The following is a 72,089-nucleotide window of genomic DNA, read 5'->3' on the forward strand; positions in this document are numbered from 1 at the left end:
TAAAGAGTGATCTAATGACACTATCACCTAGGTAAAGACAGAATGGTATAAACCAAGATAACCCTTACAAACTGTTTTGAAGTACCTAGCTTTGCTGTTCTCAGAAGCTTCTTCTTCGGAGTTTAGGCATGGTGGTGTTGGGCTGACAGCTGGGCTTTGTGATATTAGAGGTCTTTTCTAACCTTAATTATTCTCTGATTCTGAGATTTTGAACACAAATTTCTGCTCGGGTTATTCCAGGGAGGCTTGCAGTGGATGTGAGGAAAAATTACTTCAACAGCGTTGTCAAGCACTGGAACAGGCTGCCCAAGGAAGTGGTTGAGTTACCATCCCTGGAGGTATTCAGAAGTTGTGTAGATGTGGTGCTTAGGAACACAGTTTAGCAGTGGAGTTGTCAGTCTAGGCTTACTGTTAAGCTTATCTTAAAGTTCTTTTCCAGCTTAAGCAATTGTTTTCTGTGATTCTAGGATATATTTCAACTTGAGCCTCAAAATTGTTCTACAAGTATAAAAAGAAGTAAGGAAAAGAAGAAAGAAATCAATCATATTTAAAATAAAACATTTTACCGGAACAAGGATAGTGATGCCAAAATTTTACAAATACTTTTCCTCTGCTGTGAAAAAAAAAAAGAGGAAAAGAAACTATTAACATGCAAAACCTGAGTTTTTTCCCATCTACATATGTTAGAGAAAAAACAAAGATGACAAATAGAAAAAAATTACAGTCTTAGTGATGGCACATAAATTCAGTTATTTATTTTAGCTAAAGTAGCTTGGATGTGTAATTACCATGTTATACCAAATTCCATACATCTAGCCATGTTCAAAATAGTGAAAAGTTAACCTTTAATTCTCCTCGTACTGCAGAAGCTTATCCCTTTCCATTTAACAGCGTATTATGGAATTGAAACAAACAAAATTAATTTTCAAAGCAAAGGACACAATCTGGGATGGAAACGCACGTGTATCCTGCCAGTATTGGAGTAATTAGTATTAAATTATCTGCTCACAACAAAAAATAATATCTTAACCTTCTACTGATATGAGAAACTTTAGTATAATAAGAGAATAGAAATTCAATATGCATTCACTGCCCTCTGAACATTGAAACCATTATTAATAATAAACTGGTTAAACCCTGTCATACCATTAATGTGCAGACAGAATTTGTCACTTACACAGTTGTTAGTAATCCCTAAGGAAATACCTCAATAATAGATTACCAGCATTCAACATAGTCTGAACTCACTGAAGAAAGCTAGTCTGTAGTACAATTATTTAAGAGGAATCATTTCCAAAAGTTTCTGTTATTTGAAGCAAAATATTTAGGTACATATAATCTCATAATTATTCTTTTCTCATTAAATGCTAGTGAAATACTAATCTGAACAACCTGTCTGTTTGAGCATCAATTCACATGGCCACATCATCACTGGCACCTCCTGCTGCCCAAATACCTCTTAGACTGGATGTTTCCAAAATCATCATGGATGTATACACTGACCTGAACCCTCACAATTACATAGACAGGTACCATGCATCACAGAGTAAAGAGCAGCAGAATATCAGAATGCAGCTCGCCTAGCAGTATGAATACTTAAGGTCACAGTTACTCAGACATAAGACAGAAAACTCTTCACTGCTAAATCATCTACATCGTAATTCCTTTGTAATGGCTTTCTTGATTTTGAGTAAAAGTGTCATTAATCTTTAACATATCAATCGAGGAATGCAATTAAACTGAAAGAGACTAAAGGACTGACACAACAGAGATTGCAAAGCATACACTGGGATTTATCCAGCACTCTGTATGTTATATGGATTTAAACATATACCCCATATTTAAGGAAACACATTTAGTTCTCTGATGCCAGAAGCTGGGACTCCCAGGGAAAGAAACTACAATAACAATTATATTAAAAATATTAACATTAATGCCTCTATCTGTCATCACTCTGTGCAAAGTAAGAGCTGACTCTTGCCTGCTGAGCCCATAGCACAGTTTCCTTGCCATCAGGTACATGAAACTTTACAAGATGCCCTTTTGAGTTCACAGAACAGGAAAAGATTTCTTCAGTAAACAGACCCAATCTCATGCTCTGGCAGGCAACCAGGTCATGTAGCTCTGCTCAGAAATGTTATCAAGCTTAAAATCAATTATGTTGTTTGCCCCAGTGCTTTACTGCAAAGGCAGTTTCAGCACATAACTCAAATTATTTAGAAGCTCTGAGACAATGAGCCACAAGAGATGGAGAAAACACGAGAGAGTCATCCTTGTGATAAAAACCATGATAAAGCTACCTAACACCACAAATCCATGTTCCTTCTCTCAGGCACACACCTGTGCTCACTGCAACTCTTGGATAAATTGTGTTCGTCAGATAACAGAAACAAAAATATTCTGAAGAGCTGAATAGAAAAAAATATTCACATGACTTAGAGAGAGGCTAATTATCTAAAAATTAAAAACACACAACTCACAGTGCTACCAACTTCCCAAACAATTAGTTTATTGCTGACATGTCAGTAGAATACACGTCAGACACGGCAGAATCATTCTGATTCAAACAGAATTTCCTCAAAGGTCATTTTCCCTGGGTAAATGCTTCAGAAGCTGGTAGCACTTAAAAGCCTTGGTAAAACAGGAAACAGTGTTTTACATGTGCTCCACAAGTGTATGCCACTAATAGATGCAATTATTTGTCAAAATACTATTGAGTAGAGAAAGAAATCACAAACTAGTCTCAAGGTGAGGTTCAACATCGACAAGGGTTCAGTGGAGTTACTGCTCTGAGGCATAGTCGTGCCCCAGCATACATCCCTTCCTCCTACCACTTCTGTGTCTCAGCATGCTCTACTACTGATTTCTACATCCATTTGCAGCTGTGTTGCAAATGTCAGATCAAGAACTGATCCAGTTAAGGGAAATAAAAATTTTAAAAGCCCACTATTACCTTCTTAATTTTCAAAAGAACCTGCCCCCAAACTTGATTCATACCACAGACAGCTGTGTCACAACAACAGAGGTACCAAAGGGGTGCAGGAGCAAGAAATGCAGGAAGCACCACTTTAAGCTGGTATTGCAACAAGGTGTAAGGTAAAGCCACAGGCTCACAGTGTAGGAATTGTGATCATCATATAAATGGAATGCAGTTTCCTAGACTGTTTACCTTTTACCCGCTTCCAATATCATGTTTCTTAAAGATATTCACCGTGTGCTACCATCTGGACCCGGTCTTTCATAGATATAAATCCACTGAAATCAGAAGTCAGTGTTCCTTCACATCATGTCATCAATACTTTCGCCACCCTGAAGAAAGGTATCTTAGAATAGATGCAAATCATCAGAAGCTGTAACACACTGCAATAGGTCCATTATGTTTATTTCATCATACCTAAATAGATTTCAGACAGCTTCATTTTCTCCAGAGAATAGTTTTCTTCTGTGCTTGGAAGGTAAATTTAAATATATTAAAAACTTTGCCTTCAGCAAAGATGTTTTCAGAACAGGAACACTCATCATTCAAACAAATGATAATGTTTTTTCCCATCAACCTGTTCATTTATCCATGCCACTATTTTTATTGATGCATTTCTCCTTCTAAGCAAGGTTGAGTAGAAATCTACATTCTAATTAACATTTTTGGTATGACTATGCTCTGATTAAAACTAAATGGCAACAGAGAGATTTGCGTTGATCATTCGAAACTAAGGTGTGATTGGTCTACAGTGATTAGGAATGTCTTTCATTTGAATTTCTTTGACAATTATTATACCTGCAGAATAAAAGGAGGTTTCATTCTGGAAAGGGAATTCCTTTTATAATATTTTAATCCAATAAGAATTTACAAAACCTAGCCTGATATTGGGTAACATTCACTGCATTGAATATATTATCTCTTTTTTGTACTAGAAAGATTTGGTTTTCCCCATCAGGTCCCTGATAACAGTATATATCTTGTGTCCTGACCTTTGATATATGTGTGAGGGGTTTCTATTATTATTACAGCTTGCCACAGCAGTTGCAACAGCATTTCACATTCTTAGCTATACAGGCTCAGGTAAAACTGTAATTCACCAGTAGGAAAGATGGATATTCACTACAATGGCACAGAGAAATACTAGTTACCAATGAAATTATTTATTGTCCAGAAGAATTTAACTTCTAGGTAATCCAATGGGGCCATCCATTCTTTGCCCGCAGCAAAGGAATGGCATCTGTCCTAGATTTTATCTTCAGCATAGACTTGCTGCAACACGTAGTTTGCACCAAGTCTTATGCCGGCTTAAATCCAAAGAGCTCTGACTTTGTGAGTTATGCTGGGAATGTGTAACAAGAGTGTAAGAAATCTGCCCATGCTTTGTAGTGATAGTTGGACAGTATTTCTTTAAGAATATATCACTGTCCCTCTTGAAGTCAAAGCACTAATGTAATCCATTAGGACATAAGCCTTTGACACGGTCCTCCACAACATCCACCTCTCTAAATTGGAGACATATGGATTTGATGGGTGGATGGTACAGTGGATAAGAAACTGGTTGGAGAGTCGTATTCAGAGAGTACTGGTCAATGGCTCTAAGTCCAGATGCAGATCCGTGACTAGTGGTGTACCTCAGGGGTCCATACTGGGACTGGTGCTGTTTAATATCTTCATCAATGATATTGACAGAGTGCACCCTCAGCAAGTTTGCAGATGACACCAAGCCTAGAGGTGTAGTTGCCACCATCTACTGTTGAGAAAAGTCAGTTCTTGTTTCCTTGATAAACGCTTTGTACATACAGGAAGGAGGCAATTGGGTGTTTCTTCAGACCGAACAAGTTCAGTTCTCCCAGTTTGTCCTACAGCACAAATGCTCCAGCATGACCAGCTTGACTGCCTACTGCTAAACTAGCTCTGGTTTGTCTATGTGTTTCTTACACTGGACCTTCCAAAACAGGACAATGTATTCTCGATACAGTCAAATGTGCAGAGTAAAGGAGGGATACATGCTTCCCTCAGTCTGTTTGCTGTGCTACTGTTTACAGAGCCTAGGATGCCCTTGGCCTTTATTGCTACCAAGGCATGCTGCCAGCTTCTGCTCACCTTGCTGTTATACCAGACCCCCAGAGCCTTCCAAAGAGTTGTTCCCCAGTCCGCCAGTCCCCAGCTGGTACCACTGTCAGCAGTTCTTCCTGTCCAGGACTCTGCACAGGACTCTCTCTTGAATTTAATGTTCACATTGAATATTGCAAATAGTGGAATTAATTCTTCTGCATATACTGAGGAGGGCAGAGAGGGGCTCTAAAGCAGTAATTACATTTGCAAGTTAGAAAGGATCCTCTTTACCTTTGGGGAACAATTGGAAGCAATTGGCCTTGCCCACCTCTTAAAAATAAAGGGACACAAGCCCCTGGCATGAAACTCTCACTTCTTTTGCACTGTTTGCAACTCAGGATGCTAGTCTGTCCGTGCTATTAGAGCCAGTGTTAAAGAGGATATTATATGTACTTCTTCCACACTGGTCAGAGATCATTTAAAAGCCATCATGGAACGGTTATCTCAGGTAGACAGGAGTATAAAAAGGAAATTAAAATTGCCTCTGTGTTTTACCATATCAGCCCCTCAAGTGAATCCACATGAACAGGTGTTTCCACAGATCCTAAAACTCAACCACCCAGCCTTATTATTTGTACGATTTTTGTATGCTTCCAGAAAAACCCAGACTGTTTTGATTCCCGATTACACAGATGGTAATGCCATAGCAAAGATGAGTAAGGCAGATTTGATAGCTGCAGTGATGATTACACAGGCAGATACATGACAAACACCTCCCGATGCAAAATGCAAAGTATAACTCTGTGAGTTCAATTGTTGCTAATGTTGTAGGTCACTTAATCTTGGACAATGCTTCTGTTTGGAATTATGTGGAAAATAGAAATGACTCATTCTGTTGCTGCCTGTTTACCATTTCAAAGTAGTAAGAGAAGGTGACTAACTTGCATTCAGTCATTGGGTATCTTTGAATATCATTCTAGGGCATTTTCTTATATTTCCTATCATTCTGAAAAGTATTAAAAGGTTCTAGCAGAACCACAACTCCTCTGACCCACTAAAACTGAACCTTTGGCCTTAATTCCTTAGTGGACAGACATGCATAATACTGCTAGAACTGTGCAGTTATCATACTGCTTTATATGGAGTAGATGCTAAATGCTACTGGATTAACTTCCACAGATAAGCTGATGAATGTAATTCAATCATTAGCATGATAACCACAATGGACTTATACTCCTTAGCCTCTTCTACCCATGACATACCAAGCAGCATCTCCAGTAGGCTGCATTCAGTTCCAGCTCTCTGCCGAATTCTTCCTTTGTCAGCATGAAACAGTTTTGGATTCTGACAATGAACATGAACTTTCTAAGAATGACAATTTTCATTCTGGGTTTGTAAAAATAAATGATCTTACATGGAGCTTGGCTGACAAAGTATAATTTTGTGGGCTACTATGCACAGCAATAAAGTGATCTGTTTATGACTAAAAATGTCATGCAAAATGAATTATTAGTCCCCAGTCAGTCTTTGAGTTCTTGTATAGCAGACATTGATAGAGCCTGCAATCTAGAAAGAATAAACAATTTTATTGAAAGTTATTGTCAGCAGCAGCTTTTAGGCCATGGATAGCCATATTTGAAATCACTGCATGAAATAAAGCAAACATGAAAGTCTTCTTTTTCATTCTTTTTTGTCCCTAGCCATCACAGGCAAAGGATTGAAATTCACTGATCCCATACACATTCCATGGTATACCTCTCTCAAAACATATGAACAAGCTGCAGAGCAAAACATTCCATGTGATTACAAAGTTCAGATTAGTTATCTATACCGAGATTAATGAAGCCAATGTTTTTCACATCTTGATTTTTCTAAGCAGCAAAATACGCTTGTTTGTGAGACTTCTGAGAAAAGGTCTTTGAATTATGCATAAATGGGAACGTATGAATGACAGCACTAGAAGAAATGGCATGAATAAGAAATGAAGAAATGGCAGGTGTCAATGGCACTGAAATCATCAGGTCACCAGATATCATGGCATATATCTACATACAACTTCAAGATGCTCAGAGCAGGAAAGCAAAAGCTAGACTATACCTAGAGAAGGAAATCATGCCTGTGAACAGATCAGCAGAATTCCCCAATGGTATTCATGGAAAAGGGACAGGATGTAAAGGTAAAAAGATCATATTCATTGTCAACTACTTGAAGACACAAAAGGCACATCCAAAAAACAAGCACATGGTTGCTAAGTGAAAATGGCCTCTGAGACACAATGAGATTCTTCATAATTTATAACCCTTGTCCTCTGTACTATCACAGATAATCTTGCTTAGACTACTTAGGCAAACATTGTGTCACTTTTAAGTATGAAGAACCGAGCATGAAAGAATGAGAAATGTGCCTACAATCCTATGTAAGAATACATATGAGTGAATAAAACCAGTTCTGTTTGAAATAAATAGTAAAATTCCCTTCCTATCAAGCCTGAAATAAGCTTTGTTACAGATATAGTATTGCTTTGTCTGTTAAGCACCCATAGCTATTGGAAATGTATTACATGAGTTGTAGCTGTAGATTAGTTCTGGGCCCCTTGCTAGAAGAAGGATGTTGAGGCTTTGGAGCGAGTCCAGAGAAAAACAACGAAGCTGGTGGAGGGGCTGGAGAACAAGTCTTACGAGGAGCAGCTGAGAGAGCTGGGGTTGTTTAGCCTTGAGAAGAGGAGGCTGAGGAGAGACCTTATTGCTCTCTATAACTAGCTGAAAAGAGGTTGTAGAGAGGAGGGTGCTGGACTCTTCTCCCCAGTGACAGTGGACAGGACAAGGAGGAATGGCTTCATGCTGCTCCAGGGAAGGTTCAGACTAGATATCAGAAAGAATTTTTTCACAGAAAGGGTCATCAGGCACTGGAGCAGGCTGCCCAGGGACGTGGTTGAGTCACCGCCTCTGGAGATATTTAAAAGATGGGTAGACAAGGTGCTCAGGGACATGGTTTAATGGCAGACAGGAATGGTTGAACTTGGTGATCCAAGAGGTCTTTTCCAACCAGATGATTCTAAGATTCTAAGTAGCAGCAAGTATTTGAAGAAAGTCAGCAATGAACTTGGATCTGTTCTGTGGAAATTAGTTTTGAGACATGCTACAATTTCTCGTTTGCTACAATTTATCATTGTTATATTCTCAAATAGTTGAAAAATCAGAAGGCATCAAAATATTTCCAATGGAAAACTATTTCCAAGACAGTCATACTTCCAATGAGCTTTATATTGCTATGTAAACCCCTGGCTTTCTCTACCAGCAGCAGCAGCCTTCACAGAGCAAACTGCAGAACACATTTGAGTTGAAGTGGACATAGCGCCAAAGGAGACTTAAAACAAGCAAATAGGAAGGCTTGCATTTTTATTTCCTAAATTTAATGTTATCACATCATATTTCCCTGGATAGCCATTTTTATTTTCTTTTGAACAATTCTTTAATTTAAGTATGAAAGGGCCAGCAAGTACGGTTAAGAGGTTTTGAAGCATTTTTTGAAGCAGATAAGGATGAAAACAAACTCTCCCCATTAATCATGTCCCTTGTTGCTAAATTGAGGATAACCTGAAAGTGATATATTTGACAGGATGATATAGATTAAAGATGTAACTAAAGTAACATATATGAGCTGAGAAGGAAAACTAGTGTTTTTTGAAAATTCCAATAACATTACTATATGTCTGTAAGGTTTAATTGAAGGGCCATCAAAAAGTGTACTTCTCTCTTCAATCTCAAAAATATGCATGGAAATCAAAAATAAGCAAAAGTATAAGATTTTCATTTAAAAACAATCACAGAATCACAGAATAACCAGGTTGGAAGAGACCCACCGGATCATCGAGTCCAACTGTTCCTATCAAACACTAAACTATATCCCTCAGCACCTCGTCCACCCGTGCCTTAAACACCTCCAGGGAAGGTGACTCAACCACCTCCCTGGGCAGCCTGTTCCAGTGCCCAATGACCCTTTCTGTGAAGAATTTTTTCCTAATGTCCAGCCTAAATCTCCCCTGGCGGAGCTTGAGGCCATTCCCTCTTGTCCTGTCCCCTGTCACTTGGGAGAAGAGGCCAGTACCCTCCTCTCTACAACCTCCTTTCAGGTAGTTGTAGAGAGCAATGAGGTCACCCCTCAGCCTCCTCTTCTCCAGGCTAAACAACCCCAGCTCTCTCAGCCGCTCCTCATAAGGCCTGTTCTCCAGCCCTTTCACCAGCTTTGTTGCTCTTCTCTGGACTCACTCCAGAGCCTCAACGTCCTTCTTGTGGTGAGGGGCCCAGAACTGAACACAGGATTCAAGGAGCGGTCTCACCAGTGCCGAGTACAGAGGGAGGATAACCTCCCTGGACCTGCTGGTCACGCCGTTTCTGATACAAGCCAAGATGCCATTGGCCTTCTTGGCCACCTGGGCACACTGCTGGCTCATATTCAGTCAGTTGTCAACCAACACACCCAGGTCCCTCTCCTCCAGGCAGCTTTCTAGACAGACTTCTCCTAGTCTGTAGCACTGCACAGGGTTGTTGTGCCCCAAATGCAGGACCCGGCATTTGGCTTTGTTAAACCTCATGCCATTGGACTCAGCCCAGCGGTCCAGCCTGTCCAGATCCCTTTGCAGAGCTTCTCTACCCTCCAGCAGATCGACACTTCCACCCAGCTTAGTGTCGTCCGCAAACTTGCTAAGGGTGCACTCGATGCCTTCATCCAGGTCATTGATGAAGACATTGAACAGGGCTGGACCCAGCACTGAGCCCTGGGGAACCCCACTTGTCACTGGCCTCCAGCTGGATTTCACACCATTTACCACCACTCTCTGGGCGGTGGTACACACCTGAAAATACAACAGTAGGTTCTATTTCCCTGGATAAAAGGAGAAAAAAAACCCACCTCTTTCCAGTATTTGCTATGTTTAGAAATTATTTCAAAGGTTGTTTCAACACATTAAAAAAAGCCAGGTATTGTTCATTATTTCAGTTCAGATTAAAATAACAAACACATAAAATAAAGCAATTCATCTGCTTTCCATTCTAACATGTGTAGGCCCAAGAACAATGAGCTGATTGGTACTTCAGTGTGAAATCTTCATGCTGCTTTTTATGCAGAAAAGCTACTGGAATACTTTTGTCAGAGACAGATATAAACTGCCAAAAATATTAGCAATCATGGTAAAGTTGTGGACATTGTGACTCCTTTGACAAAGGGGACTTATTTCAGTTTTAAATGACACTGAAGCACTGAAAAGTTTTAAGCCTTGATTGTATCTCAATATAGTAAAGGAGCAGAGTTTTTTCATCTTATTGTAATGAAGTTCAATTTGTAATTCATAATTTTTAATATTTTAATAGATGTCATGCTTTAGAGCCTAACTAGGCAAACCGGAAAACCACAGGGTATAGAAGCATCCGCACTACAACACAAGTAGCACATAAGATTTCACACTTCTTTGAGCAATGAAGACTTGCCTCAGTAAAATTTTACATACCCCTTACCTTCACACATTAGGGAATTTGTTTCAAAAAGCTAGTCATGAGATACTTGGAGACTGTATCAGTTTACTTCTGTATTCTTCTCTCTGGATTTTCAAAATGCTTATAACTATATGAATATTTGAAAATTTCTCAGTGAACAGCAAAGAATAAACAAACCTTGTTCTAATGAAGTCTTTAGGCAGCAACAGGAAAGTGAATCATAGTAGGGAAACGACAGATATTAAACATCTTATTAAATAAATAAAATTGATAGCTCTAACTTTTTTTTATTTAGGTAAAAAAAATGATGTTAAAAATGTACTGATTCATTTAAATTGGCACATTTCCATGGGCTTGCATGGTAGACTGCCAAGGATAGGCTTTCCAGCCCTGGGTGACTCTATATGTGTCAAGAAGCTATAATGTAGTCAACAGCGTGGTGATTTTATGTTCAGGATCTGCAGTCTGGATGATGGCAGGAGTCCAAAGTTAACAGCCACACCCACTTATTCAGCTAATAGATTTTTACCCCAGTGAAAGTACCAGCATATCTTCCAGTTCAATGCCCCTATTACAGGAACAGTAACCTCTACTAGATTTGCACTCAGATGATTTGACAAGACTGTCTTACCTACTTTGTAGGTCCACCTGTGCCACGATTAAGAAATGGGACATAGCTTGATACAAGCAAGGCGTCAGATTTATTGCGTTTAAAGCACATATTTATACTGATTACAAGAAGCGTGTTTCAAACTAACTGGTTCTTACACTAAACTAGGCAATCACAGATTGGTTAATACAAATGAGCCTTTTTTAAACATCTACTTGCTTTAGCAACAGCAACAGTTTCTCTTATCTACTTGCTTTCAGCAACAACAGCAGTTCCTCTCATCAAGGCCACTGTTTTCCAACCACTGACACCCGTGCTCATTAGCACGGAGCCAGTACTCTCTATTTCTTTCTAAACAAAAGTCTTATCTCACTCCTCCCAGGGTCTCCGACCAACAAGTTCCAGCACATCCTGTTTTATCAACTGGTCTGTACTGGGGGCTTTCTTGAAGCCAGCCAAATCTTGTCCTACACACCTGGATAACTTCTAATAAAATTATACTGGTTATATAGCATTCCCTGTGGATGCAGAAAAAGTCACAGAAGGTGTCTGAGTGTTCAATACACTAAGGACAAAGCTACAAGCCGTTCTGGATTTTAGTCATCTATATCTTAATTCAGGACTTTGTAGCTTTTCTCTAAGAAGTTCCCTGTTATCTCTCATTTTCTATTTTCACTTAGCTTTCATCCATACAGAATAGGATCTCTGGGAGACGTTCATCAAAGTCCTCTTTAGTATTTTCTATTTGTACAGGGAAACTTACAGCCATCCTGCTTCTGAGTGGATGAAAGTAGTTGAAAGAAAGAAGATACAGAGTGAAGAAGGAAAAAAAGCCCTGGTTACCAAATTGCAAAAGAAAAAGTTGTAGCTGCCAAAGTTTAACTCATTTGACTTTCATTAAGGTAGTAGATTTAACAATCCAATAACTTCCTTGTTTTCCTTACTTAATCCTTTGCATTCCTCCCCACATAAAAATATGGCTTTATTCTAGTCATTGTTAGTATTTATAAGCGGGTTTTAGTGTTTGTTCTGATAAGGCATTACAAGAAACATACAAAGCATTCACATTATACTAATAAGAAGACAGGATATGTAATTGTGAAGAACATATACCAGCATACATATTAGTGCTAGGAGTGGAAAATCAAGAGTTTTTTTATTCGCAAAAAGATGCAAGATAACTGCACATTGGCAGAACTAAAACCTGTTGTTCTTTCATATTGGAGTTTAGGCCTTTGGAAAATAAGTTTGCTCATTCTTAGATATCAAATACAATTTTCCCTTGCAAACATTTCAAAAAGTTTAGTAAAATTATTTCATTTACTCAAATTAGAACTGTAAATGCAATTTGGATAACAATTTTCAAAGCAAGTCAGAAAGTGACAGAAAGGCAACGTTCCACATTGACTCTAGGCAACTGTGCTTCAGAAACAGGAACATGTATGAACTCTCTGTCCCAGCTCAGTTCTTAGCAAACTTGTACCAGACTGTAGCCTCCAGACTGAAACGCGGTGTCTAAAAGCTTAAACTTCAAGAATAGATGGACAATATAAAGGTTTTATGAGTATTCAGCTAATTAAACATGCAGAAAAGCATACTATTAGACAAGTACTTCAATAAGCGGTATGGACAAAGACTAGTTTTCCATTAGAATTTGTTCATTTTTAAAAGAACCATATCAAGACCTTAGTGTGCACTCACACACAGATACATCAAAGAAGTCATACAAGAGATGTTTTGAGTAAAAAGCTTCAGATGATACTCCACATGCATTTATAATCACTCCTGCTCCCAAATGCTATGTTTATAGTGCAGTGATTTGTTCAGTAGCTAACACTGGTTTACAACTTGCAGCTTGCTGCCTATTTCCATGGCATTCTAAAAATCTCTTGACATTTCTACCACTGTTATTTTAGTTGAAAATAGCAAATAAGTTCAGAAGTTCAGTTCAAAGAGGAAAGATGAGGGGAAAAGAGAAAGAATTCATGAACTCAGTGTAATCATGCTGATTGTACCTTCTTTATTGAGGAAGACGTTCTTAGGAGACAATCTAAGCCATTTGTAATATATTTAAAAGGAAAAAAATAACTAGAAAATTATTTCAAACTACATAGCCCACAACACTTTGTGCAGTCATTGATAAATGAATTTCAGCTAGAGCCAGTTTTTACATCTGATATTTTTTAACAATACAAGAGGGACAGAGAATCTTCACTGTGTGACCTTAGAATATGCTCCTGTTTCAACATTATCTTACAATCTTCCTTAAAAAAATATCATAAAACCATAGAATAGTTTGGGCTGGAAGGAAACCGTAGAAGTCATCTAGTCCAACTGTCCTGCAGTGAGCAGGAACTTCTTCAACTAAATCAGGTTGTCCAGAGCCCTATCCAACCCTGACTTTGAATGTTTCCAGGAATGGAGCATCTACCACTTCTCTGGACAACCTGTTTCATTGTTTCACCACAGATTCAGAATCACAGAATGATTTAGGTCACAAAAGACCATTAAGATCATCGAGTCCAGTCATAAACCTAACACTGCCAAATCCACCACTAAACTATGTCCCTAAGAACCACATCTACACATCTTTTAAATACCTTCAGGGATGGTGACTCAACCATTTCCCTGGGCAGCCTGTTCCAGTGCTTGACAACCCTTCTGGTGAAGTAATATTTCCTAATATTTCCACCTATGATATAATTGATCCACATTGGTGTGGATACTAATTTAAGTTTATGTTCTTAAATTTTTAAAAAGAGATGCACAGAGAAATCATCAAGAAAACACCTGATTTTGGTTCTTAATTGGTACAAATGATAATGAGATTGAAAATCAAATCCAGGACATCCTCAGGTAATCAGATAAATATAAAGCTGTGTAAATTAAAATGGACATAGAGAAAAAATATATATACATAACACATAATATATAGAGATATACACATCTCCGAAATAACACATAATATATAGAGATTAAAACAATCAGTTTGGGAAAAAAGTTTACTACAAAAAAGAAGCCACATTGATTGTCAGTCTAACTAGAGTACAATCACCTATACATACCACCTCAATGTCAGAAAAGATCAGTTCTGTCAGGGGAAACAATACAGCTTGTTTCTAAACTTAAGAATTAAAGTTACCTAAGCAAACTCAGAGGAAAAAAGAAACATGTAATTTCGTCACCTGCTAAAGGAACAGAAATAGAACTTAGTTATAAATAAGTAAATAAATACATGACTAGCAAAATCCATTTCTGAAAATCTTTTTTTTAAATGAAGTTATTTGGCTGGAGTGAGGAACTATCAGAATTGGAAGCCATGGCTGTTAATATTCATTCATGATTTTCTAAGACTTCTCATGAAAGAGTCAAAGTTAACTCAGTGTCCAGGATAAATTTCAAGTGCAGTAGTTACATTCTGCCTCCTAAAATCACCAATTGTCACTGTCTGCATCTGAGCTGCTGTTAAGATCCATACCAGTGTGTCCATGCTTCTGCAGTAAATGTCATGAATATATTTATATTTTAATCTTGTAAAAGTTACTGTGTCGCATGGTTTTGATCTGTCAGAACAGTACTTTGAGATTCCCATGTACATGAGTTTCCATAAGACAAAAAAAAGAATAATTTGAGGGTAACTGACTACTCAAAAAATGGGCATGTCTGAATTGTCTTAAAGGAATTTGAGGGAAAGGAAAATGAAACAAAGAAAGTAGAGGCAGATGTGTCATCTTGAATATGGAGGAAAAGCTCAAGGTAGAATCCCTTAGCAATTCTTACACCCACCTGCAGAAAGAGGGATTTATTAACTTCCTTTCCTTAGAGGTTTTTTTAAAAAAAAGAAAACCAGGACAGTTTGAAATAACAGTTTTGCCAAGACATATATTTTATACCAGATGTGGCTGATGAGCCAGCAAGCTTCAAGACACTACACAGCTTTTCATGTGCAGTACATAAAACCGCATAACTGCGTAACTTCTCAGTCACTCATCTTCCACCAAATGAAGGACATAATAACTGTAAAGTGCAAGTCCCCTGTTCGTCATTTGTAGTTTTTCTCTGCCTTTGTTAAATACAGTTTTCATTTGACTGAATACTTTCAAAGTGAACTTGTTTCTCTGTTTGTGAAGTGTGACAGGAGATCAAGGGTGCAACATATCAAGCATTTGGGCTTGAATTTTTTCAATATCAAGGATACTCCATTAATTTCCTGCAGTAATTTTTAGCTTTTATTTTACTCACTAAGCCAAGGAAACAGCTGTCAACTCCTTTTAGATGCATGTAGCAATATTATAGGATCCTCTGAATATTAAAGATTTCCATTATGTCTTATATCTGGGCAGTAAATATTCCTGATACAGGAACTGTCAGCTGACAGAAACTCTAGCAGTTTTTAATGGTATGTCCAGTAGTGACTGGTCCCATCAAAAGTGTCCTAGAAGCAAGAAGTTTGCAAGAAATTGCTGTTTCTAATGTATCCTCTACAGAGCTGTCCCAAAGGACCTTTGAGTAGTCCTTAACTAACAGATCAAGAGTCAATGGGTAAATGTCAAACTACCCTGAAATCTTCCAAGAAAAGCAGAGATTTCAAATATCACTTTTGGATATCCACATCTTCAGAAGTGGATTCCTTTAGTCATTTTATCAGGAGTCAAGGAAAGTGGAAGTTTCTTCTTTCTGGGGAAAGAAAGCAAAAGAAAACCCTAACTGGTCTTGCAAGATTTTTTTTCCTTTCCTATTTTGTAAATAAATACATCTACCTCTATATATGTACATGTACACATACACTCACTCATATATTTATCTTCATATTTTCCTAATTCTACAGGCAATTACTGCAGATATACAGAAAAAATCATTCCAATGTTTGAGACTTATCCTTCACACATTCACTATACATCACTTACTAGAAAACAGTACAGTAAAATAGAGTAACAAAAAAGTATGCACTGTAGATCTTTCAACAACCCTTCAAAAGCATTTTGATCAGCAGCAAGTCATTATCTCCTAAGGTTCAGACAGGCATGATCTGAAACATATTTCTACCAGCTACATTTGTTGGTAGAAGATTTAATCAAGAAACAAATTCTTAGTTGAAGTAAACTAAAAAGAAAAGGGAAAAAAACCCAACCAAACAAACAGCACAAATCTCTCCCCCCAGATTGATCCCCCAAGACATTTTGCAAACAGAGCAGTTGCTTTAAGACCACTAGAGGAAGAAATGACTCTAAATTTTGCATTTGCAAATTACTGTAAACCAAACCAGAAATCTCGGAAGGAGTTGCAATGTTGCAAAGTTCTTTCAAGATGGCAAATGAAGCACCTTCCCCTTTTAAATCTAGTGCTAAATGTAACCCTTATAAGAAAAACAAATCTTATAACTAAATTCAACAGCTAGCCTAACTATGCAAATATATAAGACACGCCGAGTGATATGGCCAGGTATCCAGACAAAAAAGAAGTGGTTAAATCTCAAATTATCCTGTAAGGACTTTAGTCTTTCACAACTAATTGAGTGAACTTAAGTACACTACACTGTTTGACTTGTACTACATCTCCTCCAAAATGTCTTTTCAGACAGACTCTATATACAACAGGCCATATTTCAGGTTAGCATGTGGGAGTACAGCTTTCATTGGCAATAACTGAACTTGTTTGCATAACTCTACATAAATAATTCTGAGGATGCATTCTATAAAAGCTACATCATTTTCAGAGGAAGCCTTTGTAGTGAAGAGGAAGATTCCCCAGTGAGCAGACAGCCCGATCACTGCAATTATTTCCACCCACTCCTGCCTTTTTTACTTCCAAAGCCTCTACTATATTAACCAATTTGCAAAATTTCCAAATGTCTGAATTCCAGAAAACTCAATTTAATTAGTAAAATTACTACCAGTGGTTAGTTATCCTTAGTGATCTCACAGTCACAAAACTTTAGTTGACTGACAAAGTCATAATATCAGTAAGGAAGCAAGTGCCTTTCAGGATGGCTGGAAAAAGAAAACCCAGAACAGTAGAAACTAATTTTCATCAACTATTTCTACACAGAAAAGGGAACTCGCATATATAATTATTCAATAGGTTTAAATCGGTAAAATAATATCTGAGCTAACCTCAAGTTAAGTCACCTAGAAATTTTATAAAGCATTACAAGTAATAACTGGCAACTGCATATATACGTGCTGTTATGCTGTAAGAAATGTGAAATCACTTCAACACCTTAGTTTTTAAAGAAAACTTTGCAACATCCCACACCAAGATACATTTTTAATGACAGAAAGCTGTGTCCCTGAAGGATGAGGAAAAGAGCAGTGTTGGGTTCAGAGGAAATATCATAAATAATCTACTGATCTGAGCACATGCCTAGGAATGGGGAAAATCAGAATCAATGCTTGTGATGTCTAAATTTTCATCACACGGGAGAATGTCTTCATTCTTGGGTTAATCAGCATTAAGGGTATTGGACACTCTGCATTCAAGTGATTCAAGGTGCACAATGATGAAGAAAAAAACCCTCCAACCACATGACCAGAAAGACCATGATTCTTAACATTTGTTGGTAAGGCATCTCTATTAAGGGAAAAAGTGAGCTCTGGTCCCAAAACTATTTAATTACTCTTATCAAACAGTCATTGTATAAAAGTAGCCTAAGATTGTAAATAGTCATTTAGCTCTTTCATTAATATTACATTTATTTAATATGTTGCAATCTCAGAGAAAGTCGGTACAGACCTTTGTAAATGTTCTAATGCTTTTCATATTCAATTTATGTGATCTCTGTGATGTATGAGTGAATCAAGATTTAAATAAAACAGGCTTTGGATTTTATACGTGGTTTTGAAAATTACTGATCCAAGACACCAGTAAAATTGTGTTATAACAGTCTTAAACAGTGGAGTCAGTTCTAGTAGCTGAGAAATTTTATCTCCCTTGTCAGTTAAATCTCACTTGAAATTTCATTCTACTACTGCCAAGTGGCAGTACAGGCAATTATGCTTTCTCTGTAAATAGCTAGCAAAATTAATGGTAGTAATGAAGAAGCTATGGCTCAAGATAGCAACTCAGGTTCTAGGGAGATAGCTGGTGCAGCCTAACCAGATGCCTATGTAATCTCACTTAATTGCTGCTGTTGTTTGCTACACAGACAAGTTCAACCAGCTAGTAATTGGCCCCAAATCACAGTAAAGCCACATTTTAGCACAGCAGTAGGAGATAATAGCACTAACCCACTGCCTAGGCAACAGCTGAAGAGAGACCTCTACATGCCAGTCCTTGTTCACTTTAACAAGGTCATGATTACACTTTTTAGAGTTATTATTATTATTCTCTTCCTAGGGGTAAAAAACATATGTAATCTCAAGTATAAAGCAAGCTTTGATTTTATTTTCCATACTTAGAACTACATCTAACACCAAAAGAATCATGCTGATTTAATATACCACCAAACAGATAAGACATTTTCTGAACTTGTACATTTCTGCTGCTGTACATAATCAAAGTATCACACAATGTAGAAAATATTTCGGTAATATTTATGTACAAAAAATACAGATGTAACTTCTTTCAAAAAATGCTATCAACCAACATTGCTTCAGACAGATTGATAATCTTTACCATTTCCTAGAGCTAATTATGCTTCTCAATCTTTTGAATTCTTAGAATGTCATGAAACTTGACCTTCTTCAGTTTTCTCACCTATGTCAGTGAACTAGTCAGGTTAGAATTAGTGATTAGCTGCTGCTAATTATAAGGACCATAAAAATGCAAACTAATTTGCTTAATGGTTAAAATAAAGCAAGTTATTACAGCACAAACATTTATGCTGGACTCTTTCTTGAGGTATCCTCATAATCTTTTAGGAAACATAGATGAGTTGAATTTGTTGTTTATAAGAAAGCTCTCTGTTAGAACATAAGAGCCCAAAGTTACCTTCTACTGGGTTTTGTTTGCTTTCTCCCAAATATCTTATAGCTTTCTTTAAAAAAAAATGCATCTTAAAAATAGGTAGGAGTGTCCGCTACTACTGTTTCGACTTTTTTTACTATTTTTTTTATCTTTCAAATCTTGGATCCCTAATGGACATAAACCTCAAGAGGAAGGTAAACAAACTACTGTTTAGGTCCTTGTTGTTTTCTTTCCAATATTGTTGTTCAGCATACAAATAAAAAAATTGCTTCCTAGATATTTGCCTAGTGATATATGTACAGACAACAGTAATGCTTTATATTACACTACAAGCCAACCTCTAACAACATTAGCACTCCATTTTACCTGCAAATGCTTCTGTGCAAATATCCTTATTGTCATCACTATTATTTTTAACTGTGAATAACCAGAATAATACACAGTACACAGATAAAGCTTACACAGGTCATCAGTAATCCTATAATTCTCAATATAACCTATACAAGCACAACTTTGGTGCTTATAGTCAACATATAATGTATCGGTGAGTCCAAATACATTCTCCCCAACTGTTTTAAGCTGCTGAGCTTCCAGAACTGAAAGTGCATATATCAGTTGGTTCAGAGGAGACAGTCGAAGAAGGCCGCAAATATCTGTTCACATTTTATTTACAAAATACATGTGGAAAAAGGGCCACTTCAAGATGATCTCCAGAAAGTAGCTTAGACGGGTCAGCCTTTTCTCAGTAGCTTAAATCCCCTACATGAGGAATCACAGCTTTTTTTGGTAAAACTTCCAAGAAACTACAGCTTTAAAAAGTTTTAAATTCACTGCTTTTGAGTTTGGAAGGTTAGACTGATTAACAAACAACAAGAATAGAATGCTGAAGGTGTATTGGTAAAACCTGTAATGGGTTCATGTGGCAGAAGAAAAGCTGTGTTTGTTCTGAACTGCTCTGGCCTTTGGAGTATTTTCTGCTATAGTCATCTTGTAAGGAGAAACTAAGCACTGGCTAAGCTTATTAGGACATGACTTCACCTACAGTCAGAAACTAAGACAAATTCAAGCTATCATCAGAATAACATATGATAGTGACAGGTATTTTTTAAACACAGTTTCCAACTTTCTTATTTACCCTAGAGGTTTACGTCTGTACAGAGCAGCTGCCCAAGTATTAAAATACATCAGACTTTCTATTAGATAAAAAAGCTTACATAAAGCTTTTACTCAAATTAAGCTGTCAGAATTGAGGTTTGGATGTGACCCAATTATTCATTTTACCTGCTTGATTGTATTTTAGAAGTTACTGGCTTTTTTGTTTGGCTAAAAGAAACAGCTAAGTTGATTGTTGGTTTTATCTTCAGGTTTCTTCTTCAAATTTGCAATTGTTTGTTGGTTTTTAATGTGCTTTTTGGCTTAGATTTCACTTTCAACTTGGACCTTAATCTATATCTCAACTCAAATACTGAACTTGTCCATTAAAATGAAAAGAGTTTTTTTGAAATATAGATATTTTAGTTATCTTTAAAGAGGACTTGACTATGATACCTCCAAAGGCCCAGATTTCAAAATTACTTCTCTGAAAATCAAAATCAGTGTCTTCCTTGATATTCCAAATGTTATTAAGGAGGCTGATAGTATTAGGTCCTAATTAACTTCACCATTTCTTTTCTTTGATAAGTAACTCTTTTCTGTCAACTTACAGGTGTGAGGAATCATTTACACATGCTGGCTAGCATTTCACAGGCCCATTAAAAAATAAATTAAAAATAGCCTTAGAAAAAAAAAGTTCAGTGTGTGCTTGACTTCATTCCTTTCAGTTTCATCGTAGTTCAGTTCCAATAGGCTAACAAGTTTGCTGACTGTGGTTGCTACCGCACAGGAATGACTCAGGGTCCTGCAGCTCACAAAGTTATTGCAGATCACGTTGCTGTGATGTTGTCTCTAAGTGCAAAATGATGCTGCAAGACAAGGATGGAAAAGAATGACTAAAATTTAATTTAACTGAAACTGATCTTGTTAGAGCAGAAAATATAAAGATCTTTTGTGCTATTATTTAAAAACTAACACATTTTTATAGCAGCGTGTATGAACTAACAGGCACTCCCTGTGGTGCAAGTAAAACCCTACAGCTCTGCACCAAGGTGTAACACCAGCAGGAGAGACGCAATTTCAGAGGAATGTCTGTTTTCCAGCTTTTTAAATTCTCACATTCTAAAGTGCATGGAAATGTTCAATTATCTTTCCACAGTTTATTCTGTTTTTGCTGCTGTTGCTGTTTACATGGGGTTTATTTTAGTTGCATGCATTTCCCCTTCTCCTGCAATATAAAATGACAGGAAACTACATCTGTCTGGATGTAGTTGCTGTTTAATTCCAGATGCAGTATTGACTACTTACTCTACTGAATGCACAAAACAATGACTTTTCAATGTCATCTCCACTGATATTTTTATAAAATTTAACTCATACACAGAACTCTTTTTAATCAATAGATAAAGAATACTAAAAAATAATAGGACAAAGAGATGGAGAGATAGAAGTACCTGCATAAGATCGCACACACACAGAATGCAAATCAGGTTTCTTAATTCCCATTATTTAAAAAAAAATCCATAACAAATCTTTCAAAAAAGTTTATTTTTCTAGACTTGCATGACCTCGTTCTTCTACCTACTATCATACAAACACATGGTGTTAAAAAGTGAGGAAAGAGAGCTTAATAGCTTGATTCATTTTCTGGTATCTCTCTGAGTGAGAAATGTATTGTACTTATACTTAAGGCAGCCTAGAGATGATTCAATATCATCTCAAAAGTCTATTCTGAAATGGATTATTCCTCCAGCTTTATTTAGACAACTGATATTTATTCATCAGCAGGAAGGAATCATCATTAAGCATCAGTGTTGCCAAATATATGTATGTATAAACATTAGTAAACCTGAGATGTGAGACAGTCTATACCACAGAATCAAAGCCAAATTCTAAAGCTGTGATCACATATAATACATAATGAGGAAACTACAAGCATGCTCAAGTCCTGTTCAGAGGACTTCTCACCAACTGATGGCCCCATTAATACATGTGTATAATAGATCCTACAGATTCAGTAAACATCTCCTCTCCCTTGTTGTCATATATATCTAAAGTATCCACTCTGTCCAGCAACAAAAATTATGAGAAATACTAACATCAAGTTAGGCAGGGAATACTTGATTTTGCCTGGCAAACAGTCGTGCCACAGCTTGGATGACTAAAGCTTTGCCGTATGCATGCCAGACAGCATTCATTTTTTACAGTCAGCACCCAGTATGGGCAGGAACAAATAGTCCTAGAAAACTGGAGCTGGAAAGTATATCTTGTAGGTCACTCAGTTTAACTTCCTACTCAAAGCATGGCAAGCTTCTAAGTTTGAGTTATGAGCGTCAGATCATGGTCCAGACAAGTTCTGAGTATTGCCCAGGATAGAAACTATTCATCTCCCCTGCAGAATCAGTGCCAGTGCCTAGATGTTTTGTTGTGAAGAATTTTTCCCTTGTTTTCCATCACTGTTTCCTCTTTTGCAATCTGTAATCACTGCCTTTTTTCTTTTTACTGTTTACTTCTAAGAAGCCTGGTGCCATCTGCCCTGTAGCCCCCGTTAGTCAATTTACAATAACAATAATAGCACCCTTTTTTTTCTTTGCAGGCTAAGAAAATCCAGTTCCCTCAGCCTCTCCTTATGGGAAATACAACCCAACACTCCTGCTGATTCAGCAACCCTCCCGTAGACTGTTTGTCAGCACCTCTCCAGTGTCATAGGGCCCAAGGTGGAATATATTCCTTCAAGTGCAGCCTCACAGCTGTTGAGAGAAAGGGAATAGTCACTTCCTTGACCTGCTGCCTACACTTCTACTAATGCAAGTCAGTATGCTGTTGGTCTTCATCTCCTCAAGGTCTCTCTGCACTTTGCCGTCAACTAACACCTCAGAGGCCATTTTCTGTGGATCTGCTGCCTACCTGAGCAATGTCAATGGAAAACAACTTGAAATCAGTGTGATATCAGTATAAGAACAATGAAAATATAGACTCAGGATCACACTGCTAAGCAAGTTCCCCAATCATTCAAATTCTGCATTAGCTGTGCTGACTTATGCTATTATTCATTTTTTCATCACCTTCAGGCAGATAAGAAGTAGCTACTACCTCACTGCTAAATCCAGTGTATGTAAAGAGAAGGAAAAAAAAATATCAGGTTTCCCAGTGAATATTCATCAGAATTTTTTCTTTAAATACTATATTGCATGTTCGAAGGTTGTAATAGTTTTCCAATAAAGTAATAAACTTCTGATATTTAGTCTATCACCTACTGTGGAGGAAAAATTTGCATTATACTAATTATGATTTATAGCATGGGTGTAGGCAGAATAGGTGTTTCCATAGGAACAGTTTATTCTGAAACTAGTAGTATCCTCTTTTTGCTCTGAGAAGTTTTGTTTCTGCTGGCACTTTGATTATCCTCTGTCATGGGTTAGAATAATATACAGTTAAAGCCTTGTCTCTTTACTGAGAACCACTGTAATGGATTTTGCTGCTGATCATCACTTAGTCTCACCTTTGGCTCCTTCAGACTGCAGTGTCAATTATTTTTGCACAGAATAAATGAAGAGGCCTTGAATCTCTGTCCTGGAATGTACTACAAGCCTTAACTATAGGTTAATTCTCCAAGAGAAATTTTAGAAGGCTTTGTTTTCCACTTCATGGCATGAATATATTCTAGCTTCTTGATACTACTACATTAGGAAAAAAAAAAAACCCAAAATCTTGAGGAGACTCTATACGTTCCTACAAGGGCAGAGAAGAGGCTAGACAACAAGAAGTCCTAGTTATGCCTTGGTGCAGAGGGAGCCAGGAAAAATTCTTGCCCCTAAATTTTGGTTCATACAGACTGTGTATTCATAGGAAGTTAGTAGTCTCTTGATCGTATGACATAATTTCTGCTTCCTAATTTTAGATATTATGACATTATTCATTATTAATTCAGTTTCCTGGTGGATGTTCCAAATAATGGACCTTACATAATTTCACTGACATTTCCACAAATGCAGGGAGGCCACATGACAGCAAGATACTTTTTTTGCAGGATAATGTAGGACATTTTATTTTGTTATTGATCAGCTCTGTAAAAGTATGGCAGTCTTTTTAATAATAGATTTAAAATTAGAAGCCTAGTCTTTACAGTGGTACTCTATAACCCCTCCCCTTTATCATCTCTAGCTTCTGATTACTCTACTAAATTCTATGCAAAGTGTGCAAGCCTATTGCACATCACATGCAGAATTCAGAACCTTATTATTTTCACTTGAATTAGTTGGCTGCCTGTTTTACTTCTCCATACAAAAGAGAGGAATTTATTTTTTTAAAAATGTAGGATTTTTCTTAATCCTAACACACAGGGTTTCATCTTTCAAGCAAGTAAACAAGAAAAAGAAAGATTTCTTTTTAAACCTATAAGACTATAAGGGCTTGTTCAGCCTGTAACTTTTTTTTAGTACTCTAATCCTTTATTCTGCTTGTAATGCAATGTGAATTTACAGTCAGATTTGGCAGAGAAGGGTTTTTTTCCCTTTAAAGTATTATGCTGGGAGACTCAATGTATCAAGGAAGAAAATGGAGGGAATCACACAATCACTAGGTTGGAAAAGACCCACAGGATCATAGAGTCCAATCATTCCTTTATTATTATTTCAAGTCTGATATGTCTGGCTAAAAACTTATTTAGAAATGAAGTTCAAATAAGTTTGAAGTAGTAATTAGGATCACTAAAGGACAAAGCAGGTTAGTCAGTCAGGTGCAAACTCGGGTCCATATTCAAGCCTGTTAATTCAGTGACATTACCAGGCTAGCCTGAGATGGAAGAAACTGTACCTGTAATTCTGAAGATATGTGAGATAGCCATTGCAAGTTAGAGAAAGTTGAGTACTTAAGCAGTGCCATCTTGCTGCTACAAGATAAAGTTTGAACCGCACCTCATCTCTGTAGTGATTAAAGCATGGACCCCTTCGATGAGGCAACAAGCAAGATCATCTTTATTGAGTAGATGCAAACCTTATATAATATTTCTGTATCCAGTCAGCAGCTACCCCAGTGAATTTCCACCTGTGAGAAACCTGCAGTTACAGTGATAGAGTGCAACCCACTACTCACCACAGATGTGCCCCTTATCTTCATGTTTTCCGTCTAGTGCATTCTTTTCTTATTAACTCATGGGTCTTAGTAAAGATTCCAAGGTCTCAACAAGCTAGAAAACATGAGACCACCAGCCATTTGCTCTGTGCTTGCTGTTAATATCATGGGTACACCAAGGCATCAGCCTCTTGTCCCAGCATACATACCACAGTGAAATCTTTCATGCCTTCACACCTCCATTTCATTATTTCTAGAACTGAGACTACTGACTGTGCTTTCATTATACATTCTACTGCACAGGCCTGGATATGGTTTTTGAAAAAAGCCATCTGCTTTTGATTTGTTTTTTTAAAAAAATATTACATAACAGAAAGAAAGCAGATAAATTGTCATTAGACACTATCTTTGATGCAATTACTGAACGAATACTATGTGTTAGAATCCATGCAGCTATATTGTGACTTTAGATTTATTTCTGTAGGAGCAAAGCTTAAGGAGTATCATTTTTTTTCACCTTGAATTGCACACTGGCCTGACCCTGGAATAAAAGTGCATTCCTTCCAATTTATTTATTTAGTAAATATATTGCTGGGGCAGCTGGAGGTCAACATTATTTTGTGCAAGTTCTCAGGCTAAGTAGGCCATTCACTGCAACCCTCAGACCCTTTGGCAGAAACCGCTGTTGTATTCAGAGGCATGACAGCTTAAGCAAGCTGAAAGCCAAGATTTCCTTTGTCACCAGGAAATTAATTTTCTTGTGCATCAGACTGGAAAGGTGGAATAAAAACAAACATTGCGATTACATAGGGTAAATGATAGTACAGGAGGACTTTGAAGTTTACATTGTATTCATCAAGATCATTGTCATGTTTTCAGTTAGTCCTTTTTAAATAAAATGCATCTTTAGATCTCATTTGGACAGTTCTTACTCCTGCTTTCAAATATGAGCAAATAATTCCAAGTGGCCTGGACACGCATTGCTGAATTTTCACACGGCTCAAAGAGTAAAAATCCTAGATCCCATAGTCGTTCTAAACCCCAGATGAACCAAGAGGTGAGAGGAGCTAAAAGCTGGTGCTGAAAGATTCTAAAATCCCTACAGGAGCTACTGACAAGTTGGCCCATTGTTTTTGTCATGTTTCAGAATGGAATCTCCCACTCTAAAAGGACCAAGATCTTCAAAACTTACAGAGAGCAATGGAAAGTCAGCTTCTGACACAGTAAAAAGGCTGGGAGACTCCAGATTAAGCAAGTCGCCCTCTAAGCAAAACAAGGGGAAAGAATAATGTGTCTCTAAAGGAAATAATCCCATTAAGGCTTGCACATTGCCATATCTTGTAACTTAAGAATTTGAAACCAAGTCAAGTTAGGCTAGTTCTAGGTCTTAGCCTATGCATGCAAATATAGATATAACTCACTGGCAAGTATGCCTTACAAGGAAAAACGTAGCAAGAATCCAAAAATTGTATGATCCTATTAGAGCAAAAAGTCCTTGAAATCAAGAAACAAGTCATTCATTTACTTCTAGAAGTTTCTATATCAAACCCCTACTTATTAACCATAACACAGAAATGGTGAAGTGCAGCAAAACGGAGAAACTTCTCTACTATTTTTTGTAAAGCAAAGGTGTTTGTGCCCAACATTCTGGACTGACTTGAGCAATTTCACTTAGACTAATAGCCTTTTGTACAGGGAGAATATTATAATATATTCCTAAATTAGACAGGCAATCCATAAAGTACATTGATTCACAAATGTATTCCTTTCCCAAGTAGTGTATCTCACAAGTACACAATGCAGTTGACTTCAGTTCTGTGCCAAGCAATCAGTTCCATTAAAACAGGTCATGACATTCAAAGCTCAATTTTCTAATTATTAGGGAAGAGAAGAAAATGGAAGATGCTTCATTTTTTCCCCAGCACAATATGGCATGAATCAGGCTGAGTAGGACATTACCATTTTGGGATCCTGGCTGGACCCTATAATTTCAAAAGAAACCCATGCTCATATTTCAAGTATTCCTTCAAAATCCTGCTCTTGCAATATTGATTTCAAATTACAAAGTATAACCTCTATACAATGTAGTGCAAAATGCAGTCGTCTTATCTAAAATTAAACCACCTATCTTTTTTAATTACCAGTCAAAGCAAAGCTGACCTGTTTGATAAACAATTTCTTCCAAAGTTTAGAAACCCAAAATAGAGATATAAGGTTATAATTAAACACAAAGCAGAAAATCTTTCAAGTATAAACACCTATGTTACAAAGTTAAAGCTCTCTTCTGCCCTACAGATCTATGAGTGTAAGTCTTAAAATGAACATTTTTCTCAGCTTGCATTTACAAAGTGAGTTTTTGTTTGTTTGATTTCCCATAAATTATTTTCTTTACATAACACCTTTTATAAATAACATAGCTCTTATGGCTAAGAAAAATTCTACTGAGAAGAAATGAAGGCAAATTGTAAAAAGGCAAGTCAACATAGTTTAAAATGTCATTTGGGGATTCTTGAGACATACAGTACATCAAAGCTCAGACTTCAGTTCTGATATCACATATGCTGTACAAAACTAATTTTGTACAGCAGAACTAATTTTTTTCAGTGGCATCCAAAGAACAGAAGAAAAATATTGCTCAGTTTCAATTACCTTTTGACTAAATTATTTTGATTTACCACAGTCTGAAAAGGGAGTGAATTACAAGCATTTTACAAGACTATCACAAACTATTTGTGCTATTTTTCTGATGAACAATTAAAAACCCTCCAAAGCAGAACAGGATATCTTAATACCATAAGCATAAAGCAAAATAGCATTGAAGCCCCTTTAATTTGGCAAACATTTTTATAGTATTGCTTTTGCAGAAGTATTCTTGCTGTGTTTGACTGAAAAAAAAATAATTTATAGTCTACCCAGAAGAAAAATCCTGCTTACTGGTATTACTTACAACCTGAAGCTTATTTTCATGCAGGTCAAATCCTACTTGGCCTTGTTTGGATCAACAGTTCTAGTTATACATAAGAAGTTATTTGATAAGTAAAATATCTGATCAGAAAATCATAGTAATATTCAAAAGCGCCAGTCCTCAAGGTTTAGAATTTATATCAAGAAATAAGAAAAAAAAGCCTAAGCAAAATTAACAGTAAAACTTTGCAAACTGAAGCTAAATCTTCTGCCTTTCCAAGGACAGTTATATTTCTTTTACTATCAGCCTCCTATGAAGGAAGTACTGAGGTTAATTAGAAGCTAATAACTGGCATATCAAGGAGTGCACTAGATAAAAGTCTTGGAGAGTAGCTGTGACATAGTTTATCTGTAGGTGCAGCTGATAATTTAAATGTTAGAGTGTAGGCTTATCTATAAAAAGCCTATGGTTTACTCAAAGTAAACTTTCAGGCTAGATTACAAGACATTTTCATTAACTGAACAAATGTAGTAATATGTTAATGACTAATCCTTTGCAGTATAATATTAATACAATTCCTGATTAATTTAATTATTTCCATTTCTTGCCAAGCATCAGATGTTTTGCAGGTAAAGACTGATTTTGCAGAAACAGCTTACTGGGCATATTAAGTTCCATTACAAACAGGACTTAAAAAGAAGTAGCATGTGGATGTTCGCAAGTTCAGGAGCTTCTTTGTGAATTCCAGTGTATCCCCAGCAAAGGTGCAATCACTCTTTTCCAAAAAAAAATCTGTCTCACATGACACCCTGTATTAATGAGGCAATTATCAAATGCATCTTTAGTATAATTATATCCTTGTAGTATTTTTTCAGTTTCTAAACAAATTTAGTACTAGCCCTCTCCTCCTCCCCTGGTATTTGATTTCAGGACATTGTATTTCAGGCCCCCATTCCACAGAAGCTTTGAACTCTGTACAGCTACCATGACAAAAGGTAGCTCTTTTCTGAGCCTTCCCAACACTGCAGCTGGGTATCTTGACTCAGCAGAAAGTATCTTTTTCTCCAAAAACATCCTCAACTCCATCTTCTTTCCTGTTTTCCCTGTATACTAACATTTGGTTTTCCTTGAAAGAACAAGAAAATTGCTTTTCCTTTGGAGAACAATGAATAAACAGTGCCATCTTCTGTCTATGTCTCTGCAAGAAAGCCGGGCAGCATAGATTCAAATTAAAAGACTAAAATATAAGACTCAGCTTGCAAAGTTATACGCGAAATTTCTCTGGATTTTTGCACACACAATATAACACACTACATTCTTTGAGTGCTTAGCTGTACCGGAAGCTTTTTCTGGCAATCACATATTTAAGGCACTGCCTTGGAATTAATTACCTGAAAGATGTACTCATCTCTGTTTTCAGAAGAGTAAGCATAAGATCATTGTCAACTATTGAAGACTGCACTAAATATTTATCAGTGCCATCAAACACAAGCTAGGTGGAGAACGGGTTGAAAGTAGCCCTGAAGAGAAGGATTTTGGGGTGCTGGTGGATGAAAAGCTCAACATGAGCCAGCAATGTGCACTTGCAGCACAAAAAAGCCAACTGTATCCTGGGCTGCATCAAAAGATGTGTGAGGAGGAGGTTGAGGGAGATAATTCTCCCCCTCTACTAAGCCCTAGTGACACCTCACCTGGAGTATGCATGTAGTTCTGGCATCCTCAGCACAGGAAGAACATGGGTCTTTTAGATCGAGTACAGAGAAGGGTCACAAAGATGATCAGATGTCTGGAGCACATCCCACATGAGGACAATCTGAGAGAGGCAGGCTTCTTTAGCCTAGAGAACAGAAGGCTCTGAGAAGACATTATAGCAGACTTCCAGCCTTTAAAGGGGGCCTACAGGAAAGACGGGGAGGGGCTCTTTATCAGGGAGTGCAGTGACAGGATGAGAGGTAATAGTTTTAGGCTGAAAGAGGAGAGATTTAGATTAGATGTTAGGAAGAAATTTTTTTTACTGTGACGATGGTGAGGCACTGGAAGAGTTTGCCAAGAGAAGTTATCGATGCCTCACTTCTGGAAATGTTCGAGGCCAGATTCAATGAGGCTATGAATAACCTGATCAAGTGGGAGGCATCTATGCCCATGGCAGGGGAGTTATAGCTAGATTAGGACCCCTACCAGCCCAAACCATTCTATAATTCTATGATTTGTTTATATTCTGAAGTTTAAATTTGTATTTTACTTTGTAGAAACACTTAGTATTTTAGTCACCATTTATCCTTCTTAACATCATTTATAGTCTTAAATTGTGTTCCGTGAACACAGAGGCTGGAATATCCAATATTGTTCAGAGTTTGAATCCTTGCTTTTATAAGTTACACCATACATGTTCTTGGGGCTAGAATGTTGCAAACGTTCAGTATGGTAATGAAGAGAGAAAGCATGGTGTTCTGATAGTCTCAGGCATCACAGAAGCATGTGCACACATAAATTTAGTTTCATATCAAGCAGAAAGTAGAAGAAAAATATATTTACAATGGAAAAATTCAGACCAGGGCCACTGAGCTAACGAATTCTTATAGCAATCTGCAATAAGAACACCAGTAGTTTTGTGAAGATTCCATCAACTACAGAGCACTATATATTTCTGAAATACTTTTCTAACAGGCTAATGGAAGTGGTGCCTGCTGCTCTCAATAGACCATAATTTAATTCTTATGGCCACCAGCCATTTTACCAATGGCAGTTTTCTGCAGATTTCTGAGTTTTAGTCTGCTTAAGCAGGAACTGGCTAGTCTAAGGAATTCCCTGGAGTGGTTGTGAACTGAAGTGAAGAAATTATACATCTCTAAATTCTGTAAGTTCACCATACACTGGGGCTCGCACTCCAGTGTCTCAAAAAGTGTAATCATTGAGGACAAGAGTTGTAGAGGACATGAAATAGCCATGGAAGCAGGGACCTATTTCTGACATTACAGAAAGAGAAAAATCAACACATCAATTAAAATGGAGAAGCGCTGGATCTCTCTCAATTTTGCCAAAGATGTCCAAAGTGTTTCTGAGCAAAACTTAATTTACAAAGCCCGTTAGATGTCTGGAACAAGATATAGTTGTTAAATGTTTATATAGCTTTTAGCATTATGCAGTCTCAGGGTTAGTTGTTTTTATCTTGAAAAGGCAATACAAAAGGGAAGGAGAGAAGGCTGAGCACAACTACATTCAATAATTACAAATGCAAAGATTTAAAAGACATTTTACCCAAAACATTTGATTAAAGATGCAGAGATCATGAAATGAAAAATATTAAAGATGTTACTGCAATATTCAATGACAATTTAATTCCAGGGTGATACACTATTTCCTGCTTCTTGGTATAGTTCTTCTAGAAATAAAGCCTTCTTTAATGGTTACAGAAAACTATTTAGTCCCCCTCCCAGACCCTTATGAAGGGATTGACGAACTTCAACCAAATTTAAAAGAGGTGAAAATCTTTTTGATTTTTAGCACCTACAGTTCTCTGGAACACAGCTGGGAGTACACTTATATTAAAAATAAACTAATAAGTGCCATTGTCCAGCCAAGCAAGAAGAAAACTTGGAAGGAAGCAGGTGATATTGTGCTGGAGTTTTGGGACTGTGTCACTCAGAAAGAGGGATGGTAGAGAAGGAACATAACAGACAGGGGCTGTAAGTCTGTAAAAGATTGGGCTCCCATAGCTCTGCTGGGGATGGAAACCTCCACAGCATCAACATTACTCAGCATAAGGCTATTTGTTAAATTTATGGACCTGGACTTCCAAATAAGCTCTGACAGTGCACAGTCTCCAGGCACAAACTCTCTGCTTTGTTCTCTGCTCTGTCAAACCTTGTCCCACTAATGCAGTCAGTGTCAATTTTTCCTCTTTCTAACACTTTTATCCTAATTCCAATTACATTCTTGCTCATCTAGTCCAAGAAATTTATCCAGGATCCATTCTTGGCTCCATACAGTTGTTTCCATTCCCCACACGACATCATTTCCTACTGTCTCTTTCCACAAATTCTCCCCCGCTCCTTGTCTCTTCATCCTACCTGCATGACCAGTTCTATTCCCATATCCATCTGCTCCCACATTGTGCTCTGTCTTTCTTTGCTTAGTCGTTATTCTTCCTGCATAGGAACAAAACTGTTACTTTTCAGAAAATGGATGATCCAGAGCACAGGAAAAAGGGAATTTTTGTGCTGGATACCAGTCTTTTTTAAACCCAAATAGTTAAAAGCAGTAATTACTAGGAAAGTTCAACTTTCTTTCCTAACTTTATCAAAAATAACAATCTGAGAAATTTACACATGAGTAGTCCTGTGGTGTTCAAAAAGTATGAAAGTAAGAAGTTTGTTTGTATTTTGTTCTATCTTCTAAAAACCTGCAGTATTGTTGTAGATGTGATGTACAAAATTATTACTCAGATTACAGTCATAGGACCAGCAGAGAGTTCAGTTAAAAAAACCCTATAGTTTTTCCCTAGAATCCTCAACCAGTTTATATTTTTGGTAGCAAATATTATCTTGTGCATTCCCTAGCAACAAAGCTTAAAATATATTTTAATTTTATGAATATGGATAAATCCCTAGCTTTGCATGAATAACTACATGTATGAGCCAGGGTTTAAAAATTAAGCACTTTGGAATACTTTTATTATTTTCTTTGATCCCCATAGGATAGAAAGGTACGTGAAAGAAAGGATATACTCTTTGACTTCAACAGTAAAACAAGTTATGCTTTCAGTTACTCCCAGTCTTAATAGAATAAGTCATGAGGCTATGCATTTAAAAAAAAAAAAAAAGACAGTGTTATTTTATTCTAAGCATCACACTATGGTTTTTATTCCTGGAAGTATTTATTACCACTTGATAGCAGCTATGTAAAAAACAACATACAACTTTTTTTTTATTAAAATACCAGTACTCAAATCTTCCGTTGTATTTGGCTTCTTGTTAGAAAAAATTATTCATTTTGTTAGACAAGATTTGTATTTCATATCATAAAATGGCCCAATCACTAAGATAAATTCAAGATCTGATACACTTTTTTTTAATCTTTGACTGTTTCAGAATCTTCCTGGTCTAACAACAAAGCTGTACTATATTCCTTTTAATTTCTTCATTTGAAACCAGGATATAAAAAAGTAACAATGATTCGCATCATCATTTCAGTAGGAAGAGCTTCTATATGAACTAATAATACCCTTCATAATCCATAATAAGAATAACTCTCTTTAAATATTCAGCAGAGTCAACATTTCATTATTTCAGTGTGCCAGCTGGTCATTATGGGATATTACAGGAAATGATGACATGATGTGTAGAATTACAAAATTATGGCTCCCTCTTGCAAATGCAAGAAGAAATATACATTTTTTTTTTGAAGGCTTGAATTACTTCATCTAGTATTTTTAATTTATATTTTGTTCCCTTTTCAAAAAATTACATTATCTAAGGACAACTCTATCTCTTCTTGAAGCAACTGAATAAATCTGGCAGCTAAGCCATTCTTACCTTTTATTTCAGAAATATATTTCTTCAAAAGGGAATAACACAAAAGCAGTATAAATGAAATGATGATTTAACATTTCTGTACTGACAGAATTTTGACCTAGAATTCTTTTCTATTGCATACATATAGCAACACATTGAAAAATGAACTTACAAAACCCCTTGCCATTTGTACAACAAACACGTCTATGTTTCTAATTGCTGCAAACATCTTTACACATTAGCAGTAGCTTAAGCAGCATGTATTCACTTTTCAAGGTTACCAAACATGCAGCATTGTATGCACTAAGGGACATACATTTTATACTCCAGTAATTCTTTACAAAAGCAAATGTTCTTACTTTTTTTTTTTGTTTAGGAAGCTATGTTTCTTTCAGTAAATATGAATATACAGATGACTGGTCTTTCCAGTCATAACTAATTTGTGTTAGAAAAATAGTAATAATAATAATAATAATAGTTATTGCTTTTATTATTATTTTATTATTGTTGTTGTTGTTATTATTATTTGAAAAAAACATGTTGCACAGGAAAAAATCCAATTTTTCTTCAGGAAAAACAAAAAGATAAGTTCACATCTTGCTATCAGAATCTCCTAAGAATTTAATTTTTTTGCTACACAACTGACAAAATCCATTCTAGCGGATGTCAGGGGTAGGGATCAGAAATCTTTTATTTGCTAACACAAGATAAATGCAAACTTGTATTTTTCAAGGACCTTCCAAAGGGAGAATTGTCATCAAACTTAGTTGTACAATCATTTGAACTACTTCTTTGTTTCACTTTCTATTAAGAAATACAACACACGAAGAATGCCATGAAAGATTTAGTGATCCTCAAGGAAGCTATCTGCTCTTAATGTTACTGGAAAACTCAAGCCTCACACTATAACTGAAGGTGGCACGTCAAATTTCTTTGGCTCTGTGAATTTTATGTGGGTATAGTAATCTTTGTATATGCTATAAAATGTGGTACTGAGATTTTGTTACACAGCTTATTATCAGTTAAAGACTGCACATCTAAACTCAAAGTTATGGCTGACGTCAGACAGAACAAAGTGACCTCCAAGCACTTTTCTGGTCTACGCTGAGAGAAAGTGGCCAGAACTAAGCAAGTACAAATATATGTAAGTTAAGAGTAAGTACACAGACAGGAGATTATCAACATGATCTGTTTGATACAATTAATGAAAAACTGCAAAGCCAAACTGACGGTGGATGTTTCCTCAGTCACAGGGTGCTCACCTTCCAGGGTTGCCATGTAAAGAACAGTGACATAAAACTTTATATCTGAATATTTTCAGTCATTTGACAAGAATGCACAAGTAAAATGAGAGGAAAAATATACTGCCAAAGAGAAAGACACAGATGTAGCAGTGAGCAGAGTGCTTTTATCACAACTAATCAGACCATGTCAATAAACACAGAAGACATATCCATTCCCCTGAAGAGGATATCTGCTGGGTAAAATGTTACAATCTGCTTAAGAAAGCACTCTGTCTGAAAAAAGAACAAAGAAGAAAAAGACACGTTACCGGCAAAGGGGATGGATAACTGAAACAAACTGTGCATCAAGAACTTCAGTGCTAGAAGGGAAAACATTAAAATGCAAAGCTAAAGTAGAATGCATGACAAATCCTGAGTTACTAGTATGTGTCGAAAAGAAAAGAAGAAAATAAATATATTTGAATGATTCAGTTTGTAATACAGTCTGATTCACTCTTATATTAGACCAGTGTTAATATACATGATTCAATTGTCTTGAGCTTTAATATGCCTAAAATGTTTTCTAGCATGATTTGCCTTTTCCACATAAAAGATGACAGCTATGTTTCTGTATTTATTCCAATATTTAATATGAGAAATACATGCACTCTGCATAACTTCACAAAGGATACTATTACACTTTGCATGCATAATTTTGAACAAGGAGGTCTCAAAGGTCTTGAAAAATAACAGCTGTTATTCCCTGCTAAAAATATTATGTAGAATCCTTACAAACGTCAAGTTGCCTTCAGGGAAACAACAAAAACTTTATATTTTTGAGGAGCAAGTTTTTTTTCATTTCAAGTATGTGTAGCTTTTAATGTGATTGCCAAATTCCTCTACTGTGCTAATAAAAAAAAGCACTTATGGCTTCTTACCATAGTTTATAACAAGAAAAGTGAAGAACGGTAAAGAAATCGCCCCTAAAATCTCCATTCTTCATGTTACTGTACCAGTAATGACTCTGAGGAAATTTCACGTTCAACACAATGTGGTAAGCAGTGCAAAAAGATATAACATAGGATTTTAAAATAATTGAAACAAATATTTGGACATTTGTTTTATTTGATAAACAAAATATAGCTAGAGTCTTCTCACTGAGTATAACTATTTGAAATTCTATAGGAGGAGGAAAGCAAATTTTAGAAAACAGAGGTCTTAATTTTCAGTGAAATGAAAGCAATCCTTGCCTAAAGACCCTATATCAGACAAGGGTTTTATTTGCTCAGTGGGTAAATCCTGTGTTAGACAAAAACTTAAAATGTAACTGGGTGCTATAACAGTCCCATATAAGATAAAGAAAGATGCAAAGATTTTCTTGATACCTGTCATTCTGAGCAGAGGAGCCTGACCTCAAGGGAATAAGATCATTAAAAGTACTCTTAAGCAACTGAAGCCAAGTTCTTAACAGCTGCTTGTTTGGAACAACCTGTATCCTAAAGGCAGACATTCAGGAATTAAGTGCAATCATTATAGTTATGTTTAAAACAAGATGAAATCAGTAAAGCACTGGCATTAGAGATAGGTAGCTATTTTAGGGCAACTAATGGCTGCTGTGATAAAACTGCATAATGGTAGAGCTAAACAGAAATAACTTACTACACTTCACTGGAACAAATACTATTTTTATGGTATTTACCATAAAGCTCAGATCTTAATGCAAGTTTAAAACTGCAAATATTCTAATGTCTACTATTGACAAAGGATTTTCTGATTAATGGCATAGAAGAAGAAAGGAAATCTTTATTGATGTGCTCTAGAAACCTACAGAATTGGAAAAGGGGATTTCTTACTCACATACTTTAAACAACCATGCTACTAAGAATAATTTTTGTAATAGTTAAAATTTCTCTGTAGTTATTTGTTATTTCCTCAAAGTAATCTTGCTTTAAATCTGAACAGCAGTGGTATTCTGGCTTCATGCCTCAGTCAGATGAAAGTGAACAAATTTCTAAAGTTTTAGTATCCATTGGCTTCGCTACAAAGTTAAAACCTCCTATAAGAAGCCTTCAGCTTCAGCCCAGGAAATGCCAGAGCAGTAGTAGAGTGGTCCTGGTTCTAATGTTCACACAGGTGGAGACAGAGGAGTGATTCAACTTACAGCCTCCTCTCAGCTTCTCTTACCTTTCAATATTCCTGATATGTTCCTTTCCCTCTTAGGCCAGGGGAAATTTTTCACTCCATGAGAACTTTTGGAGGTTTGATGTTTTGCTTTCCTTGTAGATCACAGATATTTAGATCAGAGGTATTTAGATCAAAGGTCAGCATTCCCTGACATTTTTAAGCATTCAAAAGCTTATTAGTTTCCTTCTTAAAATAAAAAAAAAATGGTTTTGTACCCTATAAATACACTACTCATAAATATAAAATTACACAGAGATTTAAAACTCAAATTAAAGCCAAATCAGAGTCAGAATAATGCTTTGTGACAGCAAAAAGAAAGAAGAAAGCTGAAAGCATTTATTAAAGACATCAGAACTGCTCACTACATACTATTCATAATGAAAGCATCACTAAAGTCAATATGTTCTATGAAACATGAAAATTTAAGAAAATTGAATTTTCCAGTGGAAAGCTTTCAGACCAAAACTTTCTAGCCAGTCTTTATTTTATAATGAATTGTTCTTAGTTAACCATTTATAGGCATCATATGTAAAAGAATATTTGCCTTTTAGATTTAAAAATAGGAGCCTCATCAATGATTTAAAATAGATTCACATTAAAGAAGTGAGCTGTTATAAGAGCAAACAAGATTCCATCCACTTGATCTCAAGCATTTGAAAAAAAGGTAGTAATTATTTGACTAAAATCAAAGATAACTGTCAGCTGATATTCATCTCTGTGCTTATGTTCTAGCTTTCAAAGTTTCTTATTTTGTATAACCGATTTCTTTGGATTTGTGGGTACTCAGACACTAAAAACAATCAGGATACTTGAGCTGGTGTTCAAATTTGGACCTAATACTAAGGGTGATGATGTTAAATACTAACATTGAAATACATGATTTATCAGTCATTTTTGTACTTCTTGTTCTTAAGAATACGAAATTTGTCTTCTACTTCACCTATTGAGAACTTAGAGTGTACCAAAGACTGAAACACTTTGATTTCCTTGAATGTTAGTTTTCTGTATAAAAGTCCGAAGTATTTATACTATCATATTAATTATTACTAGTCGTTATGTAAAAACTAGATACAACAGCAAATACATGCAGTTACTTCTCAGACTACTCAGGAAGAATATTTACTCTTGATTTAATTTCTAAATCCTCTTTAATACTATTGACATAATTAAACAGTGGGAATAATTGCAAGCAAACTGCATGTGTACAATTTAAATAGCAATTTTATTTCTTGTTTGGAAAAGACACTGTAAAATACGTACATATTTAGGTATTTACAGTCAATTATGATAGAGTGAGTAGCAAAGTTAAGTTTTAGTAGATTTGCGCCACGGAACGACACACTATTGGAAGACTCATCAGTAACTATTTCAAAATGGTTACCATTGTTGCAATAGCTTTACCAGTTGAAAAGCAGACTGGGGATTTCAAGTCAAGCAGTAATAAAAGGCTAATTTGTTTCTCAGAAATGTAGTGGCACAGGAATAGGTGCTCTCAAAAATAAGAACACGAAGCACCATTCAATGCACACAGATTTACTCAGAGAGAGATGAGGAGGAGGTACTGGCACAGCTCTCAGCCTTCCATAAGCAGCAAGATGGCTTACAATGAAGGTAACGGTGCCTGTTGCTTCTATTTGTGTGACAGTATTGAGGTGAAAGCATTAATTTCTTTTGCTAAATATGCACCTAACAAAGAAAAGAAATCTTACTATCAGTCTCTGTTGCAGCCATTTGCTCCAAAAAAATTCTTAGGTGTTCATATTCCCTGGCATAAGATTGCCTACATATTTTTCTTGAGAGAAATCAGTAAGTCTTGCACATTTAACTTAAATTGCTGTTGATTATTTCTGTCACAGCAACACTTGAAAAAGAAATTCTGAGTCAGAACAAAAGGAGGGTTCCTGCCCAGTAACAGAAGGAATACTTCATCAAGATATTAATTATTGTCAACATAACATGACATTCAACATAGCTCTAGTTATTTTGATATCATCAGCTCCCATGGAGCGAAGTACATAAACATAGGTTTAATTTATGTAAGTATTTCAGTCCATTTGTCACTGGGCCTAAAGGATATTCTTAAATGGGAACTATCATTGTGATGGCCAGGACAAAAGGAACTTGTGTTATTATTTATTCCTTGCAGTTTCTTTTCTCTTAGAAAACATTCTTTCCCTGAAGAAATGTCTGCTTTCCTGTCTAAAAATGGTAAGCATTGCACTTATCTCTGGCTTTAACTACAAATACGAAATGACTCAGCAGTCCTCAGTAGGTCCAACAGCTACGCATTACAGTTTAGTGCATACCCTTTCTTTGTTGTGATTTGTTTTAGTCTGGTTGGGCTTGATTCTGTATTCATCAATGGAGGTTTTACAATATCAGAACTTCATTGGTTGACACACTTGCAAGAAGGAAAAGAGAAACTGGTTCACCAAGTATGTACAAGTTGCTTGTTTTCTCCATCATTGTTGCCTACAGAAAAGCTTGGAAGCTTGGCTTTGAGCCTTTCTCGTTTCATTTTGCAGCTGTAGAATAGATGAAATTGATACCTATAAAGTGCTTTCATATAAAAAATGTCTGCAAAATACAGGCTTTAGAAAGTAATGCTGGCAACAGAGAGGAAGTCATCTAATCACATCATCTCTGATGTCTTCTGTTGAAAATGAGATACTATATTTTACAACTATCATATTTCCATCAGGTTAACTCACTAGACTTCTATGAGTTAAACCAAGCTGCTGTGTGGAGGGAAAAAGAAAAGCAGAAAAAGAAATGCCAACAAAGATATTGCTTGTTCTGTAAATATTAGGAACAGTTAAGCTGACAACGGCCTTCAATTCATGAATAGCCACCTCTCCATATCCATACTACAATGGTTTATTCTTCTGGCACCAGAATGTGGGCTTACAAAAAGTCCTAAATAGAGCTCGACACTCTGGATTTTTTTTGGTTAGGTTTACAGTGAAGGGGAAGGAGAGGGTGTTAAGGTGAGTAAAACATTCACTAGTACTATAGCAAATATGCAAAACAGTTTGAAGTTAATTACAAAAAAAAAAACAAAAAAAACAAACGTTATTTTGGTCGAGCTTGATCAACAGTTTTGGCAGAAAAAAGCATTACATATCTTTTTGAAGAAAAGATTGAGATGTTTATGGCCTACTTTAGCATGTTCCTTCATTTCGTGACTCCATTTTAATGTCACACTTGAATTACAACATTTCTTTGAGGTAAGAAAAAGAAATAATGTTTTGGACTAATCTTAACTTTTAAAGGCCTAAAGAATGCACAACATTAAATTTAATAGTCTAAAATAACCACCTTATAAAGAAGAGTAGTCACTGTTGCTTGTCAGAAAGCTGGCAGAGATGTAGACACATATAGTGACCTGAAAGCTGTCTCTATGCTATAAAATTAAATGTGCCTAAAACCATTTGCTGGCTCTAAGACTGTTTGGCATGGAAAGACTGCATCCATACTGTTAAATTCTCCCAATCTCTAAAATCAGAGTGGAATTATCAGTAGTCTCAGGCCAGAATCATGCCAGGAACTGCTCTAAATTGCAAGTGTCAAAATCTGTGGACCGTTTAGGGCCAAGCATGCTTGCTGGCTCCATTTTGATGTACCGTATGACATAGTCATGGAGAAAAAAAGGACCAGAATAAAAAAAACACAGTTCTTCCACTACAGATGGGGAAATAACGTAGACATAGGCAGAAAAACTACTGCAGGTAAAGAAAGTGTTTAGCTTGGTTTTTTTTTGTTGGGTTGTGGGATTTTTGTATTTTAACCAAATTTCTAGCTACTGTCTTGAAATTCTATTGCTGTTTTGCTTTGAAGGAACTGTTTTAAGTCACTTTAACAAGTTTAGCAGGTCTTCAGAGGAAAATAACCAAACAACCAGTTGGATGTGTCACATTAACTGAGTTAGTATGAGAGAAGCAGAAACACATAGCCATAATGCAAGACTGACTGGACTTCGTGATTCCCACTCCCACACATGATCAAAAATAGGAAGCAAGGCTTTTGAGACAGGAAAAAGAGGAAAATATGAGCTACAGGGTCAGGCTGCTCCGATTGTTTATTCACCAGCCTCACTTATCCTACACCAGGAAGACTGAGGAGCCTGGGAAGTGTGTGGAAAATGACAACATGATAAAATTGCCACAAAAATGACTATGACTAAGCTTACCTTAATCAACATGGTTCAGAGATGTAAAGAAAGGCTAATAAAACAGTAGAATTCAGATCTAACAACAGTAGAGCTCAGACCTAATATCACAAGGTACTAGGAACAATCCTTACATCCTTGCTTCCCTTAAAATGATGCTGGAATTCCACAGAACATTGGCACAGCAGCAGCAGCAAGCTAGTCATGGCCCCCCCAGCTGCGTAGATATTCCTGCATCTGTGCCACAATGATCTCCATTGCAGCACCCCGTGGACTCCTGCTATAAATTGTCTACGTATCTTAAATTTATTGTTTAATGAGTAAGGAGATTAAAAAGAAGGAGTAAGAGCAATTGCTTCTTTATCATCCTGGAGTGTCCCTAGGGAGACACTCACACTCTCACTGAGTGGTGGTGAATCTTGAAGCTTCACAGGGGGAGCCATCAGTAGGCATGACATGTAGCACATGCAACCGCAGCCTTTTCATTACAAAGTGCAAGCTGCTTACACTGTGTCTGAAGAGGGAGGGAAAGCTCTGAGTGTATTACAGAACATTTGAAAAATAAATTGACTTTTACATTACTAACATAAAGTAATGGAAAAATAATCAGGACAGCTTTACAAAATGTAGGCATCTCAATGCCACCAGTGCTGCAATAGCTCAACTTTATTGCCTTTAAAATGTTATTAATTACATTTAAAAATAATTGTTTTTCTACAACATGGCTTGTAAGGCACTAGAACATTGAGAAAACTGAAATAAAACTCCTGATAAATAATTTGCTATTTTTCCACTTTTTAAGGATATGATTCTTGGCTGGAATCCGCTGCATCAAAACCAAGCTCTTCTTTAACTGAAAATGCTGTGGTGAAATAGTGGCCATGGCGGCTTATGAGCTCAATTACAAAGACAATAACGAGAAATGGTGGTCAATACAGCATTGGTGATAGATGGTCAATATAGAGGTTATAGCATATAAAAGAGAACTGATAAAACCTAAATAGGAATGGTTAACTCCATCTAACTGCCACGCTGAATATTATGAACTAATTGAAGGTATCCCAAACCCACACTGCCCCTTTTCCCAGAAGAACTGTTGCATTGTTAATTACCTTGAAATGATTTTAAATTTCTAGCCCTGTATCAATACAATCTTCAGCAGTAAAGATTAGGAGGAGGAAAAAAGATTGTTTACCAGGAGAGCCTGCAGAGTATGGAAGCATAATGTTTTATTTAATTCTGCTTCATTTCATAGAAAAAAAAAAGAAAAAGAATGACATATTTCTTAAAAAAAAATTATTTCTTTTTCCCAGATGAATCTTGCGCAGTCAGTTTGTTTTGGTTGGATGGGGTGGAGGAATGTGGGAGGTAGGTAGTCTTGAGTTTTGGGGGGGGGTTAAGGTCTCATAAAACAAGTTTCCTAATGACATCTGATTTTCCCTCGATTTCCCTAGATTTAAAAACTGAATCCCGTCGGGAAGAGCCAATTGTTTAGTTCAACATACTCCCTACAGAAATGAGGAAATAGTAGCCTTCAGCATTAGAGGAGTTTGCTTTGGAACGTAAAAATATTTCTTTTCTTCTTTTTTCTTTTTCTTCTCCTTGGATTGCAAATGCACAAACTTTTAAATCTGCTGTTTTAGAGCAAATGGTCTTGCTGGCACTTCACAGCACACATCCAGCTTGCAGGATGCTTTTTTTTCTAAATGCATAGCTCCTGCAGAGGCTTCTCACAAAGTAACATAAAAACCTGGGTTGGGATTGTTTATGAGTTACTTCAGGAATGGTTTTCATAGCTTTTTCCTTTTCAGTTACCAAAGACGAGTGTTAGCATACAAATGATTCAGCCTTACTCCCCAGGAATCTCAAAGCTAACACAAACTTCATTGCAACATTAGATTATATACAGTCATATGAGGTATTTAATGACAAGTCGAATCTGCGGTTTTAAACTTCATGGGGTCTTCTTTAGGCATATATATTAAATCTTTTTGCCTTTGGCTTTTATGAACACTTTACTGGATTTTGTCATCAAAGTTAACCTGCAGAGTCAGTGGCTATACAGTGTGCAGTAATGTTATTGTCAAGACGACAGCAGTACTGTTAGTGAGTTAGAGGCAATACCCCGGAGAGTATACGTAGCAGTTGTAAACTTCCTCTTTTTCCTAATGCATACTTTACTACCATGAAGAAGACATGACTTCAGACATGATCTTAACTTCTTGCCTGAAATCTAAAGAACAGTCTGCCAGAGACACAACTGACTTTTTTTTTTAAAAAAAAAAGGTTATAACAATTAACAAAATGAAATGCACATCATTGCCGACTGATATAAAATGTGAAGAATGCTGATTGTTCCAACTCCATAGAAAAACACACATCTGTTTCTTATAATAAATAAACTTAATTCATTGCAAGACTATGCACTTGGTAAAATAGATTTTCATAATTTTTCTCTTTCATATTTCTAGGTTTTGCATCTACACTTCAAATTAAAATTTAGAAGGATTGAAGTATCTAGGTATGGAAAAAAGATTTACAAAGACAAGATAGGGAGCATTCCATGTAAGCACGAATTACTTAAGTACATTACTTTCTCCATTCATCAGACACATACACAAATAATTTCATAGCCACTTGGCCATATTTCTTTCATATGTTGAAATTTTCAATTGCTACCTATGCTCTTTTCTTTATCCTTTTGAATTACCATATGTTTTTATATAAAAGTACTTAAAAGACCACAAATGCAAGGATTATATACAAAGCTGTCATGCTTAAACCTCTAAGCTATTCAATTAACTGGCTATAAGACCTTTACTAAACTATCAATGGAATAAGTAAGTCTATGATTACCTAGAATTAGTATGAAAATCCATCTCAAATCCTGAATTTCTATTGCCTGAATATCATTACAGAAAAAATAGTTTGCAATGAACCTAGAACTATTTTTACAGGGATAAGAACAATTTCAATATTCCAATTAAATTTGGGGTTGCGTCTTAAAAAAATATTGATCTTGAAAATTTATATCTTTCATAGAAAGTACTAGATTTTTGATGAATGAGAGTAAAATCCTAAAATATGTAAGCACCATACCATAATTTGGTAATGGAGAAATACCCTGATGGTGCTGCATGATTTTATCTCCTTCCTAAAGTCAGGATCCTTCATTTGTTAACAATATTTTAAATCTATATTTTTGTAATATTTTGTCTGAAATCTAAAACTATTTCTTTTTCAAATTTTGACTTTGTCCATATCCCAGAATCCTATGATTTCTCAGCATTATTAGATACTTTTCATGCACACAATGTTCTCATTTCATTTTCATTTTCATAAATATGAACTCCTGAACTCACCAGGATATATTTATTAATTTAAACAAGATCTTTATTCCATTTACAATGCATACTTTTTCAGCTTCTTAAAGTACATTTCTACTGATTTGCATTTCCACTCAAGGGCAGATACACTTCCATATCCTGAAATGTGTTCTAAACCTTTCAGTTCCAGACAAAAATACATAGATATGCTTCTGGAGAAAATGAAGTGCTGAATGGGGAAGGGACATGTCTTATTTATACCTGATTTGGTTAGTAGAAAAAATAAGAATAGGAGAAAAAAGTAAGAAAAGAAAACAGGAAGGATTGACGCAGGCAATCCACAACAACATAATTGTGAGGATTAACTTTAAAGGATGACACTTCATTGTAAGAAGGCTCCAGTGTAATGAATTCCTGAGCAAAGAACATAAGAGAAACTTGTTCAATTCCCACTTCTCTTAGCCCACTGAGAGGAATAAGGAATGACAACATAAAGGATTACTAAAGGCCTAGACAAAGTTAAATTTTGCTTTTCTTGTGCTTTATCCAACAGAAGCAAAATTGCTTTCACATATTAAGAGCATGATTCTTTTAATTAGATTATTCTTCTGTTTGGATTTGATACCTCACTTGTTCCAAGTATGAGATTATTTCTGTATTGGATTTTGGCAGAACAACTGAATGGAGCCCATTCCTCTCCTGGAAGTCATCATCTGAGAATGATCACTAAACATTACGAAGTTCCCATAAAAGCACAGGCTGCTTTATTTTATAAACTATACTGTGCAAATCTGCCAAATCCGAAAGATGATTAAATGTAGCAAAGACATAGGAAAAAGTGTCAAAGGAAATAACATTTTTCCTGAATAATCCTTTTCACTATAACTTTAATGCTTTCATTGGACTCTGTCTCTGAATAGGAAGAAAGATGTTATCATTATTCTTTATGACAGTCACATTGGCCTAACAAACATTTGCAACTGCTTCTGAAAATCTAAAACTAGAACTCCCAGATGTGGAAAACCACTTATGCTTTTAACTTTTCCTTCAAAGCAGACAGATGGAGGTTATTGTAGGCAGGAGAGAAGGGATGCTATAGATAGAAAGAGACAAATGCAGAATGATGAAGTCGTTTACAAGTACGCGGAGCATAATGTCAATGACTGTCTGCATCACTAATAGCACAGAGATCCCTTGTTAATGCCAGTCACTGAAACCAACCACCTACCATAAAAGTAAGTAAATCTGGAATAAGACTCACTCATCTAGCAGTAGCTTGGGTTGTACAGCTAACTCAGTGACTCTGAAACAACAAAAACTTCCATTCCAGAAAAAATTCAAATGCAAACAGTCTTAGTTTTTTTCTTAATAAAAAGTAGCTATAAGTCTACTTTTACAACATAATTTTGGCTTCTGTTTCTTTTTTTTTTAATTCAAAGAAAGACTATTTTATTTATTTTCCTAGCATTTTAAATAGAAAGAAGATAAAAAGGAGCCAGTGGCCTATTTTACACACTGACCTACCACTGAGGAAGGAAATTATGTGGAAGGTGGGGGAAATAACTTTAAACTCATTTAGCTGCATGAAATTTGACAGCTGTGCCACTTAGGGGATTGGCATAGCCAGTATGGCAGCATAGCCCATATGCTTATCCCAATGTCTAGGATATTCTGTTGGGAAATGAGACAGATTATTTGCCCTAGAGCAGAAATAGTTCACGTATCAAACAGAAAAGGAGGATTTCAAATATCTCTCTTACTTTGTTCCTTTACAAAGTAAGACGGTCATCATCTCTTTAGCCAGTTCAGGTTCACAATTACAGTTCAAAAATATTTTCTGAGTAAAGTCACCCTATGTCTTGGAAATCATGAAATGTTTAAGGGTACCTGTTCATGGACAAATTATTGTCCAAAAGCAATTTTAATTTCCTATAGCTAAACTTCATTAACTTGTTTTATTCTGCAGAGACACCGTATCACTTCTGTCTCCGATCTCTAGTACTCTGATCATCCCTGACCATAAAGTTGCTCTCAAACCTGAAGCCATTACCTGGCAGCAAAATCTTTGCCCCGTATGCAGGACGATGATTCCTGTGCTTCTGTTGGTGTAGGCCAGCTCAGAATTTGAATGCCCAACACTAAAAACAACTAATCAAGACGTCCTTACCACAAAATTAAGGGCTGCTCTTTTGATCTTTTAAGAACAAACACAAAGAACAAAACAAACATTAAGAGAAAACTATGCAAAAGCACTAAGCAAGCTATTTACTATGATTCATTTACATACAGATATTTTGCTAGATATGCTAACAAATGAAAACATAAGGGGGAAAACAGAAGAAATGTGTGTTTTGCAAAACCAGTTGATATAAGAATAAATTGCAGAACTAGGAAATTGGGCATTACCTTACAAATCCATGGAAGATAGTTGCAATGGTCTCTTAGCTTTCTTCTTATTATCTCTAGCTTTTAGAAGTGATTGGCTTGTGTTTGTACTTTTTTATATCAACATATCAGGCAGAATAGCTGTTTTGTTAGCACAAGAAAAGAAAAGAGCATTATCTTCTGAAGAAAAGTAAGAAGCGTGATATGAGGTTTTGGTAAAATGCTTTCAGTTCCAGAGGTTTAACTTAGGCCTTTCGCTTTTGTTGGTTCTATAAACAGAGAGTAATCCCTAACAGGCAGAGCTTCTGGTTTTACCATTTGATGTCGACCTATAATATTGAATTTTAATTATACCCATTTCTTATTTCTTGCTCGAGATGAAGTAGGTAATTTAATTCAGTTGGAATTTTAAATGCCAATATCCTCATGTATCAAAGCAATATACTAAATCACATTTGACATTTTGTAAGTCCCTCATTAAATAAAATTAATATTATGTAATAATGCACTGCAGTATTTTGAACTAGCTGTTTCTTGCAACTAAATATTGCATAAGACTCATCAGTAAATTATCCGCAAGACACTGTGAGATACTATAAATATCCAATGGAAATTTTTGTTGGAGCAATACCATAGTTGGTAGGATATTGTGACTATAATTTATCAATCCTGTGACTTCAAAGGAAAATAGCAAGAGACAAATAATGCAAAGATTAGTTTTGTCCTAGCTGTTTGAATTTGGCAGGCTTATTGAGGTTGAAAGCAATGCTAAAACTGAGGAATGATCCACCATTAAATCAAATTTGGGAATAAATTCCAGATTTTCCTTGTCAGGCTGAATATATTTTCCCACTTCTTCTACCACCTACTTTTAATATACACGTTACATGTGTGAATTGTAGTTGTAAAATTCTTCTGTGACAGCTTTAAATTTAATAAAAAATGAAAATCTCATAGTTTATACTTCCTATTTCAACAACCTACTATCATTCAAAAGATTCTTATGTTATCTATGCCTATAGCATCCCTATTATGTTTTAATCAATTAGAGATTTTGTGCATTGGATCATTCTGTGCTTCACATCCATCCCACCTAACAAGGTCTTTAATATTTAAATGATACATTACAGAATACAACAATCAGAAAAAATACAGTACATACTCAACTGTTTTATTTTGCCATATATCATACAAAATTTAAGAACAGATGTGCCTTAAGTGCCACACGGTGAGGGAATCTTTACTTGTCTGGCTAACAAATCAAACAGTTTGACTTGGAGAATATGGTGGTAATAAGTAGGCCACTGTTCATGGGAAGTTGAGTCTGGAGTTTTACCACAGAGCTTTTCCTGCTACATTGTAGAATGCACATTCCACTCAAGGCATGTTCTTCTTCATATAAAACCACAAAAATTCCTCAGGTATCCAGTCCTTCAGCTTACAGTTTTCTTGTATTTTGTGTATTCATCAGTTTGCAACAAAAATTTCTTTTTATGTCAATGCTATTTTCACTTACAGAAACCTTTTGCAATGCCATACTGGCAGACTCCTCTTGAAACTTGGTATGCCTTATCATATTACAAAACCTGCTTTTTGAAAAAAAGCTCCTGAAAAAAAATGAGAATATCCTTTTTCTGGTATGAATCTTCTGTTTCCTTTAATGTATAGGTGTCTACTAGATGAACAGCCTTGAAAAATAAAATTAGATTGAGGTTGACATCTAGAATGAATTATGCTAACAAGACATCTTGACCACAGTTCATCATGCTGACAGCATGTTTACTCTACTACGAATTAATATTTAAAAGGACCAAGAAGGCTTTTTTTTCTGTATTACTCTGTATTACCATTCCTTGTATCTGTCAATACATTCATTTTCCTCCATTTCCAGAATCTGCTTTAGTTTAATGGTTGGACTCGATGATCCAGTGGGTCTTTTCCAACCTGGTAATTATATGATTCTATGATTCTATTCAGTGTAGGCTGGTAGACCACTATCAATTGGCCAAACCACTACAGTAATACTGGCCTTCAAGTGGGGACTGTTGGCTAGTTAGTTTTCTTTTTCCTAGCACAAAGTAGTGCACACCTGGGACTGTCATTGCACTTCTCATGACACCTTTGACCACATTTGTTCCTGTGATACAGCTTCTCCTGAGAGCCCTCAGTAGCTTTGTGGTACTCCTTCTAAAGATTAGGTCTAGGTATAATTTTGTTTTTAAACAGAATGCCTTGATAAAAACATCCTGTTTCTTCAGGCTCTGAAGTATTATTAGATTTATTTGCAACAGAGGTATGTAGAAACTGAGCTGGTTATTCCTGAAAAGACCTCACAAACAAGTGTCATTCATATTTCAGATGAAGTAATTGAACAGTCATTAACACTTGAGAAAGAACATGCCCCACAAAGACCTACCAGTACTCTCATAATATTCACAGTTGAATTTGCTGTGAATAGCTCTCAAATGACAGCTTCCTCCAAGGCCTGAAAACACATGGACTTTTGAAAAAGATCAGTAGTTTCAACCGAAAATATGAAAATGTTTACAAAAATAATACATTTCAAAGGAAAAAAAATGCTGTTTGCATTTATAAAAGAAATATCCTATCTTTTTTTTTTTAATACTTGGAAGGCATATCCCATTGTAATACCTCTTAAATTAAATCAGGCCAATGTCCTTAAACTTGGGTATTTTTACTTTCTGGTACTGTCTGAATAAAGTTCTGTGAAAACAAATACAATCTAACCACCACAGAAAGAGCTGCAGACAGTGCTGAAAGCGTTAGGCTAGACAGGAGAAGATTCAGTCTCTATTCCCATCTCTAGCATTAGCCACTAGACTAAGCATGTTACTCCTCTCTTTGCTTTATTTTCCTCTGTTAAATGGAGATAATAAATTGCCAGTGACTACTCATTCCCTACTCCCAGCATGGCAAGTGGAGATAGAGGTACCGTGATCCTATCTCCAAAATATATCAGCCTAGAAAAGCAAATGCTCTTCCTCCCATCAGTAGTCAGAATAATGCTTAGGTTTTGAGCACACAGAGTAAACTCAGGAAATTTTCACCACCACCTATCTCCTCTGGTTGTTTTTCTGCTCCCTTTAAGCACTCACTGGAGGGCTGCTTATCTGCTTTAAAATGAAGAGCCCTAAATATTCAAAGTTCTATTGAAAATGTATTTTTCACTTCATAAAGCTTTGATTTAAGCATGTCTCTCTCTATATATTCAGCTAACCATTTGCATTTAAAACCACACAAATATAATCCTCTTTCTCCATACCAGGAACTACAGTTTGACAAAAATAAATGTGAATTTCACAGGCAAAATTGCCATTGAAAAAACTGAATAAGAAACTTAAGAGCTGCTTGAAAATAACAGGGGTAAGCTCAAAAGCTTTCTTGATAAATCATACTCTGAGTTCCTTGCATGTGACTTCAATGAAATAATGCTATAAAAAAATCAGAGATCATTCAAAGTTGCTGGTCATCCTGATTAAAGTTGTAAAATTAAGCTGTTCTACATTTTTATTTTTCAGTTATGATGAATGAAGGAATCGATGTTTTATCATTGAATATAGTGAGAAGCATTGAAAAATAAAAAAGTTTATTCACTAGTAAATATATCATAGGAAATAATCTCCAGAAACTGAACCGCAGACCAACAGAGTATGAAATATCTTTTTGAATTCATATGGAACTGAGATTATTTTAATAATTTTTAATAGGAGAGAGTATCAGAAAATGGACATAGCATCAAAACTATTAGTTGATACCAGCATCACTTCCCATTTCTCACCCACCAACCCCCCGAAAAACTGAAGAGTTTAGTTTTCTTCATGCAGTCAACTTCCAAGAGCAAGATTTTGCCAAATAGAGCGTTTCAGCCACTATCTTTTAAATGTACATGAATCCTATTAATTTCAAGCTCGGCAACACTTCTTTTATTCTTAGTGGAACCATTCAAGCTCTCAAAGATAAGTACATGCAGAGAAGTTTACAATACATGCACTGTTTTTGGAAGCTTGAACATAAAGTTAGTTTGGAAGTTTACAAATTCATTAATGTCTGCATTAGTGTTGAAAGAATCCTACAGAAGCACAACTTCAGTTGCTTTCAACTTGAATACTCTATGCTGCTACCTGCAGAAATCACAGAAATTTGTCACCAGCTGAGTTTTACTTAGCTGATCTGCTCTATTTTTTGATTTCAAAGGATCCACACTCAGAAATAGAAGCACATAAGATGTATACTTTTTTCTTTAGACTCCAGTACTTTACAAAATCCGAAATAAACTTATTATGGTTTCCCACAGTAAAATAGGTCAAATTGTTCCTGTCACAGTCCATTAGATAACAAGTAGTACTTCTCTAAATGATCACAACCACAAAACTGCCTGCAGACTCAACGATTCAGAAAGAAAAATATTCACGACTTTTCTAAACTCAGGACAATTTAAAATGGTTAATGTAGGGATTGCTTTATATCCTTCCTGGTTCCGTGAACTATCTTTCAGATTTTTCAGTTACAAGAGCTACAACTGTAATTTTCACACAGTTATATAAAAGCATTGAGAAATGCATTAAAGCTGAGAATTGGCAGCATTTAGATCTTTCACATGATTATATTTTTAATTGCATAAATAACAGAAAACACTTTTTGAAAGGTGACAGATGATGCACACCTATCTTCATTTCCTTAGTTGCTCCACTGGAAAAATGTGCACTTTCTCTTCATGAGGGTCTCTTCGTGAGGATTCTAGTGAAGACCAACAGATATAAGTTGCACCATAAGAACATATATCTTGATATAATAAAGAAGGTTTTTTTACAGTGAGAACAACCATTCACTGAAACAGTCTCTGCAGGGACATACTGGAGTCCCAATCACAGGAGGTTTTCAAGGTGCAATTGGACAGGGTGTTATAAAATCTCATCAAAGCTCCCTTTCCCACAAAAGATTAGATTACGTGATTATTTGACATCCCTTCCAACCTGAGCTATTCTATGATTGATTAAACATGTGTCAGTATATTACTTAAATGACAGGGAAAATCTTTGAGTATGTGATTGTCAAACCATACATATGGAGATCCAGATCCACAGGTCACCAGAGGCAATTTTTCAAATTCCTTGAAAAATTTTTCAAGGAGATGAAAAATATATTAAAAAAATATTTGTTAGGTTTTTTATTTCTCCCAGCAATATGCTGACAATCATTACATTTGCTCAAATGTAGACATTAAAAAAAAAAAAATCCCTGAAAGCTAAAGATCTCTTCAAGTTTCTTAGTGTCCTGAGCAAATCAAAACAGCTACATCAATCAGTGTATAGGAGTGATTACCTCTATAGAACAGTACTACTCAAATGGTGTAGCGCTCATTCAGAATGCATTAATCAAATTATTTTTATAGGATGCGCCATGCAAAAAATCTGTGCAAAAGGTGTAAGGATATCTGTACTACAAAAATGTGATCTCACTAGTAGGTATTTACAATATCTTTTAAACAATAGAATACCAAAGGTTAAGACAAGTATGAAAAACAGAAGGAGTTGTTTGCAAGAATGCATGATTTGTTCGTGATATAGTTATTCTCTTTCCATGCAAATCAAAAGAAATAAAAAAAAGCTCAAGATCTAATTAAGAAAATTAAAAGAAAAGAAAATTACAAGGAAATTGGGGCTTATAAAATGAAAATAAGAATATTACATTTCTAATCAAATTTTCACACACAACACCCACTTCGTGTAGTTTCCTGGGCAGCGAGGCAAAGGAGACCAACTTTGAGTCTAAACATTGATTCTCATTTTCCAGGCTACCTATAGTGAATAACAAGTATAACAGAGGCAGAATTCTTAGTCATTGAACAGTTATGGATCAGACATTCAAAGCTAAAAAAAGAAATATAAATACATCAAAGAAATGTTGAAATGTTGAAGGACAGTAACATGAATATTTCAAAGGCATTTCTCAGAACAGAGATAACCTTTTTTATATAACAAAGCAAACAGTTATGTGAAATTATGGGCAACTTAATTTGTAAAATCTGTAGTGGCCCCGATGCAACAATCAAATTATAATCATTGCTTTGAAGTTCTTTGCATTGGAAAAAAAATGTTGATGAGTAAAAACCACTTCAATTTCCCTGAAAATAAAAGGCACCTTCATAAAGCAATACTTCCAACTTTACGTATTTAACAATAACTTCCACAGTCAAACATCTCTGACAAGCATGAAAATGATTAACATTCAGAAAGCCAAACAACACATCTTGATAAACACTTTACAGCATGCATCAAAGTGCAAAAGGAATCTCTCAATTTGACTGTTATACTGTCATATTCTTTTACTTGAAAGTATTATTAGGAGTTTTAACTGAGGAGGTTTTGTAAAAATTGTTCTGGTTTGTTACACTGTGAGATGACATGACTCTAATTTTTAAAGTAGATTTAATATTGGGGTTCTTTTCTTCAATTGTCTTCCCTATATTTGTTTCCTTGTGAAAAATAGAGAGTTCTGTATAGCAGTTTTCACAAACATTATGCATAGGGCAAGTTAACTTTTAGTGTTAGCCTTTTGAAGTTAGTCCAGGTTCAATAAAAAGGAAGCAATAGAAAAGATTGTGCTTCTTTGGAGTTAGGATAAGGAAGAGTCATTAACTGACAAATAGTTACTGGGTGGATCCATATTTCAAAAATCACTTTAAGGTGGTTCGAGCTGTGTTGATTAGGGAATAGAGATGCCAGACAGAGCTGCTTATAAAGCATTATCAGGCCTAGGCTATAGTACACAATCACTAAGTGTATTGCCCTGATTAATCTCAACTATAGCAGACTACTGCCTAAAAATATGCTGCTGCGATATGAAATTCAGTCCCCAGAAAATGCCACCACATTACTGTAACATGAACATTACACAAACACATGAAACAGATAAAATTGCTATGTCAGATATTTTGAAACTGTGAAATTCAGAAGGTGCCTGACTAGCAACAGACTGAACCGGAGCGTAAATGTGGATGAAGCATTGATTTATCTAGAGGAACATGGGGAAAAAAGTCCTTCCCATATTTTAAGCAACAAAAAATCACTCAAACTCCACAAGCAAAAACTCTCTGAGAATAATGTACTGAAATAATATTTCTTGGAATTTGATTTTTAATTTCTACTGTACACAAAGGAGTTTAAGAAACTCTACAGAATTATGTGGGAATTATGTAGGTATGAATTTACTACATTTTCAATAAATACTTTTTCAAATAGGGTATCTGTAAAGCAAATAATCTAATATTTAGTCATACATTTGCTTGCTGTAAGAAAGGTAGTTCAACATGAAAGGCAGGAGCTTAAGGAGTTTGTACCTATAGATGGAGAACTCTTAATATTCAAGCACAGAAATAGGAACAAGGGTAAAAATATGGAATTGTATAATTTTTATAGAAAGTGGCTTGGTTTATATTTTGCTTTACAAATTCATTTTTAAAAGTAAAAATGCTTTCAGTTGTCCAAACAGGTATCACAGGACCTGCCTTCTATAATTTTGCCTTTTAGCTGTGTCACGTAACATCACATTGAGGAAAAAAGTAAGTTCAGTATGTGAAAAGTAAATTTGTCAAGAGCGATGTGAAGCTTTCATAATCATAGCGGAGACTAAGTGACAAGGGAGAAGAGTGAATTTAAGAGAAAAGTCTTCTACATGCTCAGAGACAGATGAATAACAACACCTGGTAATCAAGGAAAGGGAGAAGGAATTTCAGTAACCTGGCAGTACATCTAAGAACAGACACCAGCAACACTCATAATTACCCCAATGAAAGAGAAAGGGAATGAATGCAGTGGGGGACTGCATAGTCAAAAACACTGTGCTCCATTGACTTCAGTCACAGAAAAAAAAAGGAAACAGGGAATAGGTCAGATTAAGACTGGACCAAAAGAACAGCAACACTAAGTACAGATAAAATCAGCTAAGGCCATAGTACCGGCGAAGATGCAATTAAATATGAGTGAGCGTCTTTTGGAGAACAATTCCAGCAAATAAAGAAGATCACAGCTAACATTCAGCATGGTAAATCATGTCTGACTGGCCTGAATGCCTTCTAGGACAAAATAGATAGATGCATGGAAAAGAGAGCAGTAGGTGTCATTTACTTGGATTCCAGCAAGATTTTCAACACTGTGCCCCACGGTCATTCATATCCAAGCTTAGATGTTATATTCTGGATAGGAAGACAACTAAATAGTAAAAATCTAGTTGGATAGTTGGGCTCAAAGTAATCATCACCAGGTCATACTCTGCCTGGGGGCCAGTAAGAAGGAGTACCGCAATGATCTTTCCTGAAACATGTCCTGTTTGTCATCTTTATCGATGACCTGAACAAAAGGCTTGTTTGTCTGGTTCATAGATGACCCCAAAACTGGGAGGAATAGTCAATACATCTGAAGGCAGAGTCACCATCCAGAGAGACTTAGACAGGATGGAGAAATGGGCTGGTAGTAACTTCTTGAAGTCAATTCTGCTAAATGCAAAGTACTGTACCTCAGATGGATAGACTATTTTGCAATAATGCAGGCTGGAAGTGGGGTCTGCTGAAAAGGACTTGAGGGTCTGGCCAGAAAGCAAACAGAACGTTTAGGCAGCAGAGATAGACAACAGTCTCATAGGCTGTATTAACCTAGGTCCATATTTTTCTTGTTTACTATCTTACTAATAACACAGCAGTAGAAGTTCTTGTTGCCTTTGAAGTGTGAAGTCTAGGTGAGCTTTGGCTTTACTACCACTGTCCTTGCATATACAAGTAACAACTCTGAACGCATACTTTGAGGCCTGTTACCACTTTCACCTCCTTTACGTTTCTTTTTTATATCAGAATTCAAACACAAATTCCTCATTTAGCCAAGCTGACCTTCTGTAACATCTGTTCAGTTTCCTAAGTATCAAGATGGACAATTCATGCAGTTGGAGGACGTTGTCCTTTAAGATCTGCCAGTTTTTCTTATCTCCTCTGCCCTTCAGAACTGCCTCACACAGGATCCCTTCTGTCAGTTCCCTTGATAACCCACAGCCTGGTCTCCTGAAGCCCAAGGTCGGTGCTGCCCTGCTCAGTTCCTTCACTCCCCTCAGCCTCTTCAACTCCACTCTTTCATGGTGACAGTCAAGGCTGCCTTTGATTAACACAGCCCCAAACAGTTCTACCTTGTTAGTGATTATGAGGTACAGTTGTGCATCATCTCCTTGGCCCGTGCAGTATCTCTATCAAGTACCTCTGACATTTCCCAGAAACATCCTTGACTGCTTGTGTCCTACTGTGTTGCCCTTCTAATCAGGAAGGTTAACATTCCCCATGAAAATCAGGGTCTGCACTAAAGATTTATTCTAAGGAAAATGTGGGTTTCTGTCCATTTTGCTCACAATTTAGACAAAATTTGCCTAACTTTTCACTCTAAATCAAGTAAAGTACAGATTGAACTGTGACATTCCTATAGGTCTGGAGAGTTAGAGAAGGCCCTTCTGTAAAAAATAAAATAACTTCCAGTTTCACGTAGCATATAGGACAGGATATAACACAACGACATCTTTATTGTATATCCTTCTAGCAGGTCTTCCTCTGCATGAAAGATCCCATTTTTTAGACTTTGTGATTCCAACTCTATGCTGCCAGGCAACTGAAAGCCAGGTTAGATATCAGGCCATATATCTGTGTCACCACAGAGCTGCGTATTATTAGGGCTGCAGGCTTATTAGTCCTACAAAGCAGCCTCAAGCACTGCCTCCTGGTCTATATGACACAGGTCATGATACTACTTTTAGAAAATCCTCTAAAATAAATACATCAAAAACACTGCAGTGTAGCTATGACTGATCATATTGATTTCTGTAAAAGTAAGCACACATGCATAAGACTTCAAAGACTTCTTTACAGTTGCAGAAATCAGAAATTGTACAGAAAAACCTTATCTGCTATATTACTTATAACACAGGAACTAATAAACAAGTCGAGCAACACAAGTTAACTTAAAGCAATGACTGTGCTTAAATATATCTTTCAGAAAACATCTTGTCTGTGATCTCAGAAACAGAGAAATTCTAAACACAAAACAGGTCTGGAAAACAAAGTAGATAAGTTACATTAAGTTTCACATGCAGAAAATCTGCCATCTCAGCTGCATTTATCCATTTACTATGTAACATAGTCATTCTGCCAAGTACTGTTCTGTTTCGTATAACTTTAACTCGAGACATAATTACGCACCCTTACTATTAGTGTTAATGAAAAATATAATGACAGATTATATGCAATTAAAAACCCCACTAAATGTGCAGCTCTTTTTGCTTCCCTGTTGTTATTTTGCTTTGCCTTTGAATGCAAATAAATTCTTTCTCTCTCTGATGTTCTAAAGCAATTTTCCTTGCAGAACCTCAAATCTGTATTATGTTTTCCTGGTCATTGATTTAATTTGGCCTCAAGGGATGAACATCATTAGATAACTTAGCAAGAATTCTCATTTTTAATCACTAAATACAGAGAGAAGTATTATCCTGAATTCTGACTGCTAGTAATCAAAAAAATGTTTATTCCAGTTCTTACATTAATCAAGAGCAAGGAACTGAAGTTTTGCACACTGAAATAATGCATTGTTAAAAGCAGTTTTTGTTGTGCTACATGACTACATTGATTCCCAACTTCATTAAATTCTAGTGTCCAATAATCATCGCTTTTCACATTTCTATAACAGACTACTTCCTGCTTACAAGAAAATCTATAATTCTTGTCACTCAGAGTGTCAGCTTATCAAGGATAAACCAAATTGTCTATGCTTCTATTTTATTGATCAGACCTCACTCTCAGTTTCCCATTAGAAAATTACTTGAAATAATGTGCAACATCCAGCTACCAAATAGTTGTGCTGTTGAGCAGGAATATTATTAAAGTGTTAGACTCAAGAATAATAACTTCTAAGAGAGAAACATGACCAGAACTAATTGCTTTAAGTGTCAAAATAATCATGAGGTGATTGTAAGCTTCCTATAAATCTCACAAATTAAATAGCAGTATCAGATAAAAAAAGGAAAAATTAAACCTTTATTCCAAAATTGTTAATTCATCAAAACACTTGTGTTTGGTGGAGATTGTTTGGGTTTAGAAAATTCTTAAATCCATATGGACAGCCGTACTTTGACAAGTGACTTGAACTTTGCTCTTTTGCCCATCCAATCTCCAGCTGAAAGACTAAATAACGCAGCTTTCTAGTGCTATACAGCCTAGGTCAGGTCTTTGAGAGCTAAAGTTCTATTTCCTTTCACAAATAACATTTAAGGTTTGGGATATTGTTCTAAATCAGTGATACCTAGTTTCAACAAACTGAAGAGCTTGTGACAAGGCCACAGTCAGTGAAATGTTTGACAGGGATGTCCCTTGCCTTTCTCTTAGCATGACCACCCAAAAGAACACAAACCTCTTAAACAAAAAAAGGCAGTTTAATTAGCTATTTGCAATACTTCCATCTTTCAGGGTAGAGAAATTCAGAGTGATTAAATCCTATAAAGTAAAAATAAAAAAAAAGGTTTCAGAAAACTGCCTCTCAAGGCACTCTTAACCTGTCAGCCTCTGCAGCACGTTTATTCCTAACCTAAAAAAATAACCCTACATTAGTAGTACCTAAACTAAACAGCTCTCAGAATTCAGTGAGAAATGATATCCTCCTTATTCCAACCTTCATATTCTAGGGAGTTTTTAAATAACCATAGATATTCAGACTATCTCATCTCCACTTCTCCCTATTCAAACAAAACCTCATACTTTGGGGTAGTTAGATGCAGCAAACTCCAGAGGTCCCTCCCTACGTAAACCATGCCATAACTAAGCAGGACTCTCTCCCCTCAGCTCTTCAAGAAGAAGCTACTGCTGCAGCCTGTATAGGTAGCGCTTGCCAACCTAACAGTTTGCTCAGGACACCGCAGTGCAAGGAGTTGTCTTGACAGCAGCTTGCTCCCTGTGATATCTTCCCAATATTCACTGTTTCACCTGCACAGAGGAATAACATTCAGCAGGCAAGGGAAGCCTTCCAAATACCATGCCATGCTTCACCACTGGCAGAGAGCACAAGTGTGAATAGCAAGAAGCCCCTGTTCTCCATGCTCTGTAGTAACAATTTCTTTGAAACCATCTCCTGAGAGGAGAGTCAGCTTTACAGGCATAGACCAATCTACTCAGCCTGGCACATGGCAGGAACCTGCAAATTCCCCAGGAGCTGCTTTGACCCGGCCTTGGCTTATTCCAGTTCTGAATGTTCCCCTTTAGCACAGTAAAATTATCATCTTATTCCTTCTCCAGGGAAGGTTTCAAGCTAGCATGAGGAAAAAACTGAACTGGAAAGCTCCAATACCTACAGTATTTGGCAAGCATCATAAAGGTAATGTTTTCACCTAGCGTCCAGTGCCCACCTATCTTCTAGGCAGTATTTGGGGTCAGCATGGGGTCACACACAGCAGGGGAAGCAACACCTCAGCAACCTAGTATTTAACAAGGCCCAGAGGAGTAAATGGAGGAATGACATTAACAACTCACATATCCTTTTTCTGGGAGTTGTAGAGTCAAGCTATTAATAGTACCTATGCTTCCACCAAGTCTGAGGTAGCTTCTAGCTTAGGTTTAACTTAAGAATATGCCTTGGGGAATGCAAGAGGCCATAGTGTCCCAATTATTGCAGTGTTCTGCAAGATGCATCAATTGAACTGTGGGGCTGGTATCAAGAATAATCACATCCTTCTCTTACAGCCTTTAGATAAGTTGCAGCTTAAGAAGAGAGATCCTGCAGAACCAAACCACTGTGATATACCCTTTCATTGCCTTTGCAAGCATGTGAGAACAGGCAGCTGTATGTACATGCTGTTTATCCATTAAAATTTCAAGTCAAATAACAAACAAAATTAGTTTCTGTAACCCAGACTTCATCCCCATAGCAGACAAACCCCCAGTGATTTATATACTTTTTTGCACATGTCTGGGACCAGACAGGTCCATTTTGCAATTTCAGTTATGTGAGTCTAAATGAAAGTTTGTACTTGCACCCAATGACTAAATCCCCCCATGCAGTAGCTTCTTCCCCCTTCCCTTAAGCCTGAACTGGGAACTGCAATTATTTTCATCACCACTTTTACAACAAAGTCACTGCTTTTTTCTGCACTGAAAGCAGAAATTTTGGATTTAAAAAGGCAATATCTTCTTTATCTGTTCTTCTCTTAAGGCATTAAAACAAGCTGCCTTTGTCAGCACTTGATATCTCTTAAGTGTTTTAACTATACATTATATCATCCCAAACAGTAGATACACAGGAAAGATTTATTTCTGTCTGGTGGCAAATAATTGACACAGTTGCCAATCCCTTATGAATTAACAGATTGACAAAACTGTAAAGTGTGCATAGACCAATTGATCTAACCGTGGATTAATACATTAATGGCAATAAGAGTTACTATGCCCATGGGAGACTGAAAACTTATACAGTTCCTATGGAGAAGTAATATTTTATCACACAGATATTCTATGACACAGCTAGAAATAACAGTAATTCCTCAGAAAGGCAGGCCTCTTTCATTCCTACATGATTCAAAGAACAAAAGAAAAGCAGAAAAAAAATGAATGAATGTGTTTGAGTCAATAAAATATTTATAGAGAACATATATATATGCACATATGCAAGTAAAAGAACTTTAAGGGTAACCAATAAAACTCTAAGAGGGGAAGTGATGAGGATAAAGTGAATTCCTTAGTGAGGTTGCTGGCAGCTTTGTTACCTTATAGTCTTTAAGGCAGAGACAAAAGTTATAAACGCACACGGGGAAAAATTGCACAGTATGTACTGATGAGCCCTCACAGTCACGGAACGAAACCCAGCTTAAAGCCAATACTCCACATGTAAATTGGAGTAATTTATTAGTTAGTAATTTAAAATCTATTTCTTCAAAATTTTAAAATTGACACCATCTTTTTTACATCAACATGTTTTTCTCTTTTAATGTTATATGAAAATGATTAAGTACATGACAGATACTGCTGGAAAAGCAGTCTTCAAAAAAATATCAGCTACTTAATTTTAGCATTTATCCACCTTCTACTCCCATAGTATCCTGTGGTAGATACAGTCATAGATATCACACAAGGATCCTTTATCCTAAAGAACTACAACATTCCTATTTGAAATAAAGACTTTTTTATTATTATTTCAGCAAGGAAGTTCTTATCTTTTAATGAAGTATGCAAATATATTGTTTTCAGAATGCATTTACTTTTTTTTTCTGCACTTGACAGTTTTATTAGCATGTATGAGTGCTCTCTTTTGTTTATTTTCCTGAGCTGTTACAGTGGGAATACCATTTTCAGCTCTGGAAACACACACTGAAATCCTATTTGGGGCTTAAATGCAAGAGCCATTTTATAATTCCATCCCGCCTCTCACTTGTTCGAACCACAAAAGACACTACACAAATCAGTTTGGTTCATTGGCTTTGCTTGTTAACAATACTGGTACCACAAACTGCAACTGAATCACTGAATCCTCTACCCACTTCTGTGAAAGCAAGCCAACACTTTCACATGCAAAGGAGGTAACACAAAGACACACCACCAAAATGCTACTTCCCAGAACTGCCTTTAGTAAATAATTCCCTCAGTGTCTCCTCACCCTTTCCCAGATGCCTTTTTTTCATCTTTTCCTTCTCACAGCCAGTCCTTAACAGAGGCAAACTGCAAGCCTGTGCTAGCTATACAGCAACTGCTCTCTGCATCATTGCCCCTTCTATATTTATTACTTTCATCAGATTAGGCTTCCCTTGTCTGAACTCTCAGAATAATGTCATGGTTTTGGTAGGTTTAGTTTAACTAGTCCTAGGCTTTAGCTTTCACTCAGCTGTGAAGCATGATCTGTTTGTTTACAAATGGACAAGAAACACAATCTAACAAGGTTCTCTGCCAGGTTCCATGTGCTTTCGTACTTTTGCAGGAGTAGAAAGAAAACAGAGCACAAAACATCCACTCACTCAGCATCAGCCTGGAGCCATTTCCAACTTTTTGCTAAGAAAATTGCCTGTAAGTATTAATAAAGGCAGTACCTTAATTCTTACTAAGATATTCGGGATGTGAAAACAGCACTAAGTGTTGTAACAAAATATTGAATGATATTTTGCTTCCTGACATTACAGGAATCTGTCATACTTATTGGCAGACATTGTTAAAGAAAAAAATTATGAGCATTACAGGGGAAATATTGTGTCATTTAAAACTAATTAAGCTTTTAATAAATCCAGTTTTTCATCGTTACCTATGATGCATTCCCTTTTTGGTCCAAATGTATTGCCTGTCCCCAATAAAGAAAAATGTTTAGAGACAGAAAATTGAGGCCATGACACTATATAAATTTAGTATGTCAGGCACAAGAGGAAATGTTATAAAGATAGTACAAGCCTAGAATGCTTTTCACTGAATCTAATAAAAAGTACATGTAAAAAATGTTTCCAACTGCTATTTTTGCTCTACAGATAACCTAGCATCTATAGACAGCTCCATTTTGACCTATTTGAAGAGCAAAGCAAGAGACAAAAAAGTGTTCCTCTCTCTGTATCACCAAATGCAACTGCAAATCATTTGCCATTTACTATTAATTTTCTTTAGTATATAATATGGTCAATTTTATCATTAATTAAATGTACGGTTACCAGGAACAGTAATTCATTACTAAACCCTGGAGTTATATTACTGTAATTAAGACACTCAAAATTATACGCAAGTCCAGAGAAAACGGCTCTCAACCCCAACCCCAACCTCAGAGATGCTACTAAAGTGTTCATGTCCTTTTTCACACAATTGTCAACCTACAATGATACAACTCATGAGTTTGAGTGTTACAATCTCAGATTCACTTGGCCAGCAAGACTACCAAGTAATATTTTTTAATAGCGCAGGCAGTTAGAAAAATGAGCAATCAAGTTGGAAACTCAGAAGTGATATCTATTCCTGGCTTCTCCTATACACTAGAAACCTAGTTGCCCTAAGACATTTCCACATGGAGTGGAAGGTGCTAGGCATCTTCAGTGAGTGAAAGTGTCTGAGATTATGTGGATTAAATTATGCTTTGTCATGGATTGAGCAAGCCATTCACTGAGTCTAGGATAAGACAAGTATTCAAAGAATCAAGAGAAAACAATGCTTGCGTCTCCAAGTATTAGGTGATAAAAAAAATTCTGTATGTATTTGAAACTTGCCAAAAGAACTTGCAGGAATCTTTAAAAATATTTATAAACTTTTCCCATATTCAAATTATTCAGAACATTAGGTTGGTTTTAAGGATATTCCTTTAAAGACAAGATCTCCACTGTAATGATTCAGCAAGACTAGTTCTTCTGTTCTTACATATCTTGACCATAGTGATGCTAAAACAGTTGGTTAATTAAATAGAATCACAAGGAGACTTCTTAACTAAAATTCTTCACTTCTACAGTGCCTGTGTTCATCCTTGGATCTCATAGCCCTTCAAGAGACATTCATTATAAACTGAGGAAAAAGAGTTCTAGAGAAGTAAAGCAACAGGCTCAGGGCCTGAAAGCATACAAAGCCGAGATGAAAATAGATGTTAGATTCTCTTAATTTTAGCACCTTGACTAATTGAGATATGTTTAATTCCCCATCCTGCTTAATGTTATTCAAATGACTGTGTAGTATAAGTTAAATGGCAAATGTGCTACTGATCTCTTATAACTTGTCATGTAAGACAAAGCACAATGAGAAAAGCAAAGGGACTCTTTCTTATACTGTCACCTTTAATTTGATTGGAAATTTAACACTGCAAATAAAAGGTAAGCTTTAATTTACCAGCTCAATATGCTTTGTTAGAAAATTAAATCATCTGAGAGTCCACATCTGCAAACCAAAATTTATTATCTGTAATTAACTAACCTTTAGAAAAGCCTTTTTTTCATTTCTTGCTGTCAATGTACCAGGAAAATGAAACCTTAACAAGTGTTAGCAGGGAAGCAACTACATCAGAATAAGAGCTCCTGCAAACATTCAGTGGATAATGCAGTTAAACTTTCAGTAATGAGAGTTTAGTCATTACACGATCTGTGTTTAGATGAAGAGTATTATATCATTGTTATGCAATTGCATCAGAGAACAAAAAACTCAACATGATTATTCTGGATAGACAGTACCGCAAGAATGCAGAATCCACTGCATATTGGTTTATGTCTTTTTGTAAAAGACTGAAACTACTCCTAAGTTTAACAAAAAAGTCTCTTAGCTTTATATTCTTCAAGTCTTTTGCTGAAAGCAGCCAGGGATTTGTAGAGAACTCAAGACAATGGAATCTCTTTTGGCAATCTTCTGAACTTCTCTGATTACAGAGAAGCAAATCACAATGAGGTCTGCTGAAGTTGTTAAATCACTACTGAAGATTCGAAAACATGCAACTACTGGTCTTTCAATTGGGTAGAATATAGCTGAAGTCAGTGGTCTTGTTTGTTGTTGTAAAAATAATTATTTCACTCTCAAATCAGCAACTAATGCTGGACAACAATATCACGGTGTTTCTTCTCAAAAGGGGAATCCCTACAAACATAATATGCCTACCTTAGTTGTAGTTCTTTAAATGGAGTATTACACTGCAGTTCACCTACTTTTTTTCTGGGCAGTTATTTAATTAATAGCAGACAAATTGTTTTTATTCAGAAAAACTAAGTACAATATGAAAAAGCACAAAGTCATTCTGTCCTCAAGTATGCTTCACAGGTAAACATATTCAATATAAAGGTTCAAACCATCTCCTAACTTGGAAAAAAAAAATCTGCCGAATGATGCATCGCTCAAGGATATTCTGATCATTGTCAAGGTGGGCTGTGATATAATGGACTTGCTGAACTTGCTAAGGCCAGTCTTGCAAGAGGGGCAGACACTGAGGTCACCATAACTTTATAAAAGAGAACAGTTTGACTTAAATTACTTTATCTTGTAAGGCAAATTAATCTGGACATGGTCTAATGATCAAATGAGTGACACCTGGGCTGAGACAGAGGCCTCACAGCCACATGTTGCTTTCATTAAGAGCAGAAAGACTCTCAAAATCATATACTGTGCTCCCCACCCCAGCGACTGAGTCCCACTTCTTACAACACAGCCAGCCTTGCCAAAAGCCAATCAATATATAATAATTGACAGTCCAATCTCAACAAGAGGCACCAGAGAGTTTTCAGAAAGTATAAAACTGACACCCAAAACCCCTTTCTTTGAGGGGGTACTATCTTACCTGAAGTATGGGTTGATGGGCATGCATCTCTCTTAGCCCTCAAGAAGGAACGCCTTTTTTGGTAAGAGTCACATCTCCAGTTTTGTCAGATGTTAGCTAGGAAAGCAACTACCTTGAGTTTAAATTATTACTTCTTTTATATGTATAGATAAGTATACGCATATATATACATGATTATTATTAACTGGCTGTAATCATCTAGCACTAACGAAGCAAGTAGATTTATCAACAGCTACTCCAAACTTGATTTTATCTGTTGCTACTACTACTTATTATCTACTGCTTCAGCATTGCAAAATTATTTCAGTGAGAGTCCTTGAGAGTGCTCTGACAGGTACTGGGAAACTGTTTATTTGCCCCATGAGAGCCCATGAGGTGCTCTGGTAGCAAGTATTTACACCTGAGGGTGACGGTGCTTTCACAGGTAACACTGACTGATGGCTAAATCATCCACATAATCCTTTAGTTATGACCTGCTTTCTAAGTCTGGCACTAGGGACAGATCCAGCCACACCTAGGATTCCTGTTGAGGAGAAGTTTAGAGAGCAAAGGAGTCCATCCTGAACATTGTAACTCAATGGGAGGACATCCCTCAGCCACCTATGAGAGCCATATCTATTTATGCATCATGGACTATGCCTCTCCTTAAAAGAAAACCTGTTGCAGACTTACTATAAATCCATTGACCTAAAGACTATGAAATATATACAGCAGACCGCTGTGTCTCCTCTCTTGTCACTGTATTGCCTCCAAAAGCAATAAGAGTACTGGGTGCAATTTAACAAAATCATGACAAAGATAATGTCTAATAAAGTCATTATTTTCAATAAACCAGAGAGTCTGTGTTCGCAGGCATAGAGAGCAACAGCCTGAGTTCTCATGTGGCCAATGGAATGGTAGCCAAGGTTACCATGTACTATAGAGTCTACTTGTACCATCCACTACAAAAGCAAAAGAGCATGGCTTGACAAGCCAGAATTTTAGAGTACAGAATCTACGCATACTACCTTCTCCTTCCCTTTTTCAAAAAAGCACTACAATAAGCACGTTTATGCATATTTATGCTAAAGAAAGCATTGTAGGGTTGTTTTTCTTATTTTGAGAGGAAAAATCTCCATGGCTGCTACAAGAACAGAGAATGGCTATATAATGTATTACAAAAGTATGCTTTTGGATTACTGTTGGGATACATTTATGAATATTTACTCATTCAAATGGTACATTTGAATTTCTATATTTTGTTTTATGGTATTGAACTCCTTCTAGAATTGCAGAGCAATTCAATTGTTCCAAGTTGCACTTAAATGAAAAATTATTTTTTTCTGATGGCTCAAAATACCCATTTTATTGTTACTTTTTCAGTAGCACATGTACAATTATTACATTAATTTCTGTTTTTTCCCATTACATGTGTCCAACCATCCCCTCTGCTTACTTCCCTAATTCTGACCAAAGTCATGACATATTATTTATTATAAGTAGTAGTACATTCTAGATGCTGAATCACTATAAATGTTAAAATTCCCATAGTCCATGAAGACTAAAGATGTTGACTGTTAGAAAAAGCAGTGCAATGTCTTCATGATATCAGTGTTAATAAAAACTTTTTATATACATTAATTTACATATATTCATTACAAATATCTCCTAAGAGATTCAAACACACATGAAAACTTTGCAAATGAGGGCTGCATGTGATAATTTAAAAAATTTGGTGACAGGAGGTAGGTAGGAGTGACAATCATATAGTTTTACATTCTTTGGCTGAGCTCACACATCGTAGTGAATGCGCGTAATGTACTTGCAATATATGAAGAATTTCTATTTCCCTTGAAGTCTAAAATGAATGTCAACCTCCCACAGCTTTTTTCAATGACACCTTCTTGTTGGGACTCTATGGCATTTATATGTTTTCTTTCTGAACGTAAAATGTTTTCAAAAGTTACTATCAGATTTATTCTAACTAGTGACCTGTGTAAAGGATTTGCAACTGTCATTCTTTTATTGAAATTTCTTTCTTCTAGTGATTCATAGTTTGATAAAGCTAAAATCTAATATTAAGCTACTACTTTCTAGTAAATATCAAAATATGTAATATGTAGGGACCAAAGTAAAAAAAGCAATTAGTTCATCTTAACCAGAGGTGTTATTTATCTATGTGACCTGGAAGTTTATTAACAGCAGATCTAGCATTTATCAATGCCTTGCTGACTTCATTTGTATTTTGGCAATACTGTGTCATTGACCTAGGAGTAAAACATCCTGATGAAATCTAAAATTTAAGTTTCAATAAAATTCGTCCTTCTAAATTTGAATATTTTTGCTATGAACTCTTCAAGTTTCTATTACATGAAACACGGAAGAAGAAATCCTGCTTCAAAACTCAATTACAATAAAGAGTTGTTTTAAAATGATCAGGTAATACCACCAGAATATAAATATTTTAACTTTGTAGAGAAACATCAGAAGAACAGGCAGCAGTAATCTGTGGACTGTCTGTGGAGGTACTGCTGAGAGACATAGATCTTTAAGAATCCTAATGGGTGACACGTGCATCAAAATTTGTTCCTTCACTTCTATTTACACAAAACAAGGAAGGTAATAGTTTACCAGCTGCAACAGCATTGCAGACCCCAAAAATTTTCAATGTGCAACATAGACAGAAGAAGCAGAGCAGAAACAAGACTCACAGTATGTTCACCATGTCAAAAAATACAGAAAATATATTGGGTTTATCAGTTCTTAAGTTAAATTTTCTAGGAGAAACAAAGAGGATTTAAATTTATAAATGGTATAAGATAATGTTCCTTGCACAGATTTACATAAGTCATGATAGTTAGTTTGTTGGTGATAGATAGTATAAGTATCATTGACTTGCTTTTTGACATATTAGGATAATCAGTAAGAAAAAATCAGTAAGCTTTTATTTAATTTTACTAATTGTCCTCTTAAAATGTACCACACAAGACACCCACAATTAAGTCAATAGAGCCACCATAGACGCGATTATTGTTTAATAAACTTCATCTTTTTTATAGGGTATCTGTACCACAAACCTGGAAATGTACATCCTCACAGTAAGACAATACTCATATCAATAGGCTGAGTCAGTGCTCATTCTTTGAATTTTTAAGCAAGATTATCATAAGAAGTTAAGAACATGTCTTCCTCTTCTAAGATCTTCATAAAACACCTAAAGAGCTCAATTAATTGCTTTGAGTTTTATTTTTTTCCCCTCCTTGAAGGATACATATCCCATTTTTGTCTTCATGAGCTGAATCGGCTTCTGACACTAGTCTGTAACATATTCAGAACTTATTGCAGGTATGGTCTCAAGAGAAATGCACAAATAAGAGATAGTGCTACTTTCACCAATCAAGGAAGCCATATTAAAATTTAACATCCAGTGTTAAACATTTATACACTCTAGTCACATAAATATTCCAAAAGTTCAGTCCTTTCAAGACTGGCTGATATTGCCACTTCATTACTGTATATGACTTTCATTGTCACACCACGTTATGAACATAAAAATACTTTCATTAAGAGTAAATTTTTATGAAAAAGCTTAAACTGCATATTTAATGCACAATTTGTCAAGCTCGTTTAGAATCCTAGTTTCAGTGATTCAATTATCACCATGTATACATATAATGCATAATTTAATTTAATTACTTCTGATTACTTAATGAAAAATCCAATGGACATTTTGAACATCATAGCTATATAACCAAAATTATTTTTACAGTTTTTATTAACCTTCATAGTTAAAGACAATTATGTTTTGTATTATATAGGAAAGATTCTAAATTTAATTTCTCCTTCAGGCTGGAGAAAATTTTAGTATTTTTAACTGCACCTGACTACCAGAAATTATTAATGTGAGAATAAAAGATCATTCCTTTTGTAGATAATTTTAGGTAAAGAGCAACTCTTCTAGTTTTATATATATTTATTTATTTATAGAATTTTAAGTTTGAAACAGACAGCTAAATCATGGTTGCCTGTAAATGACTGTTCATTATTTCATTTACAATTTGTCTGTGAACTGAAACAAATATCCATTAATTATGAAGAAATATCCAAGACTACTCTTTCTAGTTTGAAAGGTACTCTGTCTTTACTGAAAACATGAAGATATGAAGCAGTTCTTTTGGTATGTTCTCTAGTGGCCACGCTTTGAACAAATAAATGCTAAATAATAGATGTCATGCCCATATTCTAACTCAAAGTTACATGATTTCAACTGCCAAGTTTTGATTAAGGATTTTTTTTTCACTTTCCCTTTTATATTTGAATGAAATTACAATCCTTCTTTGAAACACATTTTTAGTTTCATTATCAGTAAGCTTAATCATTTTTGTAAGATGCTATGTATAAATAATGAAAATATATAACACAATTGGAGTTTGTACAAGCAGGATTAACATTTTTTGTTTAACTTTTAAAATATCTATGGAACTGAAAAAGCTGCTACTTTGTCAAGTCAGCTTTGATGGTATTACGTAATGAAATCATCTTTTTTTCCTCTCACTAACACCCAGGAGTATTTGGGTAATAAAAACAGCTTTGGGTTTCAGAGAAAGTATTTCAAAGGAAAATATAATTTGTGATCAAGCAGCTGGAACTTGCTTATTAACAGTTGGATTATGTTTGACATTTTTAGTGTGCCTCACAAGAGCTGACAGTGTCATGAGAGCTACTACAGGAACATAAAATGCACATTAAGATTTTCTGCCTAAGATTAATCTCCTCTTTTGATCAAGAAAATTTATGAACTGTCTCTGGACTTGATTAATAGCAGATGCAGACAATCTGGAAATTTCCTCTAGGAGTCCTTTGTTGACCAGCAACATAGTTACCATGCACACTTGGAGAGTACTTGAAGAGCTTAAGCTACTATAGATAGAAACATGTACGCTTTCATGCTAGCATGCGCCAGCATTTACAAACTGGTGATCTTGCAAAGGCTAGAAATAGCAACTTTTGCTCATAACCAGCTTTAGGAATTCTTATCAAGCAAGAAGCAGGTGGGGCATGACAATACTCTTCGCTTGGTTTTCCTCATGATGTGCAGTCATGCATTTTCTGGACAGCTATAGATATATTCAGCGAGACACCAGGCCTCTCTCACACACTGGAGCATACAATTGCCTTGCAACATCTTCAGCTAGTTTCCTTAAGGACAGAAATGCATGTGTGCTTATGCAGAAAAAGCATCCATACAACTGGAGTTATAGCTAAGGCAGGACAAGATGCTTTGCCCTAACTGGGATCAAAACCAGCTGCCATAGTGATAGCAGTCACCTGTGCTGTCTCCACAGAGACAGAGGGTAGTGGAGGGACCACGAGTCTGTGGCCACAGTTGTAGAAAAATAAAGCCTAAAGCAGGAAAGCCTTAACAGAAACCGAAGGAAATATTTCCCCTTTTAATAACACACTTGTTTCAGTATCCCAGGTACACTACTCATGTCACTAAAAGGAGATTTATTTGAGAAACAAAAGTAAAATCCCATCCAAAATAAAGAAGACTCACAAATTCATATATAAAAATATACACATAGAACAGTCTAGGAGAACTACCTTTCCTAGTGCAAAAATCCTTATACAACAAAATACATAACACTTTTAACCATTTCTAAAATGCAGAACCTAATCTGTAGTGTATTCTTGGAAGTTCAAATTACTTTCCAATTATTGTCCTATGACTGGATTTATTTACAGTATTTTTCTTGTTATGGAAGATAATTCTGTACCAGGGGAACAAAGATACAGAGAAGGAAATCATGAGACCAGTAAAATAAACAGGTAGAGATATTCACTAATAAAATTACAATTCTTGGAGTTACTAGGTATTAGTCTTAGTATCTGGTAAGTTAGCTGTTAGTCTTATTTTAAAAGTATTATTTATATCCTGCAGAGGAAATACTGACAATTCCTTAATTTTTTCAAATGGAATTTCTGAAGTCTGATTTTATTAGTGTCAGCTGCTATCTGTGCTATACTTAAGCTTTTCCATTCTTCTTTGCACTAAATCCATTTAGTAGTAATGAAGAATTAAGTCCTTATTCTCCATGCAAATCAAGCTCTGCAACATCAGTGTGTGTTCTTCTATCAACATGTTTCTCCCAGGTTCAGCTCAGAAAATTCTACGTTATTAAAGAATAAAGCCATTAATGATCTGAATTGATCACCTAGATACACAATTATTCCCTGACTATCCTCCTAGACTACCCATATGCCTGCTAACTGTGGCCATGCTTATTTTACAAACACAACATCTTTCCTCTGGGAAGTACTCTGAGATGATGGACTGGTCACAGAGTAGCTATCAGCTGTTAGTTTTTCCTGTTCCCAAAATGCCACTCCCTCTGCATTTGCAACCCCAAGTTCCTGTTCCTTGAGTGGGAAATTCCGTATTCCTTAGACCTTTAATATTACTTCACTTTTTTCCTATCAATTCAACATGAGTGAAGATATGAGAAAATCATTCTATAGTGTAGCTCAAGTAGTGATTATGAGAAATATTTTCAGGCATCCATAAATAGCATAATGTAATGTCAAAATTAAAATTCTTAATATCTGCTGCCTGAATGTGGATAAGAGATTATTAGTGTTTGGCAAAATGCAGGCTAATCAGCTCCCACCATCTGTCTTCTTGCAGCAGCTGCCACCAGGAGCACCTGCCCAGGCAAGGGTCTGCAGCCTGCTCTGCAGTGGCCCATGGGCAACTGGGACAGTGGGGTCACTGGCCTCCTTGCAGTCCCTCCTGTTCTCCAGGCAGCCATAAACTACAGGCAGGAAGGAATTGGGTTCAGTTCCTTACAACATTTGTTTGGCAGTACAAGAGTGCCCTTGTTCTTCCTTTTTGCAGCAGTTGGAATA

Source organism: Phaenicophaeus curvirostris, chromosome 1 (genome assembly GCF_032191515.1).
Source record: "Phaenicophaeus curvirostris isolate KB17595 chromosome 1, BPBGC_Pcur_1.0, whole genome shotgun sequence".
Taxonomy (NCBI): Eukaryota; Metazoa; Chordata; class Aves; order Cuculiformes; family Cuculidae; genus Phaenicophaeus; species Phaenicophaeus curvirostris.